The 60,948-nt window shown below is 37.1% G+C and overlaps 2 protein-coding genes across 2 annotated transcripts; one reads left to right on the top strand and one right to left on the bottom strand.

The window, feature by feature from the left end:
- Positions 1-3,828: 3,828 nt before the first annotated feature.
- Positions 3,829-9,973, bottom strand: LOC132605875 (outer envelope pore protein 16, chloroplastic). The gene is made up of 6 exons (XM_060319139.1): positions 9,759-9,973; positions 8,974-9,025; positions 8,059-8,090; positions 6,572-6,605; positions 6,364-6,431; positions 3,829-4,127 (listed from the first exon to the last, which is right to left on the bottom strand). Exons 1-6 carry the CDS (start codon positions 9,870-9,872, stop codon positions 3,987-3,989), a joined length of 441 nt encoding a protein of 146 aa, XP_060175122.1. The 5' UTR covers positions 9,873-9,973; the 3' UTR covers positions 3,829-3,986.
- A 7,065-nt stretch (positions 9,974-17,038) lies between these two features.
- Positions 17,039-18,100, top strand: LOC132607659 (uncharacterized). The gene is made up of 2 exons (XM_060321753.1): positions 17,039-17,577; positions 17,695-18,100. The coding sequence occupies exons 1-2, from the start codon at positions 17,039-17,041 to the stop codon at positions 18,098-18,100; spliced, it is 945 nt and encodes a 314-aa protein (XP_060177736.1).
- The last annotated feature ends 42,848 nt before the right edge of the window (positions 18,101-60,948 follow it).

The following is a 60,948-nucleotide window of genomic DNA, read 5'->3' as shown; positions in this document are numbered from 1 at the left end:
CTCCACCTACCCACCCCCCACGCCCGGCCTCTCCTTCTTCCGCATCCTCTCATCGCATCGCTGCTGCTCTCTTCCTTATCTTCTTTCTTCTTCTTTTTTTAATTTTTAATTTCCTCTTTCTTTACTCTTTTAGCTAATCAACAAATTAAACAACAACAACTAATTAGCTAATAGGCAAATTAAATAACAATAACATCATCACTAGGGTCTCATCCTTCTTCTTCTTTCCCATCCTCTAATCGCCATAGCTGCTGTCATCTTCTGTTCTTCTTTTTCTAATTTTTTTCCTTTCTTTTTCTAGCAATCCCTAGGGTTCAAGTGATTTGATTTTTAAATGGGTCAAAGATTTTTGCGGCTGAGTATACCATCAACAGACCCGCCAACAGCAATTGAGAGAATTTTGAACTTTTTGTGTCAAAATTGTTGTTTCCGGTGAACGAAGCTGATAAAACGGTCTCTTTTCCAGTGACAAAGATTTTCGAGTCATGTTGATATTTTGCTAATTTTGGACTGAAATTCAGATTGGTATCAATAAAAAAATTGAAGATTTAATTTTTTGTTGATGATAATGGAGGAAGATGAAGATGACAAAGATGAGATTTTTCAGTTGGGTTGATTTAAGAAGACGGCGGTTATGATGGTGTGTGGTGAGGATGGGAGAAGGAAGAAGAAAGAGAAAATATAATAAAAGAAAAATAAAAAATAATAATAATGATTTTTTTTTTTGCGGTGGTGGCAGGGGCGTCAGCGGCGGCGGGGGCGTAGTGATTGCTACAAGTAGGGTGAGGGTGAGGATGAGGAGAAAGAAAAAGGAAAGGGCGAAGAAGAAGAAGAAAGAGAAAGAGAAAAAATAATAAAAGAAAAATAAAAAAAGTAGGGTGAGGGTGAGGATGAGGAGAAAGAAAAAGAAAGAGAAAAGGGCGGAGAAGAAGAAGAAAGAGAAAGAGAAAAAATAATAAAAGAAAAATAAAAAAAGTAGGGTGAGGGTGAGGATGAGGAGAAATAAAAAAAGAAAGAGAAAAGGGCGAAGAAGAAGAAGAAGAAGAAGAAAGAGAAAGAGAAAAAATAATAAAAGAAAAATAAAAAATGAAGTGTTGATAATTTTTGACATGACAATGACGTGATAATGACGTGACAACGATGTGATAATGACGTGGCGCGAGTGTAATACACTTCATATTGTGAGTGTGGTATTATTTTTTTAGGGTAGAAAATAATTAAAATGAAAGTTGTTAAGAGGGTATATAAATACAATTTAAGTTTAGTTGTTAAAGTGAATTTTCGTGTCAAGTTCAAGCATTAAATGATGCCTTTTCTCTAATTAAAAACAATATCTAAGCTCTCAATTTTAGTTTCCAAATCCAAATACATATATATGTTCTGCTCGGAATGACACGACAATCTTACCGCTTCCTTGTGATATTTGACCATTAATTTATTATTCCCAAGCTTGTATTCGGGATTTTAAAGATATATATATATATAAGTCTGAATACGACAGCCAGATTCGATACACATAAGATATATTCTAAACTAATATTGATAGCAGGGGCAGAGCTACAACTTTACTTTAGAGCTCAGTAGAGCCCAGTAATTTTGCTCAAGCCCTTGTATTTGTGTTAAAATTCACTTAATTTGTATAAATAATTTTATCCAGCACCTAGTGGACCGTCTTTTCTAAAATTGAGAACCCATGAACTTAATATCCTAGGTCCACCTCTGATTGGTATCATATTGAGCTCTCGCACAATCAGATTTTGGTTAGCTTTCATGAAACTAAGGTTCTCGCGCGTTGCGAAAGGATGTGGTAAGATGAATAAAATTTCTCTTTTTACAAACAGAAATTTTACGATCGAGCCTTAGAAATGATGAAGTGCATAATAAGAAGTACTTCTCCCTGAAATTACCCAATATTGTGCAAATCTGAATTAGTCAAGCTAACGAATACGGAATATTAGATGGTTAGAAAAAACACCTATGGTGCTCAACCTGGCTAATTCCTTGACAGGACAACTCTTTACATGCCTGCTATTTGGCCACCACAACTAGGACATTTAAGTAAACGTCAACTTATAACAGAAGAAATCTAAATCTTCAGATGATCTTTCAATTACGACAGCCATATCCGATCTATTTCATAATTTCTGGAGCGCATTAAAAACGTTTAGTCGTCTATTTTTAGGTAATATTCTGTAATACCAATGCAATAGATTGACTAATTGTGATCAGATTAATGCCTTGTGTAGCCTAGTCACATAGAGAGGTGCAATTCATCTACTATTATCTAAAAATAATCTAGCTATTAATGACCGGACGAAACCAAGAAATAATCCCTCATGTTAAGAAGCAAATTTATGACTGGTGATTTAGCTAAAAGTAAATGAAATTTTTTCGGAGCTCCTCTTGACATTGCTTGAGAAGATATTCCAGTCCCCTTATTGCTGAACAGGTGGTTGGCTATCAAGCCGAAAAACAGTGTGCATCATGATATTTTGCGAGTAACCCCCTATGTTGGTACTTTGGGCAATATAGAAACCTACGTGCTCGGCAAAATATGGGGATAACAAGATAACAAAAAGCTAGAGTTCAATATTCTATCTTGAATCACATTAGGTGACTATGCTATAAGTTTAATGCTAGCCCTCAAACTTGACCTACTTGTGCACACTCAAAGTTGAGGTGTCTACTTGTACACACCCATAGTTGGAAGGCATACTTGCTAGCTAAGGCCAAGTTGGAGGGCATGTTTATGTTTTATGCCTTAAATGAACGATGCTCTTGGCATGAAGTTTGCAATAGGATCTCAATCAGGTCCCCGAGAATTAGAAGCATCATAGTTAAGTAGGACAAAACAGAGCTCAACTGGGTAAAGTTAACACTGATGGTAACAAACAACCAGACAGTTGAACTTCTTTTAATGGCATTTGTTGAACCTCGTTTTGGAGGCTCGAACAACTACGCAGAAGCTAAGGCTGCATTAACTGGAATTCAATGGTGCAAAGAGAACGGATATAATAATGTTATATTGGAATGTGATTCTATACTTACTGTTAATATGTAAAGGTAAAAATAGTGTTCCATGATATTTACATGATATTATCGAGGAGGCTAAGCAAGCTATGGGCTACCTGACTATTGAGATACAACACTGCTTCCAAGAAGGGAATTAAGACAGCTGATGTTTTAGCAAAATGGAGTTGCGAAGGAGAAGAAGATCCTTTTTTGTCACACAGATCATCCTAAAGAAGCACTTGGCCCGTACAGATTAGATTTGATCAAGATGCCATCCTTTAGGCATAAGTCTTTAAAACATTCCTTATTTTGTCTATTCAAAATGCAGAGTAATGCTTACAATAGACCCTTATAGTCCGGTCTTTTCCCGGATTCCGCATATAGTGGGAGCTTAGTGCACCGGGCTTCCTTATTCTTGATCCCTCCTTCTAGTTGCTTAGTTTTGAAGTCTTTTTCAACAAGGAGGGATGCACTGTTTCTTCTTTTCTCTGTTTACATGCCCCCCCTTAATCATTTGCCTATTAATATACAAGGTAGGGGTTAATGTCAAACCCCCATGCACCACAGCTGAGCATAACCTGGGTGACATTTTCTTAAAAAAATAATGTTGAGAAGCAAAAGAATAAACCTGAACTAAAAAGGAGGCACTGCTAATGATTTACCTTGTCCATCCCAGATAACTTGAAATCTGAAGCAACTGATAAGAGAACAACTACTCGTCAATGCCAAAAGCAAGTAGGCATCGGCTACAGGAATGAATCCACACTATCCGTTTCACTCCATAAACCACATTTTAAATCCAACATTAAAAGCAAATGATTCAGAAATATGGATAAATTGTAGATTGACTTACGATAAGATTCATTTGTCACAAGCGTGTACTTCTGAAAGGATACAATTAGAGAGAAATAGAGCAAATACTAAGTAATGTTTTTAGTATCTGGCAAGTAAATTCTTAGTTCTCTTGGTTCAAGTCATATGAGATAATTCATGAACTCTGCAGCAGTAGCAACAGCAGCACCTGCAATCGCATCCATAACAATCTTGTCTCTGTTGCTGCTGCATGCAGCCGATACAACAGCCCCAGTCAATGCACCTCCAATCATTGCATTCTTCTGCAAACAGAGTAAAGGAAATGAATCGAAAACGAAAGGGAAAACGAAAGGGTTGACAGTATTTTTGGTCCCTCAGTTATTAATAAATTCTAATTTAGTCCTTCTGGTATCTGACTAGGCATACTTAACCTTCAATACATGAGATGTGCACTTTTGATTCCTTTGCTTGTGAATAATCACAAATCTCGTAAAGTATTAATTGTTCTACCATTTAAATACCCACGTGTTATGTTAAACTTGTATTGTTGCTTCATATTTGAGGATAATGTACTTCTGAAAATAGTCTAAATATGACATATTTCCCACATAAATGGACTAAAAGTGAACATTTTAACTATTGAAGGTTAAACATACTGAGTCATATATCACAAGGACCAAAATCAAAATTTACCTGTAACTGAGGGACCAATAGTGCTACTTGTGTTTCAGAAAGAAAATTCAAAATTTCAATCTTCTTTCAGTAGGACCGTCAAATGGAACATTCGTCACAAATAAATTACATAACATATACCAAAAACCAACATTCTAAACCAAAAAAAAAAAAAGAGCAAATTAATGTCTGGTAATCAGATTTCTGGATTCCCATCCTATAAATACTTAGAACCATCTGATGGTCAGAACTCGTGCGAAATTATACCTCAAAGAAAGGCTCAAGACCTATATGCCCGTTTTAATATAACTAAAGCCCCTATCTGTGCCAGGTATCTTGCTGTTACGAAACAGCAGAGGACTTTGACGATAAGAATGACGAAGATACAAAGAGAAGATGAACTAGTTTCACATATGCCAACATTATTGCAAACAGTTTGTTAGTGTGTCACCACTATAACCATCCTTACTTTGAGTATGACCAGTGCCGGGAACAATTTCTGATATTGTCCCCTATTCCTACAGTCAGTCTCTAGTTTCTTTTACTACTATTTTCTCAAACTCTTTTAATTTTTTTAAAATTATTAACTATATTGACTTATAGTACTTTCATATAATTTTCAAATATGTAAATTTTATTTCAAAAAAAAAAAAAAAAAAACTTGAAGAAACTATGCTCGACTTTGACCCTCATACTTGGAACAGATTACTATCTTCATCAAAATTTCTGCAACATTGAGGAATGCATAATTACATTGTATGACAGGTTAAAATTAAATAGCTCGCATATCACAAAGAAGCTTATCTTTTTTCTTCTTGTTCTCTCATACATCTTACTCCCTCCATCCCATTTTATATGAGGGTGTTTGACAGGACACGAAGTTTAAGAAGGAAGACTTTTGAAACATACGGTCTAAAACAAATCATAGAAATTTGTGTGACTAGAAATTATTTCATTAAGGTTAAAAAGGTAATTTAAAGTTCAAGTGTTACTAAATATAGAAAGATGTCATTCTTTTTGGGACCGACTGAAAAGGAAAGAGTGTCACATAAATTGGGACGGAGGGAGTATCAGTTTAACAGCAAAGTATGCAATATTATCACACATAGGACATGATGGGATAACCAACAATAGATTTACATTTAGGCCTTTAAATTGGTTACCAGTTACCATCACAGCCAGTCTATTACTAGAATTGCGATTTCTCTTTACCTTTGTTTAATTCGTTACTGAATCATGATTATCATATTAAAGATCTTAGTGCAATATTTATCACTCATAAGTCATAACCAGAGTAGTGGCCACCACGAGGAATGTTGATAGAACAGAATCTGAACGCAAGCATGGTTAAAAGTAGGGGTGACAAATTAGCCCATGAAAACATGACCTGCCCAATTCACTCAAGTTTGGGCGGGTCATTGATTCACCCATTTATTAGCTCAGCCCGCTTTACCAATTTCAGCCCATCTTAAAGTTGGGCTGATATGTCGTTCAAATTGACCCATAGAAACCTTGTCAAAATATTTTCAAAAAGACATTTTTTATTTGATATGTTATATATACCAATAATAAAGAAAATAAATAGTTTTATTAGGTGCCTAAGAAATTAAAAAGAACAAACAAAGAAATTAAAACATAGTAATAATTGGGCGGATTGGGTTACCCTCTTTTTAGCCCATTATAGACCCAAGTAATGACCCGGCTATTTATTAACTCAGCCCATTTTTGAGCAGGCCCAAAACCAGCCCAACCCGCCCATTTGACACCCCTAGTTAAAAGCAAAGACAACGTAGAGAGGATGCAATAGTAGGGGCAATCAACTTCCATTCGTTGAGCAAATTCATATAAAAATGCAATACAAATTACCCAATCTCTGGTTCCACGAATTCTCTCCGCTCCATACTCCATTCCAGCATATACTCCGGCAACAGTCCCTGAACGGAGAGACAAGATTTGTTATATAATCTACTCGAAGGTTAGAGAAATTGAGAGACTAAAAAATTCTTTTCTAACCATCCATTTTGAAATTTATATATAATTATATATGCGGGTGGAACTCGTGCAGATTACTCACCCCAATAAGCACCTTCTTTACACATTTTCTTCAACTGCAATCAAAGATAAATTCAGTTAAAACGCAACAAGCATGTCAATCAATCTGTTTTTTCAGTCAACATAAGTATATCCTCCAGAATAGCCATTTATGTTCTTACCACAAAATTTTACTTTAGCACATTTTCAGGTGTTGTAAGTTAAGCTGTCTTTAAGATAAACAGACACTTTGGTTTTACCGAGCTAGGCCTATAGTTTGCTACATAATAGTTAGTAAAAATCTTTGCTATAACTTTTGCTTACTCTGTATAGATTGATATTTGAGCGAAAAAGCAACATTTCATGGGCTTCACATACAACAGGTTAAACTTTTTTAATCTCAGTTAGAGGAAAACTAGCCGAGATGCAGTTGCATATGAAGGGTGTACATAGAAGCCTGTAATCGGTAAACGAATCAACAGGTGTAAGGGTACGATTTGCGTGGCTGATATATCTTGATTACCTCCCTCACTGGTCCTGTACTTATGTTTATCAACAGACATATTGAAAGATTAAGAAACCCACACAAAAACGTCCCTAATGTTTGAGGATAGGTTCAAAATAGTCTCTTAAGTTTGCACTGGTTAGCACTGTCTCCGTCAAATATTTTACAATTTATGTTCGTTGGATTTGATAGAAACAGTGTAAAAGAAATATTTAACCATAAACGCCAAGATAGTCCCATCAAATCCTAAAATATGCAACACCAAAAGCTGCACTAAACACTAAAAAGTTTTTTTTTTTTTTTTGTTTTTTTTAAAAAACAGAAATTACACTTCAAAAAGTTGCACCAAACTATAGAAATAAATCAAAAATGGCAAAAACTACAAAATTGTACCTCTACATGTGAGTTCCTGCTAATCTCTTTTTTTTATAGTATCCGTCAAATCTAATGGATGAAGTACAATAAATATTTGACGGAGACTAAAAGTGTTAACTTTTGACAAACTTAAAGGATCAAAACTATTCAGTGCATACTTACGGGACTACTTTGAACCTACCCTCAAACATAAAGGACCATTTTTGTCATTTTCTCACATAGATGCATATGATAAACGCATTAGAAAAATGTTCTCCCTATTTTCAGGAGCAGTCAAGACTCTGTAAAGAGCAGTTAATAATGTTTCTTTGCTTTCTGTTTATAAGTAGGACGAAAAGAAGGATAGAGATTTGAGACTTCATTGTCCAAAGTAGAAAATTAATGGTACAGAACACACAATGCGAAGAGCACTTAGAGCCATATTTTTGCCAACTGAGTTTTTTCAACTTAAATAATGGCAAGGGAAACCTTCTTCACAAGTCACATCTTGTAGGTGCCAAAAAAATCTACAAGCGGAGGATCACATCATTAAGCCAAATTTTATTAGAAAACATCTCCCTTATATGAAACTGAATAAACACCTCTAAAACAATCAACTAGAGTTTTGCACAAATTTACAAAATGATGTCCATTGCTTAAGGCATACTCACCGATTTCTCAAAGTGGTGACTCGAAACACTGCCTGCAAAAACCATGTTGATTGCAAAATAGTGAGCTCAATAGTCTGGATAATTTTATATAAAAAAGCTTGTAACCTAAATATCGTAGGAATTTACACTTCAACATAACACAGGAAAGAAGAAAATCAGAAATCCTTATGTTACATATCACCAGGAAATCAGCCACTATTACTTTTCGAGAAATGACATCAAGCATCAGGTATGTCATGGGTTAACCCGTTTTTAACTGACACGAAATGTGGGTGGGTTGGGTTGTCACCCATATTTCCTTGGCCCATTTTCAAGCCACACAAATCTTACCCAACCCACCCATTTTCCACCACTAGTCTTGACACAACGGTGTCACTAATATGATATGGGTGTGAGAACTTCGTCTACATTAGTGGAAATACACTAAAAAAATACTCAAAATAACTAGGAAAAACAGTATGAGGTAGTTATACTCCCTCTGATTCAATATGTTTGACTTTGTCTGTTTCAAAAAGAATGTCACTTTCTATATTTAGTAACTCTTTATCCCCAATATCCTATGTGTCATCTTTATGACCACAAGATTCAAAGAGCATTTTGATACATAACACACATCTTTAGTTTAAGACATCAAGATTCAGAAGTTTCTTTGTTTTCTTGAACTCCGTGTCGGGTCAAACTAAAACAAACAAATTGAAACGGATGGAGTAGTATATGCACTCGTAACACGTCCATGCAATATAGGCCATTACTGGGTAATTGAGAATTCTAGTCACGTCAATAACATAGTACCAACTAAATATGAGTGCATTAATATCCTTGCTATTGGAATTAACTTTGCATATGAAAGCCAGTAATTTGCAATTGGGTATTCAAGAAATGGAACCAGAACTAAAATCCAACGAAAAAGCAAACCTCTTTTGACGGTTTCATAAGTTTCTTCTGCAGCAGTTTTGGCGACAGCAACCTAAAACAAGTCAATTATGGTAAACACTAAGCAAACTCATCTTCACAAACATCCAAGAAATCGAAGAATTTGAGGTAATTAACAGCACATATACTCCCTCCGTCTCAAATTATCTGTCGTAATTTTCTTTTACATGCTCCTTAAAAAACATTGATTAGGAGAGATTTTTAACTACTTTACTGTACATTGGTATTTGAACAATCATAACATTGAGGTGTTTGTAGTCTTCAACGACAATAACTGCTAAGGCTAAAATGAGGAAAATAATTAATTTTGTCCTGAACTTCTAACGCTACAAATAATTTGAGACAGCTATTTTCACCTCATAATTGAGGTGTTTGTAGTCTTTAAAAACAATAACTCTTAAGGGTAAAATGGGAAAAATTATTCTTGTCTTGAACTTTCAAAAAGACAAATAATTTAAAATAACTATTTTTATAAACCATGACGGATAATTTAAGTCAAAAAGTTGTTTGTAGACTTCAAGAACAATAATTACTAAGGGTAAAATGGGGTAAAATGATTAATTTTGTCCTCAACTTCTAACACAACAAATAATTTGAGAAAACTATTTCTAGAAATCACAAATAATTTGAGAGAGGGAGTACAAATGATTAATTTTGTTTTTTTAGAACTTATAAAATGATAAATAATTAGAAATCACGACAGATAATTTGAGACAGACGGAATACAAGAAATTACAGTACTAGACAAGAGAGAAGAGATTAATTACAGTGCCAATCTTCAAGAAAGCATCAACAGTTTGATTGAGTAAAGGATTTCCCATATCAATCACTACATCCACCTTTGGAGTAGCCAATGATCCTGAAAATCTGCCCCGAGGCATCTTTTTTCTTTCTTTTTTGTTGTTTGTTCTTTGTTGTTCTGCCTTCTACTCAAAATACACTCACAGGTAGTCCACTCACTCTTTGGGGTAAGGTCTAAGGTACCAATTTATTTATTTGTTTGGCCTTTTCCAATGCATGCAAACTCCAATAATGCCACCAACCAGCTGTTTTTTTTTTCTTGTTTATTTACTTTTTTCTTCTTCTTACATTGAGAAAATGAATTTTAATTCTATGCACGCAAGGTGTAAAATATTTATTCAATTGAATTACTAATAAAAAGTACAAATAATTTTTTTTCAATAAATATTGATTGGTAATATGGTAAAATTGTTTGTGTTATTTATTTAGTGATTACATTTAGTTGTGTTCGTTAATATTTAGGTTGACGAACCAGGTTTCAATTAGGCGAAAATCGAGTATACACGATTCTAACCCCTTTGTATATAGGTTCACTCTAGAATGGTAATGATGTAAAATGAAGTTATAACTCTATTTACAGGGGCGGACCTATGTACTTTTTCGTGATGCTCCAGCACCCGTTAAATTCAACGTGGACTAGGTATAGTTATATAAGAAATATATGAAATTTAGGTTTAAATGTTAAAAAAGCACCCTGGAAACGAATAAGACAATTGGGTGTTTTGATTTCCAAGTGGAACTTAAAGGCTTGGGTGGAAGGGGACCTGTGTTCGAACCTGTTGGTCAAACATTTCATTTTTGGTAATAACAATATTAAATGTAGTTATCTTTTAGTTGCACCCACGACCCTTAAATTCTGGGTCCGCCACTGTCTATTTATCTTCTTTCTTTTTTTACTTTACTCATTTCAATCAATATTTGACTTTTTTAAAGGCACATAAGAATATATGTATTCCTTTAAATTATTTTTTGTAAAATAAATCTATATATAATATAAAGCTATGCATAAACAAGGTGATGTGGCACCTCTCTATGACCACCATTCTTATTTATCCTTTTTTTGCTTTTTTTCCTAACTTCCTCTTATTTATTTGTTGAGTTATTCATTATTTCCGTTGAATAACGCTATTCTTCCCAAGATTAAAAAAATGTACCTTTATGAAAATTAACGCGTTTACGACTAAATTTATTACAATAACTTTGTATGCGTTACTATTCTATTTGTATTACCCATTACCCATAAGTTACAAACGGAGTATTGCTATACATAAGCATATCATTCTTCTCCTCAATTCAGTCTAATCTCCGCAGAGAAAGTTCTCTCCTTTTCTTTTTGTTATTTTATTTCCTTTTTTCCTGTTGTGTTTTTGCCACAGTATAACAACTTTTTCCTCGTATTTCTATCTTCAATTCTTCTACAATTGATAATATGCTGAGTTTTTCACATACTAATCAATTTCGTTTTTTAATATATTGAAATTTATATACTTTTCTTATGTGAACGAAAACGATTGGAGATTGAACAGGTGGGTAAATTACACAAGATAGTGAAAATTCGCAAGCCTTGCAAGAGTCTTTTGGAGGTAAATTTTTGCGGTGCACATTGTGGTAGAATCTTTTTTAGTTGTAGGTTGAGTTTAAGGGTAAATTACACGAGATAGTGAAAATTTGCAAAACGGAGGTAAGAGCCTTTCGAGGTAATTTTTTTGTGGTAGAATCTCTTTTATTTCTTTAATTGTGTTTGCTTTGAAAGTGACTTTGAATTTCTGGTAGGTAGCGAAAACATCAGACATAAATGACTCATCAGGTGCTTGAAAAGAAAAATGACATATATATATATATAATGTTCTTATTAAGTACATCTTATGCATGTTGGAGGCTTATAGTTATAGTGTTAGTGTTAATTCCTATATAATTACTTTGTCTTTACAACGAAAAATAAAGATTTCTGCAAACGTGAGGCAAAAAAATAGGGGAGTAAGAGAAAGAATAAGTAATGACAACGCATAGGAAATACGCATAGGAGATAAAAGGATAAAACATTATAAGAAGGCATAGGAGATAAAGGATAAGACATTATAAAAGGAGAAAAAGTTGGAATGAAGTCCAACAACGGACATTGCATTTCTCCAAATATTTCTTAACATCTTTTACTTTTCTTTTTTATTACTCCTAGACTTGGATTGAATGTCTATTGAAGTCAAATGTATAACTCAAAGAGAAAAAGAAAAGAAAATATTCAAATAAATATAAGATTAATCCAGGTTACATGAGAAATTATTTTCTTCTTTTCTAAAAAACAAAATACTCAAAAGTGTCAATTTGTAAAATCATTGTCTTTCGTATTTGCGCGAAGCGCGGGCAATTTCACTAGTAATAGAATAAGTTGTGTTATTTTCAAGAGTTATTTGCTAAAAATGAAGTTGATGCAAGTGGTAGTGATTGTATCCCGTTCTCTACACATACAGCTAATAATATCATTCAAAAAATATTTGTACTGCTTGCAGTTATTATTTTATTGTTGTATTTTATTTAGCACTGGTTTTAAAATGTAATCGTAACGTAAAACGTTACATAGGGGTTTTAAAATGTAATCGTAACATAAAACGTTACATCAAGTTCAAAATTTGATTAATTAATGAAATATAAATGCTTGAGAGCTGTGTGAATATAAGATGGTATCACGTATTTTAAAATCTGAAGAGCATCATACAAATTAAAATAGTGTAGTATTAAATTTGTACCTATTGTCACACGGGCGAATCATGATAGTTTTCCTCCATGAATGGTGTAAACAAAGACCACCAGTCCCAAAATACTCGAACTTAATTAAAGCAAAACAAGAAAGAAAAAAACAGTCATTGCTTGCCGTGTCATCTGTCGGTGGTTAAAAAATCGGCATCTCTATCACTCTATGAATATAGAAGTTCATGCAAAGACCAAAAGTTTCGTAGTCATCAACTTCTAGATAATATTTTCTCCATATATGCAACATGTGTATATATGTATATTTCTTATTTCTAACATCTTTTCCTCCACATAAAATGCAATTATCAGCAATTATCAATTAACTTAAGCGGGGTGTTGCTTTGGGGTCAATGGTAATTCTACATCTAGAACACACACATAAGAGTCTAACCATCAATTTCCAAGAAATCTACGAGAGTTGTAGTGAAATGATAAGTAGTCTTTCATCCTTTACAATCAAAGTCTCGAATTCAAACCGTACTGGATACGGAGTCGCCTCTGTTAGAGAGTGCTTTATATACCCCTAATGTGAAAATTTTCGATGCGAATCCGAATTTAATTGGGCCTCAATACGAATATCGGATTTTTTTTTAAAAAAAAATTGTATATATGGTTAGCTTATGCAGTTATACTGACTTATACATCGTTAATTGGATTTTTTTTTTCTTTTTTATTCGTGAGAACATAGCGAGATATCTCTAAATCGATAACCGGTTAAAAAACTAGTCATAACAGTTTGTAGCCGTTGCTGATGTATACTCAGTGTATAACAAGTATTGTGTAATCAAGTATGTAATATATACACACTGAATACACATAAATTATGCAGTAATTATACATTATTATATACTGCATACTGGAATTGTGGTGGTTTAAAGCATTACTTTTTGTTCTAAATTGATCTTTATTTTGCATGTAGTATATTCTATTAATATACTAGAGTTTTACATATATAGGAACTAGCAAACTGTTGCACATATACAGGAACTAGCAAACTATGCCCGTGCGACCAACATGATTAATTTGGTTACTCAATTTAGTTAGTCTTTATGGTTTATATATTTTACAAAGGATACTGCGATTTACCTTAGTGAGTCTCTATATTTTTTTTTTTCCTTTTCCTCTTATTTTTCCCCTTAATTTTTCAATTGTTATTAAAATTTGTCTTATTTTGGTTAAGTCCACCTCTTTTTATATTTAGTAAGTTGACAATTTAAATATCCTACATGTCATATTTATAATCACAAAATTCAAAGGATATTTTATTATATTGTACATATTTTTAATTTAGAACCACAAGATTTGAAAGTCTATCTTTATTTCTTAAACTTCGTGTCTAGTCAAACACAGACACTTAAATTGAGAAAGAGGGAGTATATGCCAAATGAAGGAAATGAAAGGACAATTGAGACACTGCAGACCCGTGGGGACTTAAAAAGTAAACACACAAGAGGTAGAATTAATGTTTAACTTCTAAAATGTACACACGCTAGTCCCTGCTTAGAGTACAATTTCAGTTGTTTTTTGTAAAACTTATTGTTGCTGTGTTCGTCCACCTTGGGCGTTTATATATAATAGAAATATAAAAAAAATCTAAGAAAAATATAGAATAGAAAAATACACATATATTTTTAGTAATGTGGCCAAGTAATATGGGACGAAGGGAGTAGTTCATTTATTAATTCTTAAAGAAAGTGAAAAGTCAAGTAATGTAGCCAAGTAATATGGGACGGATGGAGTACTTCATTTATTAATTCTTAAAGAACGTGAAAAGTCAAAAATTAATAAGTAAAAGTGCACGGAGGAAATAAATTTGTGTAGGAGAATTAAAATTGAACTGCATACGTCTATACATGAGAAGAGAATAAATATTCAGCAAGAACGTGAAAAGTTAAAAGTGAATAAGTAAAAGTGCACGGAGAAAATAAATGTGTCGGAGAATTAAAATTGAAGTGCATACGTCTATACATGAGAAGGGAATAAATATTAAGTACTATGACATATGTAAATATTCAGCAAGAACGTGAAAAGTCAAAACTAAACAAGTAAAAGTGCACGGAGGAAATAAATGTGTCGGAGAATTAAAATTGAAGTACATACGTGTATACATGAGAAGAGAATAAATATTCAGTACTATGACATATGTCCACGTGGGATTTATTAATTCTTAAAGAACGTGAAAAGTCAAAAGTGAACAAGTAAAAGTGCACGGAGGAAATAAATTTGTATAGGAGAATTAAAATTTAACTGCATACGTCTATACATGAGAAGAGGATAAATATTCAGCAAGAACGTGAAAAATCAAAAGTGAGCAAGTAAAAGTGCACGGAGAATTAAAATTGAAGTGCACACGTCTATACATGAGAAGAGAATAAATATTAAGCACTATAACATATGTCCACGTAGAATAAAAAACCAGTTGATTAAAATATATAGATTATATAGCTTTTGATACAAATATTTATTGTTTGTACAATTTATAAAGCTTTGAATATAAGTAGATATTGTTGTGTTGGTCCTCCTTAGCCACTTATATATAATAGAAAAATTGTGAAATAGTCTCAGATCGTGCTAATTGGGGCCTTGAGCACACCATCATTGATTAGTTGAAAGCATGTGGAGTTGTGCGGTTCAAAAAAAAAGTACAAAGTTCCATGAAAAGGATGTCTAATGTAACTATAGTACCAAAATTATATACACCGTTGGTGTCAATTGTCGACTATTATGATAGTAACATATGTTCCTTGTCATTGCATGATAAAATATTTACACATGGCAAATAATTATGCACATCGGTGAAAATGCACCAGCCGTGTATGTACAAACAAAATCACTTGTATCAAACATGATTGGTTCAATTGTGAGGAATCAAACTAAACTAGCCCCTTCATCTGGGAAAAGAATGACATTGCTGCTATTTAAATCATTTCTTTTTGCAAACATTTTATTTTACTATATACATTGCGAAATATAGTAAAATTTAATTTAGTTTTAGGTTTTAAGTTAATGTTATTTTATAACAATTAAAATATCAACATTCAAATTCAAAAAAAAAAAAAGAAAAAAAAAAAGATGAATCGACTTTGAACTCTAAACCTCATCATTCTTTTGGAGAAATCAACTTTGGACACTATAAAATTCTCCTGGCAAATAATGTTAAAAGGGTTCTCCCTTTTTGTTCAAATTATTCTAGCTAGTCACTTTTAGGATCGTTTGTTAATATAATAATTAGGGTTCATAAAAATAGCCAGTTATCTTCATATAACCAAGCGTGACGGATTAATTATTCTGTCGTTTGCTCTCTTTCTCTATCTAGAACTTCAGGACACTAAGTTCTGACTCGAGGACACTATCCTGGATGTATATGGTAAATAACGGGGTCTAAGTTCTCGACCCAAAGGTCGAAGGTTCGGAGCAAGAACGAGGGGCAATAGGTCAGTATGAGCTCGACTAGTCCGATAGGAACGTTCTGGACTCAGTCATTCGGACGCAGCGGGATCCGAAGAGTTATGTTTCAAGTTGATAACAGTCCGAGAAATACTGCCCTTGCGGATTTCTCTCCGCACGGCGCGCCACACAGCTGCTGAGCCCGAGATTCAGGGAATCATTATCCCCCTGATTGATTTAGCTACCATGTAAAAACACAAATACTTGTATTATAAATAGGGAGGTAAACCCTCATAAGAAGGCATCTCATTTTTTATACTTTCTTCTGCATACTTATATGAAAAACCCTAATTCTTAAAGCTCTATAAGCATCAGAGGCAATAGAATTTAATTGGTTTGGGTTTGAAGCGCTTAAGGCTCAGTTCGTACCAGTCGATACGTTGTTCCTCAAATCCATTGAGGCTATCTTTTTACTTTCTTGTCATTAATCTTTATTCATTGTTGTTATTCCTTTACTCTATAAATGAATCAAATCGCATATCCTTTAAACCACATACAAATTTAATTGTTACCTTTTTAATGGGTAAACAGTTTGGCGCCCACCGTGAGGCTAAGGATAATAGCGGTGATTTGTTTGCAACCCAACTTTCACTTGCTCTTTTGCCTTTTGCTTCAACATGTCGAACCTCAGCCACTTTGTTCACTTAAATAATGCGGATAACAACAACCACGATGAGAACCCTAACAATGGGATACGATTGAACATCATGGCTCTGGGTGACCCAATCGACGATCCTCCTGTTGATGCGAGTGCTTTCAACTCTAATGTAGCCATTAACGACAGCGGAGATCCGCCCGTTGATAGGGCATCTTCTCGTAAGGTGGCCGAAAAGATGGGAGAGGAGATTAACTTACGTGTGATTTATAATTTATTGCAGGAACATCAAGTAACCATACTACAACACCAGGCGGCTATATCTCAACTCCAAAAGAACAACAATGGGGTCAGGGTAGTTAACCAAACCGAGTACCAGTGCCAGCCCGTAGGGAAATTGAGATAAGTAGCTATCGAGAACGGTCGGTGCCCAATGAATCATCTGAGGTGATAAAGATGTTGGAGACATTGTCTAAACGGATCGACTCCAACGAAAAGAAGGTGGAGGATTATAATTCTCGAGTGGATCAGATTCTAGGGGCACCTCCAATTCTGACCGGGCCAGAAACCAAATATATTGTTCGAAGACCTTTCCCACCAAGTGCGACTCCGAAGTTGATCTCAAAGAGATTTAAGATGCCGGATATCCCAAAATATGATGGGACAACAGATCCGCAAGAACATATAACTGCTTACACCTGTGCCATAACGGGCAACGATCTGAAGGATGATGAAATTGAATCGGTAATGTTGAAGAAGTTCGGTGAAACGTTAACTAAGAGAGCCATGCAATGGCATTGTACGCTGCCCCAGCACTCTATTCCTTCCTTCGAATTGCTCGTAGATGCTTTCGTGCAGGCTCACGCCGGGGCCCGGAAGGTGCAAGCAAGAAAGGATGACATATTCAAGATCTTCCAAAGGGACGATGAAAGGCTCATAGAGTTCGTGACAAAGTTCCAAAAGGAGAGGATGTTGCTGCCTTCTGTTCCCGACGAGTGGGCAGCTTAAGCTTTCACGAAGAGACTTAACCCTCGAAGTTCTGACGCTTCCCTCAAACTGAAAGAAAATATATTAGAGTTCAGAGCCGTTACATGGGCAGATGTCCATAACAGGTATGAACCCAAGACACGAGTGGAGGATGATCAGCTCGAGTTCCCACCAGGTCCGGTGAATCTGATAAAAAATTCTGACAGACCAAAAAGGGTAATAGAAACAAAATTCCAACCATCAAGAGACATATATCATCCATACCCTCACCCCGAGAGGTTCAGCTCCAGGTCAGATAAGGGAAAAAATGATCCTAGCCCCAATACAACGGGAAGTGACAGACGAAGTGATCGCGGCTCGGGGAGCAGGGGTCTGCAGTTCAAAAACAACACTGTTGGGATGTCTGACATCGGTGAAAACCCGAGGTTGTTTGAATATAACTTCAACGTTAAATCGGCAGCCATTGTAGCTGCTATCGATCATATCAAAAATGCGAGATGGCCAAGGCCACTACGAAATGACCCTTCATAACGGGATCCAAACCTGATACGCGACTACCATAGTACTCATGGACACCGGACCGACGACTGTAAAGGGTTAAGGAACAAAGTGGCATGGTTTTTAAAAACGGTTATCTCCGGGAGTTTCTGAATGAACGAGCAAAGAATCATTTCAAGAACAGGGAAACCAACAAAAAGACCCAACCGGAGGAACCCTAATATATGATCAAGATGATCATCAGTGGAGTAGAAATACCCCGAGGCCCGATAATAAAGAAGATAAAATTCTCAATCACTTGAGAGAAGAGGTCCAGGGACTATGTACCGGATGGATTTATCTCCTTCAACGACGAAGATGCGGGGGGCATCATTCAACCACACAATAAGTGTTCTTATAAACAAAACTCATGTAAAATGCATTTGATTGATCCAAGTAGCTCGGCCAACATTATCCTATGGAAAATTGTAGAGAAGCTGGGACTGTTAGATCAGATTGTACTAGCAGCTCGGGTCCTCAACGGGTTTAATATGGCTTGTAAAACTACCAAGGGTGGGATCACTCAACCAGTAAATGCGGCCGGCGTCGTGCAGCACATAAAGTTCTATGTCATTGATGGAGAGATGAGGTACAATGCCTTGCTCGAAAGACTATGGTTACATATCATGAGGGCAGTGCCTTCAACCTTACACTAGATGTTGAAATTCCCAACCCCGAAAGGAGTAAAAACCATTCATGGAGAAATACCTGCAGCAAAAGAAATGTTCGCTGTTGAAGAAGTTGTTCAAACGCCAAAGACAACCGTACACGAGGATGTAGAGGATGCGAACAAAAGTAAAGACACCAAATAGCAGTCACAGGATATGGATCCGGCCAGACTCGAAGGAGAAGAAAAGGTAGACCCAGAAGAAGATGATTTTGGCGTTCCCAGGTCATTTGTGCTACCGGATGATTCGGATGCAACAAAATCAACAGTGGAAGAACTTAAGCAAGTTATTATGTTCGCCCATCTACCGGACAAGAAGGTATACTTGGGTACGGGGTTAACCTCAGATCTCAGGAATAAATTAATCAAATTTCTTCAAGCTAATGCCGATTGTTTTGCATGGTCCCACCTAGATATGACAGGTAGTTCACCCAGGTAAAACGGAAACGGAGACCAATGGCCGAGGTCAAACACATGTTCTTCAAGGAGGAGGTAATGAAGTTGTTAAAAATAGGATCCATCCGGGAGGTTAAATACCCGGATTGGCTAGCTAACGTAGTAGTTTTACCCAAAAAGGGTAATAAATGTGTGTGGACTACAAAGATTTGAACAAAGCATTCCCGAAGGATTCCTTTCCTTTGCCTAACATCGATTACATGCGATACTAAGCTTTCTTGACGCTTAGTATGGGTACAACCAAATTCGGATTAACCTGGAAGATCAAGAAAAGACTTCTTTCATAACTAAGTATGGAATTTACTGTTGTAACATAATGTTGTTCGTATTAAAAAAATGTCAGTGCTACCTATCAACGCCTAGTTAACAAGATGTTCGAAAAACAAATAGGTAAAACAATGGAAGTTTATATTGATGATATGCTAGTTAAGTCCCTAGAAACGGAGGACCATTTGAAGCACTTGCAGGAAACCTTCGATATACTGCGCAAATATAATATGAAGCCGAACCTGGAGAAATGCGCCTTTGGAGTCGGTTCGGGTAAATTCCTAGGCTTCATGGTGACGAATCGAGGAATCGAAACTAAATCGGATAAGATCACGACCATTGATGATATCTGGGTAGCGGAGGATGTGAAAGTCGTTCGGAGGTTGACCAGAAGGATTGCGGCCCTAAGAAAATTCATCTCTCGGTCCTCTGATAAAAGCCACCGATTTTTCTCATTGCTCAAAAAGAAAAATGACTTCGTATGGACATCGGAGTGTCAGCGAGCCCTGGAAGAATTGAAACGGTACTTATCGGGCTTGCCTCTGCTGCACACTCCAAAGGCAGACGAGCAGTTGTACCTGTACTTGGCAATGTCTGAAGTCGCTGTAAGTGGGGTGCTGGTCCGAGAGGAAGAAGGCACGTAATTTTCGATTTATTATATTAGTAGAATTTTGGGGGATGCGGAGAAACGTTATCCCCACCTAGAGAAATTGGCCCTAGCTTTATTGAGTGCATCTAGAAATTTAAAGCCTTATTTTCAATGTCACCCCATATGCGTAGTAATGACATACCCGTTGAAAAATGTTATGCATAAACCGAAGTTATCCGATAGGTTAGCAAAGTGGGCAGTCGAGATTAGTGGATATGACATCAAATACAAACCCTAAACGACTATAAAGTCTCACATCTTGGCAGACTACGTAAAAGATTTCACCCCCGCTATGGTGCCCAAGGTAGAGAAAGAATTTCTTTTAATCTCGGGTAAAACCTATCTCGACCCTGTACACGGACGGAGCATCTAACGTGAAATGGTCAGGGCCTGGGATTGTACTTAAGGCCCCTGCGGGTGATCATCTGGCAGTCTATAAGAACATTAAAATTGACTAATAGTGAAGTCGAGAATGAGGCTATGATTACAGGTTTGGAACTGGCCAGGAGCTTGGGGGCGGAGATCATCGAAGCAAAATATGACTCACTCTTGGTCGTGAATCAAGTAAATGGGGTCTTTGATGTAAAAGATGATAGGATGCATAAATACTTGGAGAAAATTCACATGAGTCTACACCGATTCAAACAATGGACTATGCAGCATGTGCCGAGGGAACAAAATATCGAAGCTGGTATATCAGCTAACTTTGGTTATTCGGTAGGAACGGAAGAATTTAACTCAGGTACGGTGGTCTAATTGATTAAGTCTGCTATTGAAAGCAGCTACGCCGAAGTCAACATGATGAGTTTAACTTAGGACTGGCGGAATAAATATATCGGTTATCTGGTGGAGGGAAAGTTACCAGCAGACCCTGAGGAATCACGAGCTCTTAGGACCAAGGCAGCATAATATGATGTGATCAAAGGGAAATTTTATCAACGTTCATTTTACGGTCCTTTAGCCAGATGTCTGGGGCCGGGAGAGACAGACTATGCAATATGTGAGGTCCACGAAGGGACCTATGGTAATCACTCCGAAGCTGAGTTATTGGTTCGGAAGTTGATTCGAGCCGGTTACTATTGGGATCATATGGAATAAGACACAAAGAATTTTGTTCAAAAACGTGATAGGTGTCAAAGGCACACCCTAATGATCCATCAACCAGGGGAATTGCTCTATCCGGTATTGTCCCCATGGCCATTCATGAAGTGAGGAATGGACATAGTTGGCCCTTTACCTTGGGTAGCCGATAAGGCTCGTTTTATTTTGTTTATGACTGACTATTTTTCTAAATAGGTTGAAGCAGAGGCTTTTGAAAAAATACGAGAAAAGTAGGTCATCAACTTCATATGGGACCACATCATTTGCCGGTTCGACATCCCAACTGAGATCACATGTGACAATGGCCGACAATTCATAGGCAACAAAGTTAATAATTTTCTTGAAGCTTGAAGATCAAGAAGATAATGTCCACTCCGTATCATCCGAGCGCAAACGGATAAGCAGAATCAACAAACAAGATTCAGAAATTAAGAAAACGGTTGTATGAATCCAAACGCAGATGGAAAGAAATCTTGCCAGAAGTGCTCTGGGCTTACATGACAACTTCGAAGTCAAGCACCGGTGATAAGCCATTTTCCTTGGTGTATGGTGCGGAGGCCTTGATCCCAATTGAAGTCGGAGAACCGAACCTGAGGTTTCGATACGCTACGGAGAAATCAAATGACGAGGCTATGGCAGTAAAACTCAACTTAACAGAGGAACTACTTTGGCAGCTCAGAAATAATGAATGGGTAAGTACTACAATCAAAGATCGAACCTTCGACACTTCCAAATCGGGGACTTAGTCCTTCGAAAGGTCACGTTGCACACAAAGAATCCTTACGAGGGAAAGCTTGGTCTAAACTGGGAAGGGCCGTACAGGGTGACCAGAATAATTGCCAAAGGCTCGTACCAACTCGAGTCGGAGGACGGCTAACAGCTACCAAGTAATTGGAATATAGCACACTTGAAGAGATATTATCGTTAAGGTACGATCCCTGCTACGATCTCTGCACCCTTCGTGAATTTCTTAAGCTTATTCGTTTTGATCTTTGTAAGAGCAAGCCAGAACAAATTTAAGAAGATTAGAGTTAGGCCTGAAAATGCGTGTTGCACCCTTTTTCCCTTAGCTCGGTTTTGTCCCAAAGTGGGGTTTTCCGGCAAGGTTTTTAATGAGGCAACAACGTAAATCGTGTTACTTTAATGCCAAAGACCAGACAAGTATTGGGACTGGGGACTGCCCTGTATTAACGATAGTGTTTCTCTTCTCATACGTCTGACACAAACACTAAGGGACTATCACATAGCCCAAAGAGGCCGAATTAATATTATCTTTAAAACTTTTGAAATGTCCGCACTAGGATTTATTGTAAGGGCTAAACGACCGAATGAGTCGTGCCCGGTTAGTCTTATTTGCTACGGCAAAAATGAATCGAATTCCCCTCGGCAATTGTACCATACAAGTTTGTGAAATGAGAAGAGCACTTCGATTTAAACATTTCACATATTAGCATTGCGCGAATATTCATTTCGCACCCATAAGTCCTTTTTTCTCTTTTATTATCTCTAAGATCGAGAGCAGCTATAAACTAGGGACTACCGTCAACAATTGACAAACAAAATAAGGGCTTTTCTAAGCAAATTAAGCCCAACTCATACACAAAGGCGTTAAAAGTCTCAAGTAGACTAAGCCTGAGACTAAAAAATACCAAGCCTAAAAGCTTGGAATTATCAACCCAAATGCCCGAAGTGATTTGGAGACGTCTGAATTCACAAGCATAAAATAAAGTCTGTATACATAGTCAGCAACAAATAAAAGTCTCGATGCACAAAGCTAGCTTGTTGTCAAGAGTGGTTCACTTAAAACAACGAGCCTAACTCATATTTGAATGAGATATTAGTACGAATCTATTTCTTTCAAGTAGACATTAAATAAATAGTATTTAAGTGTCGAAAAATGAGAAGATCGGCTTGAAAAGACATCGGTGAAACGAACACTTTCATAATATATATATAAGGCCAGATACCGACCTTGGTAAAAATTTACAAACACAAAAGAAATATACATTCATGGCTCAAGGGCCTATCTATTCCTCTTCAGAGGAATCTAACTCCTCTAAAACAGCGGGCTCATCTTCCGGTCTTTCACCCAAAATTGCTTTCTGTGTCCGGGACTCAATTTCCTCGGCCTGGGCGATCTTCGCACCTATATCCTCGAAGCCTCGCTGGACCTCTTGAAGAGTAAGAATACGGGTCTTCCACTTCATGTGCTCGGTTCGCAGAGTAAAATGGTCATTGGTAGCTTTGACATTGGCTTCAGCTTGGACCTGGATACGATCCCGCTCGGATAAGACTTGCTACAGTTGGATCATCAGCCAGGCGTTCTGCTAGGATAGTGCGCTCAGATCTCGGGTGGCATCCTCGAGCTGATCAGTAAGATTCTCAACGAATTTAGCTCGAGTATGGGCCTTCTCTTAGGCCACCCTCAAAATTTCCTTCTCTGATGCACACTCGGCAATGAGGTTAGAAATCTCGGCTTTGACAGCATTGAGCTCTTGCCTTAAATTAGTATTGGCTGCTTCCTCTTCCTTTAATAAAATCTCGAATTCCCGTACAAACCTCTGCTTATCCACCAAGAGGATGGTATATTTCTCTACTAACCCCGCCAGATCATTTTCAACTCGGAGTTTTCCCTTCTTAGCGGCAGCAAGTATGGCCTTAAGAGGCGAGGAGTCCCCAACTTCTAGTAGCTATTTTTCTTTTTGTTGCAAAGAATCCTGAACTTCTCGGTCTCTCGACCTTAGGCATCCAGCTGGCCCTGAACATCTTTGATCTGGCTCCGCAGCTCTGCATTTTTTTCATGCACCGAAGGAAGCCCTCGTGCTACAAAATAATAGACTGCGAAGAAAAAAAAAAGGAAAGGAGGAAAAGGGTCAAATTAAACACAGGTTATAAAAATGTAATTAAAAGAGCTCTAAATCAGGAATGTTAAACGTACCCGGTTGGAAAAATTCATGCTCTCGTTGAAGAGACATTGCCACGAGACTTGGTTTATTATTTCTTGGTCCTCATCGGACACAAGAGGCCGGAGATACCAAGCCGCTCAAACTAGTCGAGATATGAAGTTTGTGTCCATCGGGATGGTGACGATGATGGACTTCGTTTCATTCAGGTTGGCGCTCGAAGCTGGAAAAATATCCACAAGGTTAACTCAAGAGCCCAACTCAGTAGCCCTCAAGGGCCTTCTGTGCCTTTGAAGAATAGGGAGATTAAACCCCGTAGGGTCCGCCATGGCAGTAGAAGTAGGGACAGCGGTTTTAAACATATATTCAAAATCCTCCTGCTCGAGGGAAGGAGAAGAAGTGGTCCCGGCCACTTCGGCCGTTTGCTTCTCACCTAAAGACGGGTTTTTTTTCCACCAAAATGGGGCCCGCAGGGGCTGCGATTCCCAATGAGCCAAGATCTGGCAAGGACTGTAGGTCGGAGAACTGTACATCTTCGCCCAAAGCTTCGGCAGTCAGGTCCGCCATCTCGGCCACATTTCTCTCTGTCACAATGACCGGAGTGTTTCCAATTTCAACTACTGTGGTAGCAGCCGTGTCAGCACGGACAGACGCCGTAACAAAATTCTCCTCAGGAACATCCTTTCACGTTCGAGTCTGAGAAGTGCCACCGGCAGCTTTGGAGGTCCTTTTTTTTTTTACCCATCAAGGTCGAGGTTTTGGAGGGGCTGCTTCGTTTTTTACTCTTTGAGACCTCGGCAACTACTTTCTCTGTACTTGCCGAGTTAAACATCTCATCTAGCACCGGATAACTGAAGGCTCGAGCCTCAAATTTGCCTTACCCCTCTTCAGGCCTGTGTAACACATCACTATTCATCAGTAAAGATTATGAGATGAAAAAAAAAGGTGCAAAATCAAGTAAGCAGGAGGCTTACCGTGGTTTTTCGATACCCATTTGCTCACAGAAAGATCTTTCCGAGTGCGGAGTTCGTGGGGGCTGCTGGGCCATTATGGCATCCACCCACTTGTCAAAACCGAAAATGGTACCCGGTAACCACTCTTTGGCTGGAACAAAAAAAGGGTCAAGGGGAAAAGGTTAGACCAATAGGAGCTTATAAGAACAAAAAATTCAGGAGACACTGAAGGTACTTACGACTGTTATTCCACTGCTCGGGAAAAGGGAGATATCCTCCAGGAATGATCTCCTTGATCTTGACTCGAACGAAGCGTTCTAGCCAACCTCGATCCTTGTTTTCATCCACACTGGAACAGATGGGGTACTTGCCACGCTTTGTAAGTTTCACGATCCCACCATAAAAGATTCGGGGAAAGTAAAGTCGGATTAGGTAGTGAGTCGGATTAGGTAGTGCAGCGTGAATGGGGCCCTGATGTTATTCGCCAAGAAGAGGATGCATGTGACGATCTGCCAGACATTTGGCCTAATTTGCACAAGGCATAATTTATATGTCTTACATATATCCAAGATCACCTCGTCGATCGAGGCCTCTAAGTTGAAGGTGAAGGGGTAAGTGTAAACACTCGAGTATCCCTCCACATAGGTAGTAATGTTGTCATCGAGGCCTGGGATTATGATCTCAGAGGGGCTGTCCTTCGAACCATAATCTGGACGAACCTTGGGGATGATGGTCCCGTCGATCGTGGAGGGGTAGCACCTGATGTCGTAACCTCGATCGACTTTACCACCTTCGGAGGCTTTTCAACTGTAAACTCAGAGTCGAAATGATACACCAAGGGGATGACATCTTTTCCACGGGGTTCGTACGAGGTTTTATCCTCAGGCTATGCAGTAGCATCGATCCATCGATGCGATCCAACCGGAGAGGCCTTATGAGAGGAAGATCTTAGACTCAAAACCATTTTTCGTTAAAGATTGGTAGAAGGGAGAAAATGATAGAAAAATTTATGAAGGTTTGAAGATCTGGGAAAACTGTGAAGAATGGGATAAAGATTCCAGCGAAAGATTTGAAGATTCCGATGAAGATTTTGGCTTCTCAGATGAAGGTGAAAACAAGGGTAGAAATCGAGGAGTAACTCTTTGAAGGCTGTAAATAGTGAAAATGAAGAGAGACGAACTATTTATAGGCGAAGAGTCATTATGACGGAATGCATTGATCAGATAAACGAAGGGACGTCTAATGGGAAAGTTACACGTTTTCGAAGCCAGGCGGACGTAACGTGAAAAGACGGTTGATGTGAAAAGACGTTTGGGTTTCTCGCCTATCTTAAAACTTACAGGAGGAGGTATCAATAAGCCTGACGTTTCATTTCATAACGGAGATTCGAACAAAAAGAAAAATCCATGCTTAAAGATAAACCCAATTCGGTTAGAATGAAAGCATTAATAATCCAAAAGGGTTCGATTCAATTCAAGTAAACTTCTATTACATTTGTGACAGACACGCGGCTATCTCGGTTACACTAACCGCACAAAAATGGCCAAACATATGGTCCTAAACTAGAAACGGAAAAAGCCAGACGAGTCCAGTGACCCAAAGGTTGAGAACTTCAGTTCGTGTCCTCAGGCTAAGTGGATTTAGGGCCGTGCTTCGGCACGGTCGAGCTATCAACGGGACTGTTTTGTACTAATGGCTCATCTTCATCTAGAATGACCACCGGGGTTGGTCCACCGCGAGAGGTCTCTCATCGAGTTAGTGAAATATGAGTCTCCCCCCGAGTTTGTGAAATATGTGTGATCTGACCCTAGAGCCCTATCCCTGAAGGAGTAGCTGAAATGCTCGCGGTGATTCCCGATCTTGTTACCTTATCCGAAGCAGCAGCAGCATCCTCTTCTTTGGCACGAACCCCGGTATCCTCTTCCCTAGTGTTTTTTCCCTTTAAAGAGGATCTCTTCGTAGGGAGCCTCGAAAGCCAAGAGTTCGGGCTTAGATTATAAAGCTAGAAAATTTAACAAGAAGTTTCACGAGCAAACTGAATCTTACCATGGCTTTTACCTCTCCACCCTTCGGGCGCCATATTCCTCTAGGTGCGGCCCACGTCACAAGAAGCGCTTAACAGTGCAACTTGGGGTAGGCACGGTACTGTATATACCGATTACCATATCGAAACCAAATTTTTTGATACCGTGATTTCGGTATTATGGTATTTGGTACGGTATTTAGTATGCATTTTTTAAAAAAATTGGTATTTGGTACAGTATTCGGTATTGATAAAGAAAATACCGAATACCGTACCGAAGTATTCCATATAGTCACATATACAATATATATATATATATATATATATATATATATATATATATATATATATAATACTAACAAATATATAAATAGTATTAGTACAAACTAATTGTTTAGACGTTGGAATTGCTTGTACTTTCCTTTGACTATTTTTACATGTGTAAGATGTTAGTATGACATAATTGAATGAAATGCCCTTTTTGTGTACCGAAGTATATATATCTTGATTGAAATGCCCTTTTTGTGTAATTGATTAACGAAGGGCATTGCTTGTACTTTCTTTTGAATATTTTTACACGTGTACGGTGTTAGTATAATATAATTGAGTTGTTTCTTGAATAGCCGAGGTCATAATTCTCTATTATATGTATATATGTAAGTCATAGTCAAACAAATTATGGTTATCAAATTACCGTACCGCAAAATACCGAAATCGAACTTAAAATACCGAACCATACTGAATTAATTTGGTATGGTAATGGTATAGTATTTTTAAATACCGAAAACAAAAATTACCAAACCGAAGTGTCAAATACCGTACCATGCCCACCCCTAAGTGCAACCGCCCATTCAAAAATAGTGATTATGAGTTCGGGTTCAACCAAAGTCGAAATAGGATTCCACACTTTGGGGAAGGGTACGGACAGGGAGCGGTGGATTTGATCCATGTGAATCATAAGAAACTGATGCAGCCATCCCCTGTCGAAATCATCCTTAAAGTCTATAAGGCCTCGAGCCCCACGAGGGTACAAATGAACTACGCCACCCCGAATCACTCGGGGAACCTAGATGTGGATTAAGTGGTCAAGGGTAAAAGAAACCCTGGCTATGTTGGCCAAGATCTCAATGCAGTACACGAGCCTCCAAATTTGCGAAGCAATTTGCCCAAGACAAACACTGTATCGACGGCAAAAGTCCTCTATAACTTGAGGAACAGGAAGAGAAAATCTAATAACAAAAGGGTAAGTACAGACCAATGAATAACCAATAATGTGATGATTGATTCTTGCCCCCTAATTAACGGGGATAACATCGATATCCGTACCCAAGTTACAATAATTTCGAACTATAGGAACAGTGGCAGCATCAATGTAGGATTCAAATTTTTCAACAGACTCAAGGTGGTGAGAAGCCTTGCAGTCGTTCTCATATTTGAAACCAGCGAGGAGAATGTCAGCAGCAAGGAGCTCTAGTTCCTCCTCGGGCTTGGAAGCTCCTGCAGCAGATAATGGTGGAGATCGTGGCGGCGACAAAGAATGGGTCGTACTTTGCGTTAGCAATGAAATGGAAGTCATTGTTGAAAAGGGTTTTTGGAAGCAAGCAGTTGCAAAGGAGGGTTCTTAAAGTTTAGGACTTAGGGTTCTTTTTTAGAGTGCATGGCAAAATATGATATGTGGGCCTTATATAACGAAAAAGTGGGAAGTTGAAAAGTTTAAAGTTCTGACAAGCGGGGGTTTTCCAAGACTGATTAGGCAGCGTGGTTATAATGAAGCATCAGTATCGGGCAGAGTACAGGATTGATGGAATGTCTTCTCAAAGTTGGCAAGGTATGAACTGCTCAGCCTCATTCGGATCTATTTCCCGGAGTCAATAATTTCCTCCGAAAAATGGAGGGACTATCTGTATACGGTAAATACCGAGGTCTAAGTTCTCAACCCAACAGCTGAAGGTTCAGAGCAAAAACGAGGGGCAATAGGTCATTATGAGTTCGACTAGTCGAATAGGAACGTTCTAGACTCAGTCATTCGGACACAACAAGGTCTGAAGAGTTATGTTTCAATTTGACAACAGTCCGAGAAATACGGCCCGTTGCAAATTCTTCTCCATACGGCACGCCACACAACTGCTGAGCCCGAGATTCAAGGAATCATTATCCCTATGATTGATTTAGTTACTACGTAAAACACAAGTACTTGTACTATAAATAGGGAGGTAAACGACATCTCATTTTTTCTACTTTCTTCGGCATACTTATATGAAAAACCCCAATTATTAATGTAGCGGGTCGATATTTTTTTCGATTTGCATTTGCACTTGCCTCATTTAAAAAGGAAAGTGTCCCGGGAAAATACAGTTGTCAATCGTACCGGGAAAAAGGAAAAAATATACCTCTATGTAATGGTACTCTAAATGGATAATATTTTAGAGTCGCCACCTAATTTTTAGGAAATTAGGAAAATCGATTCGAAAAGGGTTTATTTAAAACAGTTAAATTTTAAAAGAATTCTAATCTAACCAAAGTATGGGTAAGGGTTCTGGTGATCACCCAGGGAAGGTGTTAGGCACCCCGGTATTAAGGATCCGTAAAATACGGTTGACCTACGGGTTCTAATAGTATGCCTTTGTAGATATAATTTGCTTGTGACAAAAACAGTTTTTATTTCATATTTCCGCAAATTGAAATTAGTCAGTCATGCCAAAAACACTCCTTTTCAAGAAACGAAAATTGTAGAGTTTTGCCCAAAATTGGGCTTTTTCGAATTTCGGACTAGAACACCTAGGTTAAAACCCGAAGGCGTTAACCCAAGTAGAACACTACGTAGCCCACCCGAGTTTAGAAAAAGGGTTTTTAGAAAAAAAAATTGTTTTTAAGTACAGCAAATAGTTGTTATAGGCATACTAATATACTCCATAGGTTAGCCATATTTTTAGAACTTTTATCCAATTCTTGGTTTTAATCTTTACAAAAAGTCTTAAAGTTAACTCATTAGCTTTTTTTAATAGTCAAAACAGTTCACCCAAAATAATAATCCAAGTTTACAAAACATCTTTTTCAACTCAAGTTTCAAATCAATCATAGTAGTCCTAAAGTTTGCCTATAAGTTCAAAATCATATCAAAGGTATCCAAAATCCTCAAACTCATCCACAATCCTAAATTTGCCTAAACATTTTTTTTTTTTTTTGAAAATAAATTTTAGCAACGCTTAGGCGTGATAATCTCATTCAGGGTTCCAATTTATATACAAGCATACATATATATAATCAAGTAAATAATATAAAGAGTAGGGAATTGGGCCGACCAAGCCCAATAGAAAAATGCATAAATAAATATTTCCGCTCCAAATTATGCTCTAATGCCTTAGTCCTTCCATGATAAGAGTTGACTCGATCTAGAAATGTTAGTGGGCCTCGAAAGATCCACAAACAAATTGGGGAGGTGACAAAAGACAGGTGTACAAAATATTAGTAATAAGCTGAGGTCAATTATTTAATTTACAAATCCAAAAAAATGAATTACAATACTTTTAAACCAAGCCCAATAGTTGCTATGAATTAGTAACAAACTCACAAGAACTAAGGTTTATTTTTATTTTTGTATATATATCATAAGCTAACAAGAATGAATAAATCACACTAAACCTATCAACACAATGTCAAAATTCTTACTTAAGCTACTATTTTTCTTATTTTTATCAATTTTAATTAACCTAAAATCACTTAATATTGTCAAAAATAGTAATAAATCCATAAGTTACTCACTTAATCATGTAAACAAAGTTAGGCTAGCACATAGTCCCTTTCAACTACACAAGCATCATAAATAACACATAATCATAACTTAAAATGAAATATGGGATGATTTTTTTATTTATTATTTTTATCGATTTAACTAACTTAAAATCACTTAACATTGTCTAAATCAAACTTCTAATTTATTTTCTTTTTTTCAAATAGTAAAAAATCCATAGGATACTCACTTAATCATATAAACAAAGTTAAGCTAGCATCTAATCTTTTTCAACTACACAAGCATCATAAACAATATATAATCATAACTTAAATAAATGATGGGATTTTTCCTTATTTTTTATCAATTTAACTAACCTAAAATCACTTAACATTGTCTAAATCAGACTGCTAAGTTTTTTCATTTTTTCAAATGGTATCAAATTCACATAATATCCACTTAATCATTAAGCAAGACTAAGCTAGCAAAGAATTACTTTTAACTAACACAAGTATCATAATAAATATATAATCATAACTAGAAATGAAATAAAGGATATCGATTTAACTAACCCAAAATAACTTAACATTATCTAAATCAAACTTCTAATTTATTTTTATTTTATTTCAATGGTATCAAATTCACATAATGTCCACTTACTCATCAAACATGACTAAGCTAGCAAAGAATTATTTTTAACTAACACACGTATCATAATAAATATATAATCATAACTCGAAACGAAATAAAGGATAGAATGAGAGTTACCTTTTGATGGGGCAACCTAAAGATCAAAATGAGGATTGGTTCAATCTACTTTAAGCACCAAACGCTTCACAAATCTTTAAAACCCTTTTTCTTTTGATTTTTTTTTTCTATTTTTCTATATGTATATCTTATATTTTGTAACTTTTGTTGCTAAGCTTTGAATATATAAATCAAACTTTAGCTTTTAGGATGCCAAATTTGAACTCTTTTTTTTCTTTTTTTTTTTTTCATTTTTTCCAAAAATAGAAAAAGAAGATTCCTTTTTTTTTCCTAAAAAATGTCACCTCCCAAAAAAAAAAAATCTCCAAAAAAAAAACCCTTTTCTTAATATCCATCCCTTCTATTTGTAGGCAAGCCAATTTAGAATTCCATGGACAAAAATAGGCCATGTGGCCATAGCTTTTCCCCTCAGAATCCTTATTCAAATTTTCAAAAAACATCCAACTAATCAATTAGAATTTTATGGGCAAAAATAGGCCACTTGGCCGTACTTTCCCCCCCAAAATCCTTATCCAAATTTCAAAATCATCCAACTAAGCATTTAGAATTTTATGGACAAAAATAGGCCACCTGGCTGTACTTTTCCCCCCCAAAAATCGGCCGTACCCTCCCCCCCCCCCCCCTCCAAAACAAAAAGACCTTATCCAAATAGTACCAACAAAGGTACAAATGGATAAAATCCCCTTCTTATTTTTTATAAAAATGTAGCATAGTTTTTATATAGTTTTAGGTTAATTAGTCCAATACGCCCCTTGTAAAATAATATTTGCCGAAATAAAAATTATAATATGTCGTTTTAAAATACGAGCTTCAAAACGAGCCCAATATTGATATACTTCCGAGCAATATTTAAAAATGTGAAAAGATGCGGTCAAAATGAGTCGTAATTCATATGTCATTTTTAATTAACAATTTTTCCGAGTTAGACGGAGCGAGATATGTATCTTCTTTTCAAATCACATTTGTGAAAGTAAATAACTTGTAATTTCTTGTAATTGTTAATTTTTATGAAAATAATTAAACGTCAATTTTCGCAATTTTCTCGGGATTTTTAAATTTTTAATTTTTTAAGGGCATCCTTACTTCGTCTTGGACTGGGAAAATTTGAAATTTAAAATACGCGTTTTATGAGGTGAAAATTAGGTGTCAACAGTTGCCCCTTCGGAGTTCGCGGATTGCAAGGCCATCGTTGAGCTACAAATTTGACAAACCTAATTTTCACCGAATAAAAGATATTACAGTCTTCTTTTGCGCAAAATTTCGAAAGTATGGCTGGACCCCGGTTTATGAGCTTCCTACATATCTCAGGCTACGTGAGAATTCGGGCCATTTGTAGTTCTGACTCTATGAGGACTATGAAAAATAAGAGTTTTCTTTAAACTATTTCGAAGTGTCTCAAGATAATTATAGGAATATGGCCGATCCTCAAAATTTTGAATAGCCTACATATCCCTAATTTTGGGAATCAGGCCAACTGTAGTTCGACTCGATAGCCCGAAAAGGAATATTCCTTTATGAGGAAATCCCTTTGACTCTTTGCAGTTAGGAATCCGAACCGGAGGCGATTATTTGAAAAACATTTATTAGTGTTGATGCTTGAAGTGATTTTCCAATCCTTGGTATAGAAAGATTGACTCTCGTACACTATGTTTGACCAGTTGCCCAAGAAAAGTTCCACGTTTGCTCCGCATGTCTTGAGTCTGGCTCTTTTGCTCCTATCTCGGTAGCTTTTAGCCATCTCCAAGTGCCGAGTCCTGCGTGTTAGTGTTTTAAAGAATTTTATTATAATCGTAACGTCATACCTGTGTTGCATCCTTGCCATTTGCTTTAAAGTTAACTTCGTCAGTTTTCGTCGGTTGTCCGGCTCTCGATCAACGTTCATCCGTCTTTTCTTCTTTTCCTGTAAGTGTGTGCTTTTGTGCATGTATATTTTTTGAAATAATTTTGAATAATAATCACGATGCTTTAGTTGGCTCTTTTCTCCTTATTTTCAGATATTCTCATTTTTCAATGATAACTTTCGTTGGGATTTGGGTTGGGCTATACCGCATTTTGCAAAACCTTCACACCCCAGTTCAGTTGTCGTTTTCTTAAGTAGGATGATACTAATGAAAACCATATTTTCAAGTGTGGGGTCATTTTTGTTTCTTATGACATTCGTCACCCCTTAAAATTTGGACTCATATCATTTTCACACACTACGATGACTGTCGCAAATCTGGTGTTGACTGTATCGTTATCCTCATACGAAGTCTGCGGTATGCCAGTTTGGGACTACATCACTTATAGTCAAAAATACCCAAATGTAGACTGCACATCAGAGTGCAGTATCATATTCCTTTCATGATGACTATGAACCTCTATGTCCAGAATTACAACATTTAGTTAGAATATCCAAGTTAACTACTGTATACTCAAGTGTAGAGCCTTTTCTCATGACTACCCCTATCCCTAAGCCAGATTACGTTAACTTGCAATAAACTGCAGTAGCGACCGCAAATCTTGATGTAGGATCACATTCGTATCTCAACGATTGTGGAAATCAACCTTGGAATTACGATACCTGCTTTTTGGCTATACCTGAACGGCGACTCAGCCCCTTCAGCTCGTAGTCGTGTCGTCTATATCATCGTTTTGAATTTTGAAACTTTTTGTGTAAAGTCATCGTGTTTGTTTTAGTTGGTTAGCGTTTCACCTTAGTGACTAACGTTTCATTTTATCAGGCAGCGTTTTACGTCGGCGACTAGCGTCCCATTTAGGCGGTTAGCGTTTCACCTTAGTGACTGGCATTCCCGTTTTTCCAGTTAGCGTTTCACTCGGTGACTAGCGCCCCATTAGTCTTTTCAAGCAATAAATCTCATTTTCAGTCAAACATGCAGTAGAATCCCACTTTAGGGTATAAATAAATTGAGATACTTGTAACTATGTGTTTGACATGGTTTATGCCTCCTTTTCTTTCTTTGAAGCCTTTGTTTTGCATCGCTCATCTTGATGCCTTTCTTAATTTTGCCTAAGTCTGTTTGAAGGTCGTGCTACCTGTACTTAAAGCAAATGATTACTAGCTACGTTGTTGCTTGCCAGCGACCGTAGTCAAAACAATTCTTAAGAAAGAACTTGAAGAAAGGGTTAATGTCACATGCAAACCACCGAGCCTCCTTTGCTCGTTGTAGAGGCAACCACACTTTCCATGTCTTTTTGTGGCGATCTTTGATGCACTTTGTAGGATCTCTGCTTTTCCTGAAGAGTTTGGTATTCCTTTTCAACAAATTGCTCCTATTTGCGGTCAAGGGAAGTAGTTAATGACTTGATGGTGACTTTCTGCATAACTTGAAGCAAAAAGGTGTTAAACTAGTCAAAAGAAACGACAATGTATTCATAATGGAGAAGAAAAGAGTTCGAAGTGTAGCCGTTTAGCTTTTTCCATTCGAGAGGCTTTATTTTGATTTTTCTTATCGTTGTTGCTGATTTGATTTCCACTTTTGTCCGTCATTTTTGGGCATGTCCTCGATGCTTGACGGCGTTACCTACAAAACCCTTATACTAAAGTTAGTAAGGTATGACAGATAAAGTTGAATATGAAACCGTTTGATATGGCGACTCTTGTCTGGTTGATGCCTTTAAACTATCATATAGTATCATGCCGCTTGGCAACGACGTTATTCCGAGTCTGAAAAATAGAAATTTTGAGATTTCCTCAAAATTTCTGCCCCAGTGTAGAAGTGTATTCGTGAATTCTTAAACTTGCAGTATCGAATGAATTTTTTGAGATCCTCTAAAAAGTTTTGCCCCATTTAAAGTTGTGTCGGCAACCTTTCGTGCCGAGTTTTGAGGAAATTTTGAGATCACCTAAAAAGATCTCAAAATTTCTGCCCCAGTTTCTATATAGGGATATCTACGATTTTCGTTTGGTTCGACCAAACTCAAAAAACGCCTATGTAATCTCACTTTGGGAATTATGTCATAAACATAATTGGTGGTAATGTTTTTATGATGTGATCTCGAATTTTCGAGACCAGCGTATTGTCCTATGACAACCCCCTTTAGAGATAGGCAATGTCTACTTAAGAGGTAAGTGTCACCTTTTTACAGCGGACGACCCTGTTTGTCTCATTTTCAGGGTGGATGACCCTGTTTGTCACATTTTTAGGGTGGACGATCTTGTTTGTCACATTTTTTTTTTGGGCGGACAATCCTGCTTTGTCACTAAGATAAGTTTTCTTTTATTCTACTATTTTTGCGTAGTTATAACCCCTCGGTTTTGATTTATAGTTATAACCTTCTTGGTATCGCTTAAGAACGGCTTTCTCGGCATTCTTCATGGCCTTCTTGACTTCTTTGTCTTCATCTCGACCCCCGAGGACTGTGGTTCTCTGGGTTAGATGGATGTTTTGCCCTTTTTGGCTCTTTTATGCTGTCTTTACGACACTATGTTTGTCTTATAGCCCTTCTTGATGGCACCGCCCTTGTGGCGCTTCATCCATTTGTAGCTTCTTTTTCTTGATTTTGTTTATAACCTTTTTGGCTCAATTGTGTCGCCCTTGCGGCGTTTTGTCCTTTTATAGCCCTTTTGGCTCAATTGATTCATTCCTTTTGACGTTGAAGACGATCACTACTTTGCCGCTTCTTAATCTTATAGCAATCACCTGTACTTAAAGAAGATGATTAGTAGCTACATGGCGGCTTTACCGGCGACTTTGGTCAAAATAATCTAAAAAGAATTTTTAATGAGATATACGAAACCGTTGAGCAATTATTTGTTGTTTATAGGAGTAGGCCTTTCTCTCTGTCGGCTTTCACGATCTTTGACCGTATTTTGTAGCCTGATGTGGAGCTCCTATTTTTTGGGAAGATTCGGCATTCCTCTTAAGCAAGTTGTCCCATTTTGGGGTCGACGAGAGTCATTGATAACTTGAAGTTGACTTTGCAAAATTTCAAAGCAAAGTCGTTAGAGTAGTCAAAAGTAGTCTTTAGAAGAATTGAGAGAAGAGTTAGAGATGCCGTTGTTCGGCTTGGGTCACTAAATAGGCTTTTGAAAACTTGATGTTCGTTTTGCCTGCATGTGATGATTATGCTTAGGCAGGTGACGTCGTTGATCCTTTAGTCTCAATGTGCCGGTAGTGTTGATACATGACCTCTGCGAGATTTAACTCTAGTTGTCAGTAATCATAGTATTGTTAGGATAAGGATAACGCAAAGGTTAGCGATAAAGTCGTCTTGGCTTATGTGAAAATCTAGCCGGCGTCCTATAATGTCTTGATTCTTGAGTTCAACTTCTCATAATGTCATCACCCTGCATACAAAGAAAGATTCTTAGTTTGGGAGACTGATTCGTCTTGGCCTCACTGTCATGATGCTCCTTCTGTTTTGGTTTGCAAACTCGTTTGATCCCGTGATGCGACCTTGTGGAATTTTTTATGACCTCCTCAAAAATTCTGCCCCAGTGTAGAAGTCCGTTTTGATCTTGTTGTACTAAAAGAATTTTTTCGAGGATCTCAAAATTCTACCCCAATTTCCATGTGGAGTTATCTTTATATTTCTCTCGCTAAGGCAACTTTGAGGTTTCTTAGGTTTTATCGGGAATTTTGTTTGGAACGACCGAGCTCGGAAGAGCGCCTACGTGTCCCATTTCGGGTATCAGGTTGAAACGTAGTTCGACATAAATATATTGGATTTTTATTGGTGTGACCGAACTCGAAAGAGCGCCTACGTGTCTCGAATGGGAATCAGGTCATAACATTGTTCATAATACATAATTTGGAATTTTTGGGTTAAAGCGACCGAGCTTGGAAAAGCTCCTACGTATCCCCTTATAAGTATAGAGAATCAGGTCCTCGCGTAGTTCGTACATAAGGTGGGTTTTCTAATGCAATTATAAGCAAAGAAATATGATTACAAGAGGAGAAAAGGAAAACACTAAAAATGTGACATTTCTGCAGCGTCCGAGTTGATGTTTGTATGCTTCGTTGGGCTATCAGTTTGGAAGAAACATCTTGTCATCGATTAATTCATGGATCTTACGTTTGAGAATTATGCATTGCTTAGTGTCGTGACCAACCGCGCCTGAGTGATAGGCGCAATTTTGATCGCCTAGGTAGGATTTCACTGTTGTGTTTCCCGGCTTTCCTTTGATAAGGCGGAGTATTCCTGCTGCGTTCAGACTTTCATAAAGCTTGGTCTGGGGTCCTCCTACTGGCACAGAAACTCTAGGAGCATGTGTAGTAATCATAGCAAAAACATCCTTCTCTTGCTTTCCCGATACTCTTAAAACACTGGTAACTTGGCCCGTGATTTTCCGGACTCAAGAGCCTCTTCAATAACTTTTCCCACTTTGACCAATTCAGCAAATGGCCGACCTACCAAGACCAACATTTTTTCAAAATAATCTGGCTTTTGAACTTTAATGAAAGCAGTAGTTAGCTCATCTTCACTCATCGGCGGTTGTACCTTTGCAGCTTCTGCTCTCCATCGGACAACGTATTCATAGAAACTCTCCATGGGTTTCTGTTTTACCTTCTCGAGGTAATATCGATCAAGGACCGTGACATTGAGTTTAAATCTTTTCATAAACAAATCAACCATGTTCTTCCCAAGTACTCCATTGGCGTAAATCTTGTGTGGTAAACCACTCTAAAGCTTCCCCTGTCAAGCTTTGGTTGAACAACCTCATCAGCAAGGCTTCATTCCCTCCAGCACTGACTAATTGGTTGCAATAGGCTCTTAGGTGGGCTTTGGGGTTTCCTGAACCGTTGAAATGGTCAAACTTGGGGATCTTGAAACCTTTAGGCAAACCCAACTCAGGATGGATGCACAGATCGGTGTACCTTAGTCCTTCTTTCTTTTGAGGCGCCTGTTCTAGTTCTGCTATCTTTCTTCCGACCTCCTTCCCTATCTTTTCTATCCTATCCTCAAAGACCTTGAAAGTAGGTTGCGCGGGGCGGGTTATTGGTGTTCTTGTTGCCTGAGGAGTTTGATAATGTTTGGGTTGGGATTACAAGTGGAAGTGGAGTAGACTGGCGGTATTTGGAAAGCTGGTGCTGGATGAGAAGTCTCTCCCACATAGGGAGTGTTTTGATGGGGAGGAGTTTGGTAGGTTGCCCCAGTTTATATGTTTGGGAAATGTTCAGTAATTGGTAAGTTCAAAATTAGGAATGTGAGTGAAGACCTTTTAGCCTCGGCGGCTATGGCGGCATCTTTTTCAGCCCTTAACCTGGCTGCTTCTTCTCTAGCCTCGGCCAGTTGCCTCATGAGCATAGTGACTACATTCTCAACGGGCATGGGATTGTCCACGTTTGGTATTGTTGAGCCGTCAACCAACGCACCCTTGTTACGGTTGTTTTCTGGTGTACCAAGCATGTTGTTTCGTTCGTTATTGATCTGGGATGTGGTGGTGGCTTTTGATCCTATGAAGTAGGCCGGTTTGATTGCTAATCAAGAATCAGCCTCCGTTTTTCCAGAAAAATAACTCAACAGGTAACGTGTCAGTCTATTGATCAAAACAAATAAGACATGTAACATTTGTTTTGCCTGAAACAGAGTAAGCCAAGTTCGGTTGACCCGGAATACTTTTGACCCAGATGGACAGGACTTTGCCTATCCGACTAACTCTGGAAGCGACTTCGGCAACTTTTGAGTGTGATAGTGAGCTTTGAGGATGACGTGGTAAATGAGTATTGGACGATGACCCGACCATTTTTGGGATAACTTGGAGTGTCTGGACTTTGAAAGAGTAAAGTGTGACCCTAATGACCTTTTAGGTGCGGTAAGAAAAAAAGATTTTGGGAACAAAGCGGTTAACGGTAATTTTCTATGGCTGGACTATTTGTCTTAAAACTTTAGAGGTTGCGAGGATCGAGTGGTGCGACTTGAGTGTAAAAAATGTGCTTTTGGAAATGACATGGTAGAACGACATTTTAGATTTTTAGAAAACTTGCTTTTGATGCGGTGTTTCGAGATTTTACTTTGGGGTGCGTTTTGACGTCATTCTAAGATTTTGTAAACTGAACTATGGACTATTCATGTTTGAAGCAAAACAGATGTCTTTATATGCATAAATCAAATATAGGCATAGAAAAGCATCGTATATAGCACATAGCATGTAAATAATATATATCATGTAATCAATATATGAACAAAAGTATACTATCGTTTGAAGGATGCAGGTAGAGTTAAGACATTCCGTTTGCCCCAATCTATACAACATTGATAAATATCAAATGGGGATACTTAATAGGGGAATGGGGTATACGAAATATCAGTCCCGCGTAGGGGTACAACTCCTAAACTAAAAAGTAAAAACCCAAACCCAAGGGCAAACGGTTCATAAAACGGCACGTACATCCTTCAATTTTTCACATAGTTGGATGCGGGTGGTCTTCCTGTCCGATTCAGGTAGGTCTGAGATACCCAACTCGGTCTATAGTCAGCATGCGCTAAATCAATAAGGATTTGGCGCCGCTCTACGCTAATTATTCTAAAGTAATTCTTCAAGGAAAGTGTCCCGGAAAAGTACGGTTGTCAATCGTACTGGAAAAAAGGAAAACACATGCCTCTACGTAATAGTACTCTAAATGGATAATGTTTTGGAGTCGCCACCTAATTTTTAAGAAATTAGGAAAATCGATTAGAAAAGGATTCATTTAAAACGGTTAAATTTTAAAAGAATCCTAATCTAACCAAAGTATGGGTAAGGATTCTGGTGATCCCCCGGGGAAGGTGTTAGGCACCCCGGTATTAAGGATCCGTAAAATCGGTTGACCTAAAGGTTCTAATAGTATGCCTTTGTAGATATAAATTGCTTGTGATAAAAATAGTTTCTGTTTGATATTTTCGCAAATAGAAATTAGTCATTCATGCCAAAAAAACACTCCTTTTCAAGAAACGAAAATTGTAGAGTTTTGCCCAAAATTGGGCGTTTTCGGATTTCGGACTAGAACACCTAGGTTAAAACCCGAAGGCGTTAACCCAAGTAGAACACTACATAAGCCCACCCGAGTTTTGAAAAAGGGTTTTTAGAAAAAAATATTTTTAAGTATAGAAAATAGTTTTTATAGGCATACTAATATACTCCATAGGTTAGCCATATTTTTAGAACTTTTATCCAATTCTTGATTTATATCTTTACAAAAAGTCTAAAAGTTAACTCATTAGCTTTTTTTAATAGTCAAAATAGTTCACCCAAAATGATAATCCAAGTTTACAAAATATATTTTCCAACTCAAGCTTCAAATCAATCATAGTAGTCCTAAAGTTTGCCTATAAGCTCAAAATCATATTAAAGGTATCCAAAATCCTCAAACTCATCCACAATCCTAAATTTGACTAAACGGTTTTTTTTTTTTTAAATCAATTTTAGCAACTCTTAGGCGTGATGATCTCATTCAGGGTTCCAATTTATATACAAGCATACATATATATAATCAATTTTAGCAACTCTTAGGCGTGATAATATTTATTTTCATTTCTTCAAATAGTAATAAATCCATAGGATACTCACTTAATCATATAAACAAAGTTAGGCTAGCATCTAATCCTTTTCAACTACACAAGCATCATAAACAATATATAATCATAACTTAAATGAAATAAATGATGGAATTTTTCCTTATTTTGTATCAATCTAACTAACCCAAAATCACTTAACATTGTCTAAATCAAACTTCTAATTTTTTTGATTTTTTCAAATGGTATCAAATTCACATAATATCCACTTAATCATCAAGCAAGATTAAGCTGACAAAGAATTATTTTTAACTAACACAAGTATCATATAAATATATAATCATAACTAGAAATGAAATAAAGGATATCAATTTAACTAACCCAAAATCACTTAACATTGTCTAAATCAAACTTCTATTTTATTTTTATTTTTTTCAATGGTATCAAATTTACATAATATCCACTTACTCATCAAACAAGACTAAGCTAGCAAAGAATTATTTTTAACTAACACACATATCATAATAAATATATAACCATAAATAGAAATGAAATAAAGGATAGAATGAGAGGTTACCTTTTGATGGGGCAACCTAAAGATCAAAATGAGGATTGGTTCAATCCACTTCAAGCACCAAACGCTTCACAAATCTTTAAACCCCTTTTTCTTTTGAATTTTTTCCCCTCTTTTTCTATATGTATGTCTTATATTTTGTATCTTTTGTTGCTAAGCTTTGAATATATAAATCAAACTTTAGCTTTTAGGATGCCAAATTTGAACTCTTTTTTTTTTCTTTTTTTCCAAAAATAGAAAAAGAAGATTCTTTTTTTTTTTCCTCAAAAATGTCACCTCCCAAAAAAAAAATCTCCCCAAAAAAAAAAAACCTTTTCTTAATGTTCATCCCTTCTATTTGTAGGCAAGCCAATTTAGAATTCCATGGACAAAAATAGGTCATGTAGCCATAATCTTTCCCACCAAAATTCTTATTCAAATTTTCAAAAATCATTCAACTAAGCAATTAGAATTCTATGGGCAATAATAGGCCACTTGGCTGTACTTTTCCCCCCAAAATCCTTATCCAAATTTTCAAAATCATCCAACTAACCATTTAGAATTCTGTGGATAAAAATAAGCCACTTGGCCGTACTTTCCCCCCCAAAAATCCTTATCCAAATTTTCAAGATTGTCCAACTAAGCATTTAGAAATCGATGGACAAAAATAGGTCACTTGGCTGTACTTTTCCCCGCAAAAATCCTTATCCAAATTTTCAACATCATCCAACTAAGCATTTAGAAATCTATGAACAAAAATAGGCCACTTGGCCGTTCCCCCCCCCCCCCCCCCCCCCTCCCCCCCAAAAAAAAAGACCTTATCCAAATAGTACCAACAAAGGTACAAATGGATAAAATCCCCTTCTTAGTTTTTATAAAAATGTAGCATAGTTCTTATATAGTTTTAGGTTAATTAGTCTAATACGCCCCTCGTAAAATAATATTTTGATGAAATAAAAATTATAATACATCGTTTTAAAATACGAGCTTCAAAACGAGCCCAATATTAATATATTTCCTAGCAATATTTAAAAATGTGAAAAAACGCGGTCAAAATGAGCCGTAATTCATACGTCATTTTTAATTAACAATTTTTCGAGTTAGACGGAGCGAGATATGTATCTTCTTTTCAAATCACGTTTGTGAAAGTAAATAACTTGTAATTGTTAATTTTTATGAAAATAATAATTAAACGTCAACTTTCGCAATTTTCTCGGGATTTTTAAATTTTAAATTTTTTAAGAGCAACCTTACTCTGTCTTGGACTCGGGAAATTTGAAATTTAAAATATGTGTTTTATAAGGTGAAAATTAGGTGTCAACACTTAAAGCTCTATAAGCATCAAAGGCAATAGAATTTAATTAGTTCGGGTTCGAAGCGCTTAAGGCTCAGTTCGTACCAGTCGATACGCTGTTCCTCAAATCCATTGGGGCAATCTCTTTACTTTCTTGTCATTAATCTTTATTCATTGTTGTTATTCCTCTACGCTATAAACGAATCAAATTGCATATCCTTTAAACGACATACAAATTTAATTGTTACCTTTTAAAGGGGTAAACACTAGAGCACATGAAGCTATTGATTCGACGAAGAGTTAATTAATTGACTAGAGTTATTTTTACCCCTCCGGAGCTCCTCCTTTTTGTCTCCCTTGGTGACTCGAACCACAACCTAATTTGGTAATTGATTTTGATTTTGGCTTTTTTTTCAAATGGTAATATGGATTTTTATTTGGGTAAATCAAGATACTTAAGCATAGATTAATAAACTATTACATGCTAAGGAGGGAGTTCATCCCAAACTTGTTCTGGGTTAGCCCCATTAATGTTGTTACACAAAAGTACAAAACGTTCATAAGTAGTTCCTAGCATGTCTGCCTAAAACACTTCACTAACAAACACCGGAGGAACTAATACAACCTTCACATTTGCAAAAAGTTTCTTTTTTGCTCCCTCCTTTGCCATTAGATCAGCCACCCTGTTTTGCTCCCGGTAGCTGTGTTTTAGCTCCGAGTTTCCTAGTTGTTCCATCGGTGATCTGTATTGAGAAATAAGAGCACAATAAGGAATGTGGTCATTTTTTATCATTGAGATTATTTCTTGAGAATCAGAAATAATTTACAGAGGTGTTAGCTTGTGAACCCAAACTAATTTAAGGCCCTGCAAGACAGCTAAAAGCTCAGATAATTTGTTAGTAGTTTTGGGGATACCACACATAAATCCAATGACTAAATTCCCTTTTTTGTTCCTAATAACCCCTCTACTTCCACCTACCCCAGGGTTACCAATACATGAGCCATCAGTGTTAAGTTTAAAATGACCTCTAAAGGGGTGCCAGTTGATGTTAATGAGGATCCTAATAGAAGGGTTGTTGAGGTGGTTACACATCTGGTCAAATTCTGCTGCCCTACTGTAAGCACATTTGAAGGCGGGAAGCAATGACTACTATTAAAGAGATTGGAGATCCTGCTAGTCCATATTGTCCAGAGGCGAAAGGGAATAAGAATATCCCAATGGAGAATATTATTGTATTTCTTGCCCTTGACTCTATCCCATGTACCTTTCCAGGTGTTGGAGAGAAAGGAATTATACTTAAGGCACTGTCACTGCAGCCTTGATCAGCTATTGATTAGAAATTATGAACAACATTACACTCCATAAGGATATGGTATGTGTTTTCATTAGGATGTCCATAAAATCTACATTGAGGGTCAATATTCATACCAATAGAATGAAGAAAAGAGTTGGTTGGGAGACTTATCATGATTGAGGGTCCAAAAAAAAAAAATATTGATCTTAATGGGGTTTTGATCTTCCAAATCCAGTTGAGGGACTCATTTGGTGCATTCTCATGAGAATGTGACCTGGTGTCAATATGCTTATAAGCAGTTTTTGAGGAAAAAATGCCATTACCAGTTAGGCCACTGCGCATGGAGTCATTACTGGTGCTGTCATTAGGAATGGGGATGTAAAGGATAGATTTCTTGACAATCAAAGAAATTTCTACAAAAAGGTTTTCCATATCCCATTGCCCATTTTTCCAGATACTACTAACTTTAATGGTATCTGCATTCCTGTGGGAGGACCTTGAAAGGTGTTTCTAATGGGCTCTAGGTTGGGGATCCACTTATCATACCAAAGATTAATTACGTTTCCTCTATGGACAGCCCACACGTGTAGCATCTCTACAGGTTTCATAGCCTTCTAGGATACTGGTATACCCCTTTTAAACCGGGTCTAAAGTAGAGTACAACATATTGGTGATTCGTATTTGTTTATTTTATGGAGTCGCCACCTAATTAATTTTAAAGGTGAATTAGAACACCTAATTATTAACTAAGGTAAAGCCTAACTAAACCTCCATTAATGGTCTGCTAAATTTATGATTCTAGGTAAGGGTTCTAGATTATCCTAAAGGGAAGGGGTTAGACATCCTTTATAATCCGTTAACTACGGTTCACCGGTCAAACTTAGGTTAATTAACTAAGGCTAAAGATGCAAATATAGCATTTAAATTTTAAGAAAATGGCTTGTAAATGTTGCTAAGGTTTCAAAGGCAAATATAATGATGCTATTTAAAATAAGACTTGTAGAAAATATAATAATTTGCATATAAGTAAAAGAAAATGCGGGTTTGTGCAATGTTTTTATAAATATTTGAAATAACTCAAATGGCGAGATATTAATTGATTTTTTTGGTTTAGGAGTATAGGCAAGATGTGAGTTTTTCTTTCTCCTTTTTTTGAAATAAGGGCGGTAAACTGAAATACGGTCCGTATTTAACCATGTGACATCAAAATGACAAATTCCTGAATGTTCAGAAATTCTTGGTTTCAGTTTACGACCTGAAATACGGACCGTAAACTGAAATACAGTCACTGTTCATGGGCGTAAACTCCCATCCTACAACGGAACAGGGAAATTCCAATTCCCACATTCTTTATCTGATTTTCTAAGTCTTGGATCATGGTCAAAGCTTACGTTAAAGGTACGGGGTGTTACAATATCTCCCCCTTGGGATCATTCGTCCTCGAATGATGGGTCATGGTTAAGAACATGGCTGGACATGGCTTGAATACATGAACATGAAAGAAGCATGACGTAAAACATAAGAGTTTGACATGGTTACGTAGGAACATGGTCATGGATCATGAGAACTGAATACGTGATTACATGGAAACATGTACATGGGCAACATGAAACTGAGTAGCACCTACATGAATGAGAATCATGATACATTTGTCCTCGATTTATGACTAGTGGTTAAGAATCACTACTAACTCTGGAATCTACAAAATTTATGGCAGGACTTCCTTCATAATTCGGACCTTCACGACATTTCTCAAACGCCTACCAGCTAACTAAAGTGCCAACACACAACTCACACGGTATCTTAATACGCATGATGTGACATAACGCGATTACTGAATCTTGAATGTAGCTAACATATATACTGAGCTGGCTTGAACACACGGATATTGGCTGAATGATTACATGATTACTATACACGTGGTTTGGAAGAAAATCTGTAGGCATGAATGACATGAGTACTGGAAATAGGCACGAACATGACATGATTACCTGGGCATGAGATGCATGACGTGGGACATAAATATATGAAACTGAATGACATGAATACATGAGTGCTAAACTGTCATGAGATACGAATACATGTAAACATGGATATCGTAACATGGGATCTGAATGTCGAAAATATGATTGTTACAACATAAGGGTTGAATACTAAGCGCGGGTAGGATTTGGATACTTAGAGACTTAATCATAGACGTTCGTATGTTACCATGGTAATATGAGATAGGAGTATGACTTAGGCTTTGAATGTAAGCGCAACTCGATGTGAATGCGACAGACTTGAGTCATATAACAAGAATATGATCCTAACATAGGTGTTCATAAATCTCTAGCATAGGCATGACATGAATACGTCGAATCTGAGTAGAGTACTCCCGAGATTAGTACCATAGGGTACATGAAAAGTTATCTATTTGAATATAGGAATGCACCTTACTTCTGATTATCTTGTTAGCTGTTATTCATGATTATGAATACCTTAGTTCATCTTGCTCATTCTCGTGAGCGAATTATAGAGGACTGTGGGAAAAGGAATTATTTGTACTATTCACATGAGATACTTTGCTTTAGAGAACAGATATGACATGGTGCATTATACATGGAGGACGTAGCGTGGAACATGAGTACATGGGAACGTGATTCATATGGCATGAAACGTGAATACGTGAATAGCATGACATGGGACATGGGTACATGAAAAACATGGCGTTCACATAAGTATCTGCATACCATGGCGTATAGACTTAAGTTCATAAGCATTGAAGTGAGACTAAGGCATAAGTGTGACTTGCGTGGAGTACAACTGTAGGCTAACTTTTGGGTACACAGAGACATAAGGCATGGATAAAACATTACCTTTAGTATTTAGATATACCGAAAGAATAGGACATGGTTCAACATAGCTTACTCTTATCACCGTGAGTAAATGCCCTTGTTATAAATAAGACACATGAAAGAATGGATTATAGGCATGTATAACTCATTCCTCGAGCATCTAAGACATGGATAGAAAGTCACCTTGAACATAACGAGACCTAGATACTTAGCGAAAGGAAAAAGGAATCATGTCATCATGATCGTAAAACATTAGCTAAAGGAACATAAGTACGAATTGCATAGAAGCATGGGTAGGACATCCATCTTGGTTCACCTTCATTATTATCTCACAAAATCATTGTTACGATACCGCTATAAGTGGAATGCATAGAGAAATGAATTGGGGCATGAGTATGTGGTAACATGGATAACATAATCATAGGGGTCAAGATCATCATCAGATTCGAAAAGCACTTAGATGCTAGAACATGGACATGAGTCTAAAAGCATGATAGATACGTGAGACCTGAATGCGGTTTTTTAACTTTAGACATGAGCACACCAGAAGTGCCAGACATGAAAGGACAGTCCCTTGTATAACTTACTATCGTATGAAGTCTTAATTCTTGTATCTTAAACGCGGAGTGTCAATCTCTAACATGGGCATGATATGGGTACGAAAGGCACGAGTAGAGTACGTCTGGCATTAGTAACACATAGTATATGAATTACTCTGGAATTGGAACCGTTATACCCTTAAAACCCGCTCTTCGATCTAGAACTTTATCTCATAACATAATTACCTAGTACTTGATCTTAACAGCATGACAAAGATCACATTCTACGCACCTTATCTTGGCTATATGAAACTGTGACCCTCTGACATAATCTCCTTAACACCTATCAACTTACAAAACACACAGTTTATATCGGCACCTTATCACACGATCTCCCCCTTAGTTCAAAAGCTGACGTTTAAAGCCTGTGGATCTCTTGAGTTAGCGATAAGTGGTCATCTAGTGGTTCTGCTAATTTCCTCTAACATACTGACGACTCATTTCTTCGGCTTACTTCAAGCAAGTCAAACTTACTGGGAAAACTGGATTACTTAAATGGACGGGTTTCTAATGTACATAACTGGCATACTAGCTTTGTCAGTCTTGCGGAAAACTCTTTTCTGATAACCCTTAAAGGCTCTTCTTCTGTAGCTTGCTCTCTTATTGCTTAGATGGTTTTCTCCTTTCACCAATTTCTATACCTCAAATTTAACTTAAACCCTTTGGGTTCTAACACGCTGTTGGTGTATTCAGACAGTTACCCACTTAGTAGTGCTAACTTGACTAAGTAACTCAAATCGTACTTCTACTAACTCTGCTGAAAATTTCTAATTCGCTGTATCTATTCAAAATTACTTACTATGCTTCTGTTAACCACTTGCTAGCATCATATTCTCTAATTCTTCTCTGAGTACTAAAGTGAAGCATAAGGTTATTTCTAACTTTTCCTCCTTATCTGACTCTATTCTGGGGTTGTATACTATCTTTCTGAACTATAGGCACGGATCACACCTAGGGAAATTTTATCTGTCTCAAATTCTCAAATGAGAAATTGGAACAACTAATCCCAAACTCCCTATACAAGTTCAAAATTATATTACACTATCCATATCGGGGATAAATACTTAATCACATAACTTGAGAGGGAATTGTCATATCATTTATCTCATAGTAATATCTGCTTCTTGTAGTAACTCACTAACATCATACTCTCTAGGTCTGATCTGGATAAGCTTAAATAATTTAAAACTATCCCTAAAAATTCAATATCATTTGCTCGTGATTTTTCTTATCGCACTCAGTCCCTTCTTAGTCATATACATAGTACATATGGCAAAAATATATATATATACCCTTGAAAAAAATTGAGACTTTCTAGTATTACAGGTGGTTGGCTCTTAGGCTATCTCCTGCTTAAAACTACCGCGGACAATTTATGCCTGCTGCGGTTAACTTCATAACATCCTACCTCGTGGGGTCTTAAATATGAACCATCACCCTTATACTGTAGCTCCATGGTCAGATAATCTAAATAAACTTATTCTGTAAGGTATATAACCTATGTATACTGCCATGCCGAAACTTGTTTTTAAAAGGGTATTATCACCTGATAAACACACCATGCACTATTTGGTAAGTCTTGGGTCTCGAATTTTCCTTCTCGCCGCTTACACATTCAATACGTTTAGAATTCGATGGAAAGAGAATGTTACTTACTGCTCTAAGCTTCATGGCACGAGTTAGAATAATTCCTGATGCCTCCATCGAAGAGCAACACATCAATAACGACTAGCTTTACATCTTCCTCATCCATTGAGACTAGGCGTATTCGGTAGAATGGGAAACAACACATGACTTCGAGTGATTTCTGAGAACACAACTCTATTGCACGATCTAGAGTTGAAAGAAGTGAGACAATCTTAAATGTCTTGGTGGTCAACTGTTTATATGTATGGGGCCTGTTGACACCTAATTTTGGCTCGCCGTGCTTAAAATTAACGTTTTAGAGCGCGAAATACATTTTTTACACATTTCTACATTTTTTGACAATTTATTGATGATTATCCTTATTTTAGGAATTTTATCAATTTATTGTCATTTTTAAGAATCATTATGTTTGCACATGTACAACGTAATACTACCATTTTTGTGCAATTAATAATTGTTTCTTTTATTTTATAGTAGTACATTTTTGTATCTTATACATTAATATTTATATTTTATACTTACATTATTATTTATACATTATTATTTAACTATATTTTAGTACAGTCTGTCAGTGCAGAGAAAATCAGAGCAGTTAATTTTTAAACGCAGAGCAAAAATTCGATCAAGTCAAGGTCTCGTCACCTATTTAAAAGTTGACATTTGAGGTGATGGGTTGGGTTCTTGATCCATTGGTTATTGTATTTTTACATAAGGGTTAAAAGGGGTAAAGGGAACAAAGGGATATGGCTTTATATCTTTTGGACAATAGAAGGGGTTAGTTTGTATTATAAAGGAATAGAGGGGGTTATTTTTTTTGATGAACTCATCTTCATTTACACGCACAGACAACACACACAACATTTCACATTTTTCAGATTTTTGTTTCCTTTAAATCCGAAAACATTTTCTCTCCCCTCACCTTCTCTCTCCACGACCCCACCGCCGCCAGCCCCCTCCACGCCGGAGCTCGGAGCTCCGGCGAACAATGACATCACCGCTCTCACTACTCCCTCTCGTCCTTGTCTCCTTCGCTGCTCCGGTGAACCGGAGCAGCTAACAACCAAATCGCCACCATCAACCAACGCAGCCAGCAACCAAACCGCCACCATCAACCACCGCAAACAACTACAAAACCAGCCCTTTTTCCTCCGTTCTCACTAACACAGTACCACCAGTGACGCCTAAACACCACCACGCCGCCCTTCCTCCTCTTCTTCGCACAATTTTTATCTTCTTTTTCTTGAATTACAAATCTGAAAAGGTGGGAGTTTTCTCCCTTTTAAAGCTTGGTTGGAAAAAATCAAAGAACGGCGCTAGCTCTCCTTCCTTCTAACCACACTATTCGCCACCGTTCTTGCTGAAAAATACATATCTGGCCGAAACCTTAGCTTATGCGACAACTCTGTTTTTCTCTTATTCTTATGTATTTATACGTTGTGTTGTTGCTCTGCTCGAATTTGTCACTGGCCCGCCAAAAAAATGAGCTCCGGTGACCTCGTTTTCAGTCATGGTTGCTCCATTTTGCTATTGTTACTATTTGCTATATCTGTTTCACCGTGCTTCGACATCTCCGGTGACTTTGTTATTGTTGACTGCTCTTTCCGTATTGTCATGGTGACCCGAGAATTATTTTGGACTATTTTATCCCTCAAAAATTGATAAAGAACAAACTACTGCACTTGAATGGCCGATGAAGAAATTTCCGTCGATTTCCAAGGCCTCCCATGTACAAAAGACGGGTTTTTATTTTTCTTATTTTAAGTTTATTCATTATTTCTTTAATTCATTCGATAGTTATTTATTCGCTTACTAACACTTTTACTAAGTGTTTATACAGGTACCCGGAGATACATCCCGAAGACGACATTCGGAAGAAATCCGAAGATTTCATCAAATCACTGTTTGTATTTACTTTTCACATTTTTTATAACTGTACAAAACATAAACTCATAGTATAGTGAAAACTTTATTTTTGGAATGACGGTTGATATATTTATTTACTTGTCGCCTTGTTTGTTAAATTTAAAATCGTCATTCGCTTTAGGCAAGACTTAGACCGTCAATACTTCATAACTAGATTAAATTGACTTCGTATAAATACTTTGTTAAATAAATTCACACTTTTGACGATTAGGCAAAAATACTAGTCCATCCTTTATTTTATATTCTTTATACACTCTTAATACAACTTACATTTTATATTGTTCGTGTATACTAATACATATTTTAATTAAGTTAAATCCACCTTTTGACGCTAGGAAAATATTAAGTCGTGCATTTATAAATCTTTTATTCTTTAGAGGCATTACACATCTTCACTCATTTTTTATCCACAATTCCTTATACTTATTTTTTACCAATACTTTCTATAATTATTTTATTCCTTATTATTTTGATAGGATATTCATTAAACAAACACTCTTTTTTCAACTAAACGGTAGAAACAAGTCAAATAAACTTCACTTTTCTGAATAATTTCGTTATATAAAATCTTTACACCAATGAATATTCGTAAATTATTTTTTACATTCTTTATGCACTAATATACCTGGTTATACAATTCTTTATACATTTTAGGTTTGACGTACACTCTTTTACACTTGAAATATGTTCTTTATAGTTTAATATACATACATTCTTTTAATATACATAGACGCACATTACATGGACGCACATTCTTTATATCCTTGATATATTTATTTTTTACATAGTCTCACATTTTTTTATATATGCTTAATATAGTTACACATTCTTTACACTAACATATATATACACTCTTTGTACTAACAGATATACTTTTATACTTACGAGGTACATTCTCTTTATATACTCTTTTATATATTCTTTTTTACTATACATTCTTTATGAATACTTGATACTTGATATAAATACATTTTTATATACTGTATATACTTAGTATATTATCATTTAGTGTAGCTTTTCATGAAGTCATAACATTTTGAAAACAGGTAATAATAATGATAAACAGATAAATAATCCCCCTCTAGTGTTCAATTAAACTAAGTCTAAGGACTGTCTTCGGACAGGCTCTGAGGGATGCTTAATACCTTCCCCTCGGGGTAAATAAAACCCTTATCTAGAATCTTATAGGTTTCGTGGACTAAAATGGAGTAGACACACAAATACATATAGGTTTCCTGATTTTCCTAAAAAATAAGGTGGCGACTCTAACCCTTTTAAAACCAGTTAGAAGAACCGTGAAGTTGCAAACTATCTTGGACCCAGTTCAAAATAGGGTGTAACAGAATGGCTACTCTGCTGGGGATTACCTAGGTTTTGACCTTAACATACTTAGTTTAAGTGAGCACTTGAGGGATATGTGATTATTTATTTGTTTTTATTATTATTACTTGTTATGTATATATCGTGAACTGCTACAATATTATCTTTGAAAGGACACGAGCCAAAGCCAAACTTGTGTTCCTTATTTGATTGAAGACACTATATGTTACTGTTTTCTTTATACTGTCATCGCACTTTCAATTGAGTCTTTGGCCGTACACACACACACATTGTGCACGCGAGTTGTGCTTTGCACTCCTCCGAACCTTCTTCAAACTCTTTAGTTTCAGAGATTGGTGGGCTAGTCTTACTACTTGCCATCTCGCAGTTGTCCGAATATTCTTTATCAGCTTAGGTAAATCTACTCTTAGAATTCTTAGGCCGTTGTATGTATAATTTTGATCACTGCTCTAGCCGGATTAATTTCATTCTTTATTTTCCACATATTTTTTATTTTCTACATGCTCTTTGCATCTTACATATTCTTTATTTGTTTCACATACCGTATTTATTAGACATTCTTTAGTTGTACACATATACTAGACATACCTTCTTCCGCCTTGTCTGCTTTATCGGACAATTTTTGTTGACTTGTGTTGAGCTTGGAGCCTTTCCAGACTCTCACACTCATTTTTTTTTTTGGTCTTTACGACCACCCTCATAGCCACATTATTTTTTCATACCCATTTTCGGTCTTTGCTACCATTATTTTGACTTTACAATTCTTTATTAATACAAAACAGCCTTGTACATTCTTTCCCTCTCTGGAACACACTTTTTCTAGATTCGAACTCTTGTTCACAGCCTCACTTCTTTTCAATACAACTACCAATTCATAGAAATCATACAAATTATATACAACACCGTATCTGTCCGAACTACGTCTGACCTGATTCTTGTCCTGGCAAGATACGTAGGCAACCCTACATAAGGGTTCGGTCTCCCCACTGTTTCAGAATAATTCACCGGAATAAAAAACTGGGACAATTATTTTGGAGCAGTTCCAAGACGCTCTCCAAAAAAGGCTTCCAAGAGCGTCAATAAACCCCTTGAAATCCAAAACCCAACAGCGGCAATACCAGCCTTACCCCAACCATCACCTAGTTTTGGTCCCAAATTCTGGGATATAAGCTTTTCTTCTTCCAAGCATCACAAGCCATGGGAACTTTGGCGTGTCGGCCTTTATTTTTCAACCCCAAGGGTTCAACACATGTAAATCCTTCCCCCTCAACTATACAATAATCGTGCCAACTGACAAGAAGTAACGTCAAAGCTCCACAAACAGTTTGGTACCCAATCATTGCAACCATACCGATGGGCGCGGAGTATTTTTAGAAACTCCGTAAAAGTTGACATTCCCCCTTATCACCTTCTCAGCGGACGCGGATTATTTTTTTTAAAAAGCTCCGCTGACGTTGACATTTCCTCATAGCCAACCATGCCAATGGATGCAGAGTAGTGTCAAAGCTCTGGCAACGTCCAACTTTTTCCTCCATCACAATCTTGTCAACGTACTGGAGTAATGTCAAGGCTCCATCTACAGTTGACCTCCTTCTTCTCGGCTGCCTGTTAGAGTATTTTCAATGCTCTGGCTGCGATCGGCTCATTTTTTCTGACCGCCTACCGTAGTGCTGTCCAAGCTCTGAGCCTATGATTGGTCCCTTCCTGGATAATTTTCAAAAGCCCCGTGCCTACAATGGACGCACCCTTCTGCCATCTGTCGGAGTACCTACAAAACTCTGCTTTCAATCGGCACCTCTTTTACATCTTATCTGCAAGAACTACGCACACCTGATTCTCTTCTTTGATGAGATACGTAGGCAGCCCTTTTGGGTTCGGTATTCATTATTCAAAAAAAAAAAAGTCCGAAAATTATTTGAAAATCAAAAAATAAAATAAAAAAATTCTTTGTTCTTACCTCTCTGAACGAACTACGCGTACCTGATTCTCATCAAAGATGAGATACGTAGGCAACCCTTCTTGGGTTCGGTACCCCTTATTCAAAAAATACAATATTTTTTTTTTTTAGATTTATATCTTTGACTTGGTTGGTACCAACATAGTTAGAATTGTGCATAGGAAAAAACAAGTAACAATCAATATGATGGAGAGGACTGACTTCATGGTAAACCATAGATTCTATTGGTACCTCTCATTCACACTTTAAGTGACACTTGAAAAATTCTCTTGCATGCTTGTAAGACAACAAAACCAACCTCATTGTTTCACGTGCATTGTGTGGTGAGCTTTAGATAGCGTTCAATGGCATTGCATTGTGATCTAGAACTTGGCCTGAATGTCTGTTGAGGCGAAATTATGAATAACACTCGGCATAGGAAAGGATCGTAGGCCTTCTTTGACCCGTTTGAGCCTTTCTAGCCTACCAAATGACATTATCCCTAGCATTCCCCCTTTGAGCCTAAAGCCTTTTCTTTGACAACCACATCATAAGCCTATACCATTTCTGAGTGCTTACATGCACTAGCCCTCTCTTGGCCCAACCTCCCTGAGCTAGCGTACTAGAAATGTGCAATCTCGGATAAAGATCCAAGCTGAAGCTTCCGATGACAAAAGGATATAAAAGTCCCATAAAAACAAAGATGAAGAACGACCTCCAAAGCAAGAAGGAGCCCAACAAAAAAAAAATAATAAAAAAAAAATCATCAGACATCATTCAGGATCTCGGGCATACATCTTTATTTTTCACATTCCGGCATACAACCCGGAATTAACATTAGGACTTCGGGCATACAACCCAGGTCAATTCTCTTAATCCCCACAGAGTCTCGGGTATACAACCCCGAACTCAAAAAAAAAGAAGTCGCACAAGTACAAAAGAAAGGGACAACAAAACGAAGCAGATCAGCGTTAGAGCACACAAATACCAAGCACAGACATAGTGCAACGCTCAGGGAAGGATTAGTCACTCCTTACCCAAATAATATCCTACCATTTTCCCAAGCCTACAATACACACCCGTAACAAGCCCTACGTGATCCTGTGCGAAGGGTTCTCACATTAGTGGATACTTACATGACGGCCAAGCCTATGGCATCACAATTGCATGCATTGAACATCCTTCTGAGTGTGAATGTACTTCTCTAGACGTCCCAAAGTAAAAAAAAATAAATACTGAATATGTGTGAAAAAGGGACTTTCTTTCTAGTGAGGGCACTTGAAATATGAGGATAGGTATAGTTCAAAACCTTTACTTGAATCAAGACGAACAAATCTTGTCGATACTTAAGTATGTTTGAGGTACCACTTGAAGCTGTAGAACTATCACGAAGTCAATCTCGGTTAGCTGGGAAGAAATTGATAGAATTCTTATGCGCAAAACTAATTGTTGGTACCAACTGAAGTCAAGACGTGATTCTCTCCTCACTTCTTCATTTTGCAACATTCTTTACAACAAAAACAACAGCAAATGCATCAAAAAAAAAAAATAAAAAAAAATAGGCGCCCACCTTCTAATGCGGGTATTTTCATTTCAAGTACATTTTTACAGGCGCCCACCTCATAATGCGGGTATTTTAAATTTCAGTCAAGGCGCCCACCTTCTAATGCGGGTATTTTAATTTCAGTCAAGGCGCCCACCTTCTAATGCGGGTATTTTAAATTCCAGTTCAGGCACCCACCTCATAATGCGGGTATTTTAATTTCAGTTCAGGCACCCACCTCATAATGCGGGTATTTTAAATTCAGTCAGGCGCCCACCTCATAATGCGGGTATTTTAAATTCAATCAGGCGCCCACCTTCTAATGCGGGTATTTTAAATTCCAGTTCAGGCACCCACCTCATAATGCGAGTATTTTAAATTCAGTCAGGCGCCCACCTTCTAATGCGGGTATTTTAAATTTCAGTTCAGGCACCCACATCATAATGCGGGTATTTTAAATTCAGTCAGGTGCCCACCTTCTAATGCGGGTATTTTAATTTCAGTTCAGGCACCCACCTTCTAATGCGGGTATTTTAAATTTCAGTTCAGGCACCCACCTCATAATGCGGGTATTTTAAAATTTCAGTTCAGGCACCCACCTCATAATGCGGGTATTTTAATTTCAGTCAGGCGCCCACCTTCTAATGCGGGTATTTTAAATTTCAGTTCAGGCACCCACCTTCTAATGCGGGTATTTTAAATTTCAGTTCAGGCGCCCACCTTCTAATGCGGGTATTTCAATTCTAGTTCAGGCACCCACCTCCTAATGCGGGTATTTCAATTTCAGTTCAGGCGCCCACCTTCTAATGCGGGTATTTTAAATTCCAGTTCAGGCGCCCACCTTCTAATGCGGGTATTTTAAATTTCAGTTCAGGCACCCACCTCATAATGCGGGTATTTTAAATTCAGTCAGGCGCCCACCTTCTAATGCGGGTATTTTAAATTTCAGTTCAGGCACCCACCTCATAATGCGGGTATTTTAAATTCAGTCAGGCGCCCACCTTCTAATGCGGGTATTTTAATTTCAGTTCAGGCGCCCACCTTCTAATGCGGGTGCCCACCTTCAAATACGAGTATTCCATTTCAAAGCTCTGGCACACAAAGCAGAGTATGCATCAGGATCTCAGCACATAACACGAGATTTGACTTCATTTTATGGCTCCGGCACACAAACCGGAGTATGCATCATGGTCTTCACACACAATGCAAGACTCCTCCCCATTCAAAGCTTCGGCACACAACCCGATCTTTTCATCAGGGTCCCGACATACAACTCTGTAGTCTATTTTAATCCATGGCTCTGAGTTTGGTCACCCCTATAGCAATACATCATTTTCCTCCCCAAATCATTTTCCCGAACTACAATCGGTCTGACTCCCATTTCAGGGATGTGTAGGTAACTCGAATTCGAGCACGACCGTTCCTCGTCCCACACCGGCTAGGACCACTCCAACAACACTGGGGCAAAATTTTGATCGGACGATCAAAATTTGCCACAACAGCCATTAGTCATCATTTTTCGAACTACATTGACCTGATTCTCGTGATTGACGAGATATGTAGGAAGCTCTATGCAGAGTTCGGTCACATCGAGGCGAGAATCATTCTTTCCCCAGCAAGTATACAATCTTGGACCTTCGCAGCGTCTCGTAGCTCGACACTAGGGCAATTTTGGAAGCGCTGACGTGAGTGCGCGAATGTTTTTCGGACCTGAATAATCCTTCCCTTTTTATCATTTTTCTTTTTTATCACAACCCTGCCGGCGGACGGGGAGTATTGTCAAAGTTCTATCAACGTCTGGCTTCTTTCTCCGTACATATCCTTTTAGTAATTCTTTGCCGAGCCAAAATAGGCTACACGTCAACGTCTTTGTCCGAAAACTCTTTCATCGTCTCCGGTCGAAGAGGGACAAGCTGTTGACACCTAATTTTGGCTCGCCGTGCTTAAAATTAACGTTTTAGAGCGCGAAATACATTTTTTACACATTTCTACATTTTTTGACAATTTATTGATGATTATCCTTATTTTAGGAATTTTATCAATTTATTGTCATTTTTAAGAATCATTATTTTTGCACATGTACAGCGTAATACTACCATTTTTGTGCAATTAATAATTGTTTCTTTTATTTTATAGTAGTACATTTTTGTATCTTATCCATTAATATTTATATTTTATACTTACATTATTATTTATAAATTATTATTTAACTATATTTTAGTGCAGTCTGTCAGTGCAGAGAAAATCGGAGCAATTAATTTTTAAACGCAGAGCAAAAATTCGATCAAGTCAAGGTCTCGTCACCTTTTTAAAAGTTGACATTCGAGGTGATGGGTTGGGTTCTTGATCCATTGGTTATTGTATTTTTACATAAGGGTTAAAAGGGGTAAAGGGAACAAAGGGATATGGCTTTATATCTTTTGGACAATAGAAGGGGTTAGTTTGTATTATAAAGGAATAGAGGGGGTTATTTTTTTTTATGAACTCATCTTCATTTACACGCACAGACAACACACACAACATTTCACATTTTTCAGATTTTTGTTTCCTTTAAATCCCAAAACATTTTCTCTCCCCTCACCTTCTCTCTCCACGACCCCACCACCGCCAGCCCCCTCCACGCCGGAGCTCGGAGCTCCGGCGAACAATGACATCACCGCTCTCACTACTCCCTCTCGTCCTTGTCTCCTTCGCTGCTCCGGTGAACCGGAGCAGCTAACAACCAAATCGCCACCATCAACCAACGCAGCCAGCAACCAAACCGCCACCATCAACCACCGCAAACAACTACAAAACCAGCCCTTTTTCCTCCGTTCTCACCAACACAGTACCACCAGTGACGCCTAAATACCACCCCGCCGCCCTTCCTCCTCTTCTTCGCACAATTTTTATCTTTTTTTTCTTGAATTAAAAATCTGAAAAGGTGGGAGTTTTCTCCCTTTTAAAGCTTGGTTGGAAAAAATCAAAGAACGGCGCTAGCTCTCCTTCCTTCTAACCACACTATTCGCCACCGTTCTTGCTGAAAAATACATATCTGGCCGAAACCTTAGCTTATGCGACAACTCTGTTTTTCTCTTATTCTTATGTATTTATACGTTGTGTTGTTGCTCTGCTCGAATTTGTCACTGGCCCGCCAAAAAAATGAGCTCCGGTGACCTCGTTTTCAGTCATGGTTGCTCCATTTTGCTATTGTTACTATTTGCTATATCTGTTTCACCGTGCTTCGACATCTCCGGTGACTTTGTTATTGTTGACTGCTCTTTCCGTATTGTCATGGTGACCCGAGAATTATTTTGGACTATTTTATCCCTCAAAAATTGATAAAGAACAAACTACTGCACTTGAATGGCCGATGAAGAAATTTCCGTCGATTTCCAAGGCCTCCCATGTACAAAAGACGGGTTTTTATTTTTCTTATTTTAAGTTTATTCATTATTTCTTTAATTCATTCGATAGTTATTTATTCGCTTACTAACACTTTTACTAAGACGACATTCGGAAGAAATCCGAAGACTTCATCAAATCACTGTTTGTATTTACTTTTCGCATTTTTTATAACTGTACAAAACATAAACTCATAGTATAGTGAAAACTTTATTTTTGGAATGACGGTTGATATATTTATTTACTTGTCGCCTTTTTTGTTAAATTTAAAATCGTCATTCGCTTTAGGCAAGACTTAGACCGTCAATACTTCATAACTAGATTAAATTGACTTGGTATAAATACTTTGTTAAATAAATTCAGACTTTTGACGAATAGGCAAAAATACTAGTCCATCCTTTATTTTATATTCTTTATACACTCTTAATACAACTTACATTTTATATTGTTCGTGTATACTAATACATATTTTAATTAAGTTAAATCCACCTTTTGACGCTAGGCAAATATTAAGTCGTGCATTTATAAATCTTTTATTCTTTAGAGGCATTACACATCTTCACTCATTTTTTATCCACAATTCCTTATACTTATTTTTTACCAATACTTTCTATAATTATTTTATTCCTTATTATTTTGATAGGATATTCATTAAACAAACACTCTTTTTTTAACTAAACGGTAGAAACAAGTCAAATAAACTTCACTTTTCTGAATAATTTCGTTATATAAAATCTTTACACCAATGAATATTCGTAAATTATTTTTTACATTCTTTATGCACTAATATACCTGGTTATACAATTCTTTATACATTTTAGGTTTGACGTACACTCTTTTACACTTGAAATATGTTCTTTATAGTTTAATATACATACATTCTTTTAATATACATAGACGCACATTACATGGACGCACATTCTTTATATCCTTGATATATTTATTTTTTACATAGTCTCACATTTTTTTATATATTCTTAATATAGTTACACATTCTTTACACTAACATATATATACACTCTTTGTACTAACAGATATACTTTTATACTTACGAGGTACATTCTCTTTATATACTCTTTTATATATTCTTTTTTACTATACATTCTTTATGAATACTTGATACTTGATATAAATACATTTTTATACACTGTATATACTTAGTATATTATCATTTAGTGTAGCTTTTCATGAAGTCATAACATTTTGAAAACAGGTAATAATAATGATAAACAGATAAATAATCCCCCTCTAGTGTTCAATTAAACTAAGTCTAAGGACTGTCTTCGGACAGGCTCTGAGGGATGCTTAATACCTTCCCCTCGGGGTAAATAAAACCCTTATCTAGAATCTTATAGGTTTCGTGGACTAAAATGGAGTAGACACACAAATACATATAGGTTTCCCGATTTTCCTAAAAAATAAGGTGGCGACTCTAACCCTTTTAAAACCAGTTAGAAGAACCGTGAAGTTGCAAATTATCTTGGACCCAGTTCAAAATAGGGCGTAACAGGGCCCTCACACATATAAAAGTGACC

Source organism: Lycium barbarum, chromosome 8 (genome assembly GCF_019175385.1).
Source record: "Lycium barbarum isolate Lr01 chromosome 8, ASM1917538v2, whole genome shotgun sequence".
Lineage (NCBI taxonomy): Eukaryota > Viridiplantae > Streptophyta > Magnoliopsida > Solanales > Solanaceae > Lycium > Lycium barbarum.
The sequence above is the reverse complement of the archived record's forward strand: the minus strand, read 5'-3'. Positions and strand labels throughout refer to the sequence as shown.

Bases quoted from the DNA above. Each gene is read 5' to 3' on its own strand.
- LOC132605875 (XM_060319139.1), bottom strand. From the start codon at position 9,872: ATGCCTCGGGGCAGATTTTCAGGATCATTGGCTACTCCAAAGGTGGAT. The intron at 9,026-9,758 runs GTAATTAATCTC...GACTTGTTTTAG, and splicing joins CTTTCTTGAAGATTGGCACT to GTTGCTGTCGCCAAAACTGC. The intron at 4,128-6,363 runs GTAATTTGTATT...CTCTGTTTGCAG, and splicing joins TTCGTGGAACCAGAGATTGG to AAGAATGCAATGATTGGAGG.
- LOC132607659 (XM_060321753.1), top strand. From the start codon at position 17,039: ATGTTGGAGACATTGTCTAAACGGATCGACTCCAACGAAAAGAAGGTG. The intron at 17,578-17,694 runs GTGGGCAGCTTA...TGTCCATAACAG, and splicing joins CTGCCTTCTGTTCCCGACGA to GTATGAACCCAAGACACGAG.